We start from the raw sequence: 72,089 nt of genomic DNA, 5'->3' as shown, positions 1-72,089 counted from the left end.
ACGAGGGGTCGACAACGAGACTTACTAGTGGTCCAATAAAATAATATAATAGAGTATAAACAAGTATGAAACACAACAGTAACCATGAGATAAAAACTGTAACTCACATTTCCCCAACTTTTCTTTTGACAATATAAACCTCTCGAATGTCATATGCCATCTGAACAGATTGGAAATATCAAAATGTAATTTCAAATGGATAAGGAATGCCATACATATGCTAGGTCTCAATAAAAGGGGCATCTCACGAATACTCGGACTCCCAGCGGTATTATGCATGCTTATGCTGAGGTCGTACGACCCAATCTAGAGTGGTGTGTACACTGCCGAAGGTCGACCAGACCAAACCACATATACATCTCAATATACTGCTGAGGCGTTCGGCCCGATCCACAAGAAAGGAAGAAGCTTATCGAATTACGAGTCACGTGCTCACAACACAGGTATAGGAGCATAAGTTGAATATAACTTTTGCCGTTTATCAAATATCTTTCCAAATAACTTGAGGTGATACAGTTCGGCCTAATATATTCCTAAATCAATTTCAATTATAAATTCAATTAATTAAACTAGAAAATTGAGTTCAAATAATTCAAATATTACATGATATAATCCTAGGTCTAACGGACATAAACATGATTTAGCTACGTACGGACTCTTGTCACCTCGTGCGTACGTAGTACCCACAACTAGTAACACATAACAATGTTAATACCTACGAGTAATTTCCCCCTCACAAGGTTAGACAGGAGACTTACCTCACTCCGAAGTTCCAATGGCCAGCTCCAATGCCCATCAATCCGAAACTAGTCAAACAATGTGCAAATCAATCAAAATATACCACAATACTCATATTTAACTAATTTATAATAATTCTCAACTCTGTTCGAAAAGTCAACAAAGTCAACCTTCAGGCTCACATGCCCGGATTCCAAAAATTCTTGAAGATAATCATTACCCACAATACCATGAACTTAAATATATAATTTATTCCTAATTTCATGTCCAATTTCTTGGTCAAAATCCAAAAAATTCAAATTCTAGATTTTCTACCAAAATACCACAATTTCCATAACTTTTCATGTTTTAAACCCACATATAATCCACGTATTTCATTCAAAATACATAGAAATATCTTACCTCAAGATGAATGATGAAAATTGATCCTCTAAATCGCCCAAAAAAATCACCCAAGCAAGAGAGAAATGAGTTGAAAATGAGGAAATTCCGACCTTGCAAGAATCTGCCCAGACCCCTTCTTCGCGAGCGCGGCAAGACCCTCGCGTTTGTGAAGCACAACTAGCTTCAGCTCCTAAATCCTTCTTTGTGGCCGCGAAGGCAGGCTCGTAAATGCGATGCCCTACCAGGCCTAACCATCGCGAACGTGGCACCATCCTCGTGAATGCGTAGGCCAAGACTCCCATGCCTAATTTCTCTTATACGAACGCGACATGGCCATCGCGAACGTGGAGCACAACTGCCCAAACCTTCACGAACACGACTGCTTTATAGAAAATGCATTGAACAAAAGGCCCCAGTCCAAATCCTTCTTCCCGAATGTGTCTCTCCATCCGCGTTCGCGAAGCACAAAACCAGCAACATCAAATCATCGAAACTTGGTCTAAAACCATCCCGAAATACACTCGAGGCCCTCGAGACCCCATCCAATCATGCATACCAGTCCCTAAACATAACACGAACCTACTTGAGGCCTCATATCATACCATACACCATCCAAACTACGAATTGATCATCAAAATCCTTCTTTATACTTTAAAACTTCGCCGAACGCGTCCGAATTACACTTAAGCATTCTGGAATGATGCCAAATTTTACGTGCAAGTCACAAATCACGATGCAAAATTATTCCAAGGCTCGTAACCTCAAACAGACATCGATAATACCAAATTCCACTTCAAACCAAACTTAGGAAATTCTAAAACCTTTAAAATGCCAACTTTCCACAATAAGCGCCTAAATGCTCCCAGACCACCCGATACGCAACCTGAATATATGCCCAAGTTCGAAATTACCATACGAACCTATTGGAACCTTCAAATCTTGATTCTAAGGTCACTTACTTAAAAGTCAAATCATGTTCAACTCTTCCAATTTAAAACTTCTGAATTGAGAATTTTCCATCAGAATCAACTCCGGACTTTCCAAAATTCAATTTCGACCATGCGTAAAAGTCATAAAATATAAAGTAAAGCTAATCAAGGCCTTAAACCATCAAACGATATGCTAGAGCTCAAAACAACCGGTCGGATCGTTAAACTCACTCTCTAAAATAGAATTCATGTGCCACAGAAGACATTCTATAGGCTTTCCCGTAGTGTAGTACTCTACTAATCTGTACTCATTTAGTCAAAGATCAAGTAGGAATTTATGTGGTTGTAATGTAGACTATGGGACGGGTAGGATATATTTGAATATAGTGACTGCATATTCCTAAGCACTTTAATTCATGCAATTTTATAACTTTAACCCCACACTTATTTTGAACCAAACCCCAACTTGTACACATAATAGCATCAAACTCCCAATATCATTAAGCACAAAAAAGATGAGAACTACCACTAGCATGGAATCTATTTTTTTCTTTTCTAAGTTCTGATTATTGTTTTTCCAAGCAAACTCACTTTTTTTCCTTTCATTTCCCTACAAGTGTCTCTCACAATTTTTTTCAAACAATGCACATTTTTCCTTTTTAATAGTTTCACTCAAAATCCAGACCATACCTCACTTAACTTTTAAAAACTCATAACAAAATCAAGTACTCAAAAGAGATAGAAGGTTCAAATAGATAGTCAATTTAAACAAAGTGGATCAGGCCTACAGTGTGGTTGACAAAGAAGTAGGATTACAGGCTCAAGTGGGCTGACTAAGATACACAACAATCATGCAAGTCATAAATGTACAATTGACTCAACAAAGAAATGCCTATATCTCTTTCTAGACTAAACATGACTGTTATTTCGCTTTGCAAACACACGGGGAAAGTTCTAGACATCAACTGACATGCACATAATATCCACAAAAACCTCACTCATGCATTGGCACATAACTCACTTAGGATCGGATCTATCCCGACTCTCCAGTCAAAGTAGTAGCAAAGTTAAAATCAAATAATTTAAGGTACTACAATACATGAGTCAAGAACTGAGCCTAGGCGTTACAATTAAGACACTCATTATTTTCAAGACACAGCAAAGTTAAGAGCAGTTATCTCTATTTAACACCATAGAAAAGACTTCCCTATTCCTAATAAAGAAAAATAACTACTCTCAGTTCAAGCAAAACCCTTGAAAATGAACCACGACGCAAATAAAAATCATGGGGGAATTGTTACACTACCTAGGAAAAACAAAATATTTTTTCTTTGACTTTGATCCTTCAAGAAGACAGTCGAAGAAATCCATCGTCCGTAAAAGTCAAAAAATATTCAATCAAAAGAAACAAAAACAAACACATATTTACTTATTTACATCCCCCGCCCCCACACTTAAATTGTGGCATGTCCCCATGACACACAAATAAAAAAGCAAGAGGTAAAAAAAACTCCCCTGATTCTTTTAGTCGGGGTCTGAATCGAAGTCGTGATCTCCTTTGCACGCCCGACCTAATGCACACATCCATGCTGAGAGCTTCTTTTCAGCCTTTTTGTGTACACCCTACACTTATCAATTTTACTCTCTCCAAGTTTCTCTTAGGGCCCCCCTTGATCTTTCCATCTTGAAGATCACCCTTTCCTCCCCCACTTTGAGCATAAGTTGCCTTTTCCTGAATGTTTAAAATTGCTATGGCAGTAACCAAGAAGGGTTTTTCTAAAATCATAGGGACCTCCCTATTCTCCTCCATTTTCACCATAATGAAGTCTACAGGGAACATAAATTTATCAATCCGAACTAGCACATCTTCCACTGTTACTTCAGGTATGATTGTGGTATGATCCGCCAGCTGCAAGGACACGGGTATCAACCTGATTTCTCCAATCTCTCCCTCTAATCTCCTGAAAATAGAAAAAGACATAAGATTAATAGAAGCACATAAATCACACAAAGAATTTTCAAACTTAGTACTTCCTAAATAGCAAAGTATAGTAAAACTCCCTGGATCTCCATACTTTTGAGGGAGTTTATTTTGCATAATGGCACTATAATACTTTGTGAGCTTGACAAACGACGTCTCTTCCACTTTTCACTTTTTGGACAATATATCCTTCAAAAATTTAACATAAGCTGGCATCTGTGATAGCACCTCGGTGAAAGGTATATTCACATGCACCTGTTTGAGCACTTCTAGAAAGCGCCTGATTGTTTGTTCAGCTTATCTCTTGTTTGCTTCTGCTGGAAAGGTAGAGCCGGCATATATTTACTTTTTTCTGTCTCCTCATTTATTGTATTCTCATTTTTCTTCTTCTTCTGAGCTCTAGTCTCCCCTTCTTCCTCGGACCATCATCCAACATTTTTGCACCTTCTTGAATGTTATTATTTTTCTGCTCCTCCACAATCTCCACATGTCTTTCACTCAGCTCATCCTTTTATTTTGCCCTGGGATCCTCCAATGCGTGCCCACTCCTCAAAGACACGACATTTATTGTTTCTTTTGGATTTCTTTCAATATCAACAGGGAGAGTTTCTAAAACCCTCTCAGACAATAGATTATCTAGTTGCCCTACCTGTCTTTCCAAGTTTTTCAAGGCCATAACCAGTTCTTTGATAGTTGTACCATGGGTATCAAGCCTCTCATCTATCTTAATAATACAGGTCTTCATCAGATCTTTCATATTAGACTGATTAGATTGTGGAGGATTATATTGATGCCTCTGTTGATTTTGAAAACATGTAGCTCCCTACCCCTGGGGTATGGAGTTATTTTTCTTCCATGTGTTTGCGCTAACTACCTAATGAACTCCAAGAAAAACCTGGGTGCCTCTGCCCCATGAAGTTAAAATTGTTGTCAGTTGCCTCTGTCAAAGCTCCCCATAGCATTTACTACTTCAGCTGAAGCTTGACATTCGTGTGTAGGGTGTCCCATTCTACAAAAGTCACATGCTGCTTATAGCTTACTATGTACCTTGGCCAATGTTAACTTTCTTATCTCTCTAGCAATGGTGTCTAGCTAGGCTTGCATTGATGTGTTAAAGTCAACATGTTGCACCCCAGCTGATTTTCTTCTATGGTTATCATTTGTATGCCATTGATTTGCATCTTCTAATAATTCATTCAGAATTGCAACAATCTCCTCACGGGTTTTCTTCATAAAAGGACCTCCAACTGCGTTGTTTAGCGTCCTCCTGCCATAGGGTGTCAAACCATCCCAGAAATCTTGAAGTTGCATCCACGCGTCTACTCTATGATAATGACATATTCTCACAATACCCTTAGATCTTTCTCATGCTTCAAACACCATTTCTGTCTCTTTCTACTCGAAGTTATGGATCTCTCTTCAAATTTTCCCTATTTTTGCAACTGAAAAAATAATTTTCAAGGAACTTCTTTGTCATGACTTCCCAAGTTTGAATTGACCCAGTCGGGAAACTCCACAACCAGTGCTTAGCATCTTTCCTCAGTGAAAAAGTAAATGTTCTTAAGTAGATAGCATCTTTCGATACTCAGTTGTGCTGGAGGGTATTCATAATCTCATCAAATGAGTATTTGGATCTTCATTGGGTTTGCCACAGAAGACACAATTGTTCTGAATGGTCTAAAGTAGTCCTTACTTGATCTCAAAATTATTAGTTGCAATTGGAAGGGGTCGCACACTAGATACTCCTTGGTTGTAGACTGGCCTGGCGTAGTCTCCCAGTGATCATCCAGGCCTGGGCATATTATTTTCAAATTCGTCTTCAACCAGAGGTAGGTTCAGGTTGAATCTTCGTCCTCCATTCCTATCATCCATTTCATCAGCTCTAAGAGCTACTTCAGCAACTGCCCGTATGGCTGCTTCCTGTTGGGCTGCTTCCGCACAGCCAAATCAACTATCTTCTCACCATTATTAGCCATATTCTCTTGGGTTGAGGATTTCCCCAAGAATTTTCCCATGAGTTCTTTCTCTTTTGTCAGTTGTCGCAAGTGTTTTTCCAACTCCGGCTTGTAGGGTATTACTTTTTTTGAAGAAAATCGAGTCATACACCAACAAACTTAACATGTTGCCAGCACACCAAAGAGAAAACCGTGAAGAATAAAATTAAGTTGATTCCTAAATAGCACCAAAAACTACTTTGAACACTATTGATTGCCAATCCCCAACAACAGCGCCAAAATTTGATGAGCGCAAAACACAACACAAAATTAATGTTTGCTAGCCAAATATAGTATAGTTAAATTATCGCATCCACATGGATTGCATTTAAACAATGCTCTTGTAATTTCTTGGTTAACTGCTATTCAGGATGAGTAACACTTTGGTTGAGATGATTAATAACTAAAATTAACTACAAAAACTAAAGCAATTAACAATTGATCACAGAAAGACACGAGTTGAGCAACACCAAAATATCAATGGGAGAAATAAGGGTCGTGATATGATAGGTGTAAGTTAGCTAATTGGGATCTAACTCCAATTCAATTCACTCTAATCTTCTAATAATTCTCACGAATTCACTCGATGATTAGTTCAAATGTGTAGTCAAGACTGCTCTCTCGATTAAATCTTAACTCTATGAGGTGAACTAATATAAGCACTGTGAAAATATGCAAGCATGCATTAATGGATTAGTCTTCAGGAAAACTTCTCTTGAATGTTCTCCTAACTTAATTTAATCAATAATTCAACAAGGTCTTTTGATTACTTAAAAGAATCACTAAATTAAACCAAACAAAATAATGGAAAAATAATCACTAAAATATTCCTCTTTCGATTAAATAAACTGGTGAATAAAGTTGTAATCAATTCAAAGCTCCATAAACGAATTCAAGCAAGGAACTGGAGTTAAAATCCATAAATATCAATAAAAACACCATATCCACCAAGACCTAAGGAAAACTACTCTATATTCATGGAGATATTCATCACAAATAAAGTTGAATAATAAGAAAACATGAAGTCAATCCAAACTCGGGTGTTGAATTGAGGAAAGAATGATGAATCCTTATGATTTTAGTCTCCAATACTCTTTCAATCTTTCGTAGGTCAAAAGTCCTCTAAAAATTGTATTTTTGATGTATTTATAACATGTAAGAACGGGCCCAGGCGAAACTATCCTTTCCAAGCCGAAGTAGGAGAAATACTCTATAAAATCTGCACATATGCGGTGCATGGAGTGCCACCCGGTATGCCTATGGAGAGGTTCAGAGAGTTGATTTTTACACTATGCAGGAAATTTACACTAGCATCGCTCCCTGCGGCAGGATAGTAGATTTTTTTAGAGTACTCTTTTTTTCTCACTTTTTGAATTCAGACTTGGTCCTCAACCCCCAAATGTGATCTCAGCTTAATTTCTTGGGCTTCTACTCAAACATCAAAGCTCCAAATCAACCATTTTAGCTCCAAACTTGGTTCTCCACTCGAAATCACATCCTACACAGCATAACACATGTAATAAGCATAAAGTGCCAACAGTTAGGCTCAAATACAATCATGGTGTAGTAATTAGAGTATAACATATTGTAACGACCTGATCGATAATTTTGAGCTCTAGCATGGTGTTTGGGTTGAGGCCATGAATAACTTCACTTCAGGTATTATGACTTGTACGTGTCATCGGAATTGAATTTTGGGAAGTTCGGAGTTGACTGAAAAATAATTCTAATTCAGAAGCTTTAAGTTAGAGGAATTGATTAAAGTTTGACTATTGGATAAACGACTTCAGAATGGTAAGGTTCCAATAGGTTCATATGATGATTTTTGGACTTGGGTGTATGTCCGGATCGGGTTTTGGATGACCCGGGAGCGTGCCGGCGCCTATTGTGGAAAGTTGGCATTTTCGAAGCATTTTATAAATTTAGGGTTTAAGTGAATTTCAATATTATTGATGTCCTTTTGGGATTCCGAGTCTAGGAATAGATTCGTACGGTGATTCTGGTATTGGGGGCACGTCCGGATGTGGATTTGGGGGTCCGTAGGTCATTTCTGGTTCATTTGACAAAAGTTAGAAATTTTGAAGGTTTTTGAGAAGTTTGATCGGGAGTGGACTTTTTGATATCGGTGTTGGATTCCGATTCCAGAAGTTAGAGTAGGTCTGTAATGTCGAATGTGACTTTTTTGCAAAATTTGATGTCAATCGGATGTGATTTGATAGGTTTCGGCATCGAATGTAGAAGTTTGAAGTTCAAATGTTCATTAAGCTTTAATTGAGTTGTGATTCATGATTTTGATGTTGTTTGATGTGATTTAAGGCCTTGAGCAGGTTCGTGTTATGTTATGGACTTGTTTGTATGATTGGACGGGGTCCCGAGGGCCTTGGGTGTGTTTCGGGGTGGTTTTGGATCAATTTGAGCTGTTTTGCAATAGCTAATGCTGGTGTCTGGTGTTTTCCTTCGCGAACACGAAGGGTCTCACACGTTCACAAAAAAGAAATGCGGGCTGAGGATTTTTGTTCAATGCGAACGCGACATAGGGTTCGCGAACGCGGAAGGGGACTGGAGCTAGCTTACGCAAATGCGATGCAGTTGTCGCGAAAGCGAAGAAGGAAGGGGAGTTGGGGACCTGGAGCCATTTATCCTTAACGAACACGGAGCTCCAACCGCGAACGCGAAGCAGTAAAGTCTGAAGCCTTCGCAAACGCGAGGCTTTGATCATGAATGCAAAGAAAGAGGGCAGTGCTGGGCAGTTTCATTTTAAAGACGGGATTTTGCCCATTTTCCTTTATATTTCATTTTGGTTGGGCGATTTTTGGAGCTTTTGAAGAGACAATTTCATCATCTATTATGAGGTAAGTGATTTCTACTAGTTGTGAGTCAAATACAAGGTTTATATATGGATCTAGACATGAAAATTTGTAGAAATTTGGGATTTTGAAGAAAAACCTAAAAATTTGTATTTTTGAATTTTGACCACAAAATTGGACATGGAATTTGGAATAAATTATATATTTGAGTTCGTGGTATTATGGGTAGAGTGTATCTATGAAAATTTTTGGAATTCGAGTATGTGGGCCCGAGGGTAATTTTTATCGACTCTTCGAGCAGAGTTGGGAATTGTTGTGAATTGAATTATAATGAGTATTAGAGTATGTATTTATAGGTTTGCACATTTATTGACTAGTTTTGGAGCAATGGGTATCAGTTTGAGTTGTTGGAAAGGTGTTGAAGCCGGTTATGGAACTTCGGAGCGAGGTGAGTCTCTTTTCTAATCTCGTAAGAGGGAATTAACGCCATAGGTGAATTGATTTAATATGTGCTTCTTTTTGTGGGGGCTATATGCCCACGAGGTGACGAGAGTTCGTGCGTAGCTACTATTATGCTTATGTCCGGGTAGTTTAGGACCCAAATCATGTTATACTTGCGATGTTTGCAACCTACTTGTTAATTTAATTGCTTAAATCATATCAAAACTTGGTAAAGGAAATTTAAAAGTTTAAACTTCATTTTCTTGACCGTTAATGAGAATTCATATTTCCTTGAATAATTGCCCTTAATAAATCTTGTATTGGTTGTTTTACATGTATTTTCTATTTTGTGGAGCGGGCCGAATGCCTCGGTAGTAGATAGATGCATCTATGGTTCGTACCATTTGACCCTCGGCAGTGCACAGTTTAAATATTTATGTTGGATCAGGCTGTATAACCTCGACATGATTTCCGCATGATTGAATTGGTTGCTTTGAAATTTATAATAATTGATATTGCTTCGTTGGCCTGAGATACAAAATGGTAAATGATGAAAACTAAATTTGGAAATTTCTTATAAACAAAAGAATTGTTTACTTACCTCATGATATTGAGCTTATAGCCGTTCTATACAATCCATGCTTAATTATATCATCGTTATCTTATTTATTGCCCATAGTAAGTGGGAGTCGACCCCTCGTCACTACTTCTTCGAGGTTAGACTGGATACTTACTAGGTGTTGATACCCAAATTTTTCCTGTATATTTTCATATTCAAATACTTTCAAAATAGCATGAATATGCATATATAAGTATGTTCCAAGGTTTTAATATTTCTTTTCTTAATTTTAAAGATTTTTTAAATCAATTTATTGCCTTATTTTAGCAAGAAAAATCCAATAATTGTTCCCAAAACTATCATTTTGGTGATTCATCTATTGGATTCTCATATTTACATTAAATATAGCTAACATAATTTTTGCATATTTCTTATAAATTTATTTAGTATTTTAAAGCTAAATTGCACGTAATTGTGATATTAGCCTTTTTTAAGATTTAATGGTGTTTATATCATAAAATTAACTTCAGTATTTTTAATCGGATAATTATGTATTATTAATCATTTTAATACCTTTGATTTACTCCCAGAAATTATTTTACTATTTTTATAAATTAAACAAGGGAAAAAGTGGCTATTTAAATGTTAGCCTATTTCATTTCAATTTTGGCCAGATTTGAACCCCTAACTAAACCCAATCTCAAACCCAATTACCCAGCCCAAATCCTAAATCTACCCGATGCACAACCCGTTTGAATAACCTGCCCGGATCCCCATTTAATCCAGGCCGTTGATCAAAATGATCTACGGCCACCATTCACCCTTCCTAAATTAAACCAAACGACCCCCCCAAACCCCTCTCATTTCACTTACTCAACCAACTCTCTCTCTATCTCTCCATCTTTGGTTCTCTCTAGAACCTTCCCCTTCCCCCTCCTCTCCGATGAGTCTCATCCATCTTCTCCAGCCGTCTCTTGGCCTGAATCTATGGTGGTCTCACCACTTACCAACCTTCCATGGTGCATACACGCTCGTTTGCTAAGGTTTCATGGCCTGACCACAAAGAAGCTTAGTCCATGCCTCGTTGATTTGAGTTTTATGGCCATCTCCGGCCTTGCTCCGGCAAGCTATGTCTATTTTGAGCCTGGCTTCGATTCCTCCTTCTTTGATCCAGGCTTTTCTCACCGTTTGGGTTCCTCTGAAACCCTAGCTTTTGAGGTTTTTCTGATCTCTTTAGATCTGTTCCAGATCCATGTTTTCCCTAAGTTTTTAAACGATTTCTTGATATTTCCTTCAAAGCTATGTTTTCAAACCCCTTTATTTTTTCCGACCTAGGGTTTCTGAGTTATTTAGAGGTTTATCTGATTTTCTTTTTCTTTTGTATGTTTTTTTACTACGTTTCTTCTACTGTGTTCTTTGTGAGTTTCTTATTAAGTTTCTGCCACTGTGTTCTTAATTAGTTTCTTCTACCATGTTTCTTTATATGTTTCTCCTACTGTGTTCTGATTAGTCTTCTTCTACTATGTTTCTTATTAGCTTCTTCTACTATGTTTTTTTGAGCTCTTCTACTGTGATTCGCATGTTACTCTTTTACTATGTTTCTCATGAGTTTTTGTTACTGAAAAAGCATGTCGAACGCCCTAATTCCCTTCTGAGATCTTTGAACTTATTTTCGACTAGTATCATTTTCTTGATTACTTGTCTTATCATCTCGGCACTCGATCCACTAGAATTTGGGGTTCATCCGAGTTTGAGAACATTAGTTATGTGATATTTTTGTTCTTTATCTTTAAAACCGTCTGATTTCAGAAACCCTAACTATTTTGAGTTTCTGAATTTGTTTCTCAACTGAGTCTCGAAATCTTTGTTTCAACCTCTGTCTCTTTAAGCAATTCTGATTTTCCACTAAACTCTTCTAAGGTCTTTTACACTGGACCTTTTGTATGCCATTTGATGCTACTTCTCTTCTACATTACTAACCTATGTGACTACCATGCTTCTGTAGTCTACTATCTACTGATTTTGCAATGACACGTCATTTTCTTTCAGCTTAGCATGTTTGTATGCTCTTTATATGTGCTGAATTTTCCTCTAAAATGGCTTTCAAATTTGTGATTAGTTCAAACTTCCTTCTATATAGGTTTAATTGACTTCTTTCCTTGTTGGCTGATTTCCCTGTGACTCGACTTAAGTTAAAACTTTTCTCAGCTTTTCTGACTTGGTTCACTCATGGACCAGTGATTACAAAATCTCTGATCCATGATTTACTGGCTACTAATTAATTTTTCTTACCTTATTTATGTAACTGTGTATTTCAAAATTCTTCCCTTAAGTAACTTCTTGTGTATTTACCCCTAATTGCATGCTTTGCACAAGATGTTTATTGGATTTCTTCCCCTAAATAGTCTTCCCGCTTGAATCTGAGTTCCTTAATTGAGGGAAATCTTGTATTGATTGATTTTTAATTGATACCCCAGTCCCTTAATTGTTTTTTACCTTATTTCTGCCTATTTTTCACACTATAAATACACGACTCTTTCATTGATACAAGAAATCACTCATTCATAGTCCTTCTGAACTCATACTTATACGCAATAATATTCTCTCTTCTTATCTGCACTGTGGCATGTTTACAAGACCTATTGCTTTTCTCTATTTATTTCTTTGAAATTGGTATGTCCTGATTTAAGCTTTAGCACCACAACAATGTGTTTATTACGCTTTTGTATCCATGTCTGCTTACTGTTTCTGTATAGTTCAACACTTAAATTAGTATGCTGATTTCTTTTGGCCTGTTTCTATTATGAATCCCAAACCCCTACCCCTATGTGTTTGAGCTACGATTTAAGGCATGGCAATATGTAAATTATTGTCCATGAATTAAATTTGATCCCTTGGGATCCTAGCCCCTAAATAATGTGTTCTAATATGCTTATGGGTGTGCTAGCATTCTCCATTGTTGGGTATGCCCACAACCTGCCTTGCCTCTTTACACTCTCCCCATTCCCCTGAACCCCTATGTGTACTTATTTGTAACTGTTTCTCGTCCCCTTTCCCCCTCTCAGAATTCTGTTCCTGCACTTTCACTCTCTCTTAGTCTTTAAGTTCTGCCCCCTCTTATGAGCCTTGCTTTGGGACCTTGAGTTCCCTCTGAACTTGGACACTTGAGGGTTGGCCTTTCCACACTGCACTTGACTTAATCTGGTAATATTTTTGGGTGTGAGCACTGCCCGGAGTCATTTGAGACTCTTAAGGAACTCTGACATGCTCAAATGGGAGAAAGGCTTTGGATCATGAATCTCTTGGAGTTGGTTTACCTCATATTTCAGACATGAAATTTGAATCAGGCTCTCCTTGGTTGTACTTTTATTTTCTAATGTATTCTTTTACTTTATTCCAGGCTAAAATAATTTTGTAATAAACACTTGGGACTGATTAGTGAAAAAAGCGGGTAATTATATATGCCAAAAGGGTAGATACCATGTCTATAGGAATTCTGAATTATGCATTCTCACATAGATATCATGTCTATAGGAATTCTGAATTTTGCATATTCAAATGCATATAGAAGCATGTCTATAGGGAATTCCGAATGTCCATTTTCATATAGAAATCATAATCATAGGTCTGCTACTCTCATCTAGAAATTGTGCTTATAAGTCAATCTGAATTCTGCATATACATATAGAAAATATGCCTATAGGTCTTTCTGAATCCTGTATATCCATTTTTCTCATATAGAAATCGTGTTCATAGGTCTTAAACAAATTTATGCACCTAGATACCATGCTCATGGGACTTAAACATTCAATTGTACTTAGGTATCATGTCTTAAACAGAATTCAGCATCTAGATATCATGTTTATAGGTTTAAGACGAGTTTTCTGCATTTTTATACTACGTCTACAAGGTTTTAAAATCAGTAACGCCTAGAAAGCATGCCTATAGGAGTTTCTAATTGAATCTGATTCGCCTCATTTAATGTAAGATATAAAAATCAGTAGCAATAGATAATGTCAGTTGCAAAGCTTATAATCAATTTGTTTGAATTCTGCCTTTCTTTTAATAACCTGAGTCTCTCACTTAGCTAGTTTAACGAGTACGCATATAGGGTTTCAAATAATTCATTTCAAGTTTTACTGTCGTTTGAATCATGCCTATAGTACCTTTGTCCAAACACTTACGCAAGCCTTAGGGTGATAACTATAAACTGAATCTGTTCTATTAACTACAACCAGCAGGCAGGCCTGATTCGGGCTTCTTATCAGAAATATGTAATAAATCAGTCTGCCTCAACCTCTAAGTTCTTTCACATTCAGTATTTAATCAAACCCTAAACAGTACGTGCAAGGCATGCTAAATTACGTGCTTCTTTGACTAAAGGAGGTATATCTAAGGCTTTTTGCCTGTTATGTGCTTTCCCCCAATTTGTTATATATGTTCTTGCATGTCGCCTTAGAATTTTGCCTTTGAAACTACAAATAAGCTGATATCCCTCCCCTTTAGGATTAGTAGTCCTAAATGTCTCCGGGGCTGACAGGATTGGGGTGGGTAATAGCATGCAATGAGTAAACGAGATCATTCCGCGCTTTAATACCTTAATAGGGGTGGGAAGGGTAGATATGGATATGATGACCACGCGATAATGCCACGCGTAACCCCTCATTGAGGAGTGATTATCGGGCATTATGTGGGGTGATCCATATTAGTAATAAACCTAGGACCCTCTTTCCTTTATTTCTTATCTCTTTTAAAGAATTTCAAACTCTTTTTTTTTAGAAAAAATCAGCTTTCTTTTAGTTCTTTCCAACTTTATTTGTTTTTAAACCCTTATGTGAAAATCCCATCTTATTTGAAGCTTTGTTTGTTTACGTGTTATTTGCACCTAAGTTCACAACAATAGTCTGGCTGAGAACTACACTAGTGGATCCTGAGGGGTGCCTAACACCTTCCCCTTGGGATAATTCCAAGCTCTTACCCTATCTCTGGTTACTCAAATCAAACTCTCTTGGTGTCCTAATGCACCCCAATCATTAGGTGGCGACTCTTCAAATTCAAACCCAAATTCTCAAGAGGGAATGAGTTGTCCGCCCAGGACTCGCAGTATTATGTCTGTTTCGAGCCTGGCTTCGATTCCTCCTTCTTTGATCCAGGCCTTTCTCACCGTTTGGGTTCCTCTGAAACCCTAGCTTTGAGGTTTTTCTGATCTTTTTAGATCTGTTCCAGATCCATGTTTTCCCTAAGTTTTTAAACGATTTCTTGATATTTCTTTCAAAGCTATGTTTTCAAAACCTTTTATTTTTTCCGACCTAGGGTTTCTGAGTTATTTAGAGGCTTATCTAATTTTCTTTTTCTTTTGTATATTTTTTTTACTATGTTTCTTCTACTGTGTTCTCTGTGAGTTTCTTATTAAGTTTCTTCCACTGTGTTCGTAATTAGTTTCTTCTACCATGTTTCTTTATATGTTTCTCCTATTGTGTCCTGATTAGTCTTCTTCTACTATGTTTCTTATTAGCTTCTTCTACTATGTTTCTTTGAGCTCTTCTACTATGATTCGCATGTTACTCTTTTACTATGTTTCTCATGAGTTTATGTTACTGAAAAAGCATGTTGAAGTCCCCAGTTCCCTTCTGAGATCTTTGAACTTATTTTCGACTAGTATCTTCTTCTTGATTACTTGTCCTCTCATCTCGGCACTCGATCGATGGTAAAACCCTATAATTTGGGGTTCATCCGAGTTTGAGAACATTGGTTATGTGATATGTTTGTTATTCATCTTTAAAACTGTCTGATTTCAGAAACCCTAACTATTTCGAGTTTCTGAATTTGTTTCTCAACTGAGTCTCGAAATCTTTGTTTCAACCTCTGTCTCTTTAAGCAATCCTGATTTTCCACTAAACTCTTCTAAGGTCTTTTTAACTGGACCTTTTGTATGCTATTTTATGCTACTTCTCTTCTACATGCTAACCTATGTGACTACCATGCTCCTGTAGTCTACTATCTAGTGATTTTGCAATGACACATCATTTTCTTTCAGCTTAGCATGTTTGTATGCTCTTTATATGTGTTGAACTTCCCTCTAAAATGGCTTTCAAATTTGTGATTAGTTCAGACTTCCTTCTGTATAGGTTTGATTGACTTCTTTCCTTGTTGGCTGATTTCCCTGTGACTCGACTTAAGTTAAAACTTTTCTCAGCTTTTCTGACTTGGTTCACTCATAGACCAGTGATTATAAAATCTCTGATCCTTGATTTACTGGCTACTAATTGATTTTTCTTACCTTATTTATGTAATCGTGTATTTCAAAATTCCCCCCTTAAGTAACTTTTTATGTATTTACCCCTAATTGCATGCTTTGGATCATGAATCTCTTGGAGTTGGTTTACCTCATATTTCAGACATGAAGTCTGAATCATTATCTCTTTGGTTGTACTTTTATTTTCTAATGTATTCTTTTACTTTATTCCAGGCTGAAATAATTTTGTAATAAATATTTGGGACTGATTAGTGAAAAGGGAGGGTAATTATGTATGCAAAAGGGGTAGATACCATGTCTATAAGAATTTTGAATTCTGCATTCTCACATGGATATCATGTCTATAGGAATTCTGAATTCTGCATATTCAAATGCATATAGAAGCATGTCTATAGGGAATTCCGAATGTCCATTTTCATATAGAAATCATAATCATAGGTCTGCTACTCTCGTCTAGAAATCGTGCCTATAAGTCAATCTGAATTCTGCATATGCATATAGAAAATATGCCTATAGGTCTTTCTGAATCCAGTATATCCATTTTTCTCATATAGAAATCGTGTTCATAGGTCTTAAACAAATTTTTGCACCTAGATACCATGCTTAGAGGACTTAAACATTCAATTGTGCTTAGGTATCATGTCTTAAACAGAATTCAGCATCTAAATATCATGTTCATAGGTTTAAGACGAGTTTTCTGCATTTTTATACTACGTCTACAAGGTTTTAAAATCAGTAACACCTAGAAAGCATGCCTATATGAGTTTCTAATTGAATCTGATTCGCCTCATTTAATGTTAGATATAAAAATCAGTAACAATAGATATTGTCAGTTGCAAAGCTTATAATCAATTTGTTTAAATTCTACCTTTCTTTTAATAACCTGAGTCTCTCACTTAGCCAGTTTAACGAGTACGCATATAGGGTTTCAAATAATTCATTTCAAGTTTTACTGTCTTTTGAATCATGCCTATAGGACCTTTGTCCAAACACTTAGGCAGCCTTAGGGTGATAACTGTAAACTGAATCTGTTCTATTAACTACAACCAGCAGGCAGGCCTGATTCGGGCTTCTTATCTGAAATATGTAATAAATCAGTCTGTCTCAACCTCTAAGTTCTTTCATATTCAGTATTTAATCAGACCCTAAATAGTACGTGCAAGGCATGCTAAATTACGTGCTTCTTTGACTAAATGAGGTATATCTGAGCCCTTTTTCCTGTTATGTGCTTTCCCCCAATTTGTTATATATGTTCTTGCATGTCGCCTTATAATTTTGCCTTTGAAACTACAAATAAGCTGATATCCCTCCCCTTTAGGATTAGTAGTCCTAAATGTCTCCAGGACTGACAGGATTGGGGTGGGTAATAGCATGCAAAGAGTAAACAAGACCATTCCACGCTTTAATACCTTAACGGGGTGGGAAGGGTAGATATGGATATGATGACCACGCGATAATGCCACGCGTAACCCCTCATTGAGGAGTGATTACCGGACATTATATGTGGTGATCCATATTATTAATAAACCTAGGACCCCCTTTCCTTTATTTCTTATCTCTTTTAAATAATTCAAACTCTTTTTTTTTAGAAAAAATCAACTTTCTTTTAGTTCTTTCCAACTTTATTTGTTTGTAAACCCTTATGTGAAAATCCCCTCTTATTTGAAGCTTTGTTTGTTTACGTGTTATTTGAACCTAAGTTCGCAATAATAGTCTGGTCGGGAACCATACTAGTGGATCCTGAGGGGTGCCTAACACCTTCCCCTTGGGATAATTTCAAGCCCTTACCCTATCTCTGGTTACTCAAATCAAACTCTCTTGGTGTCCTAATGCACCCCAATCATTAGGTGACGGCTCTTCAAATTCAAACCCAAATTCCCAAGAGGGAATGAGTTGTCCTCCCAAATGTCACAAACCCGATTTCGCTTGAGAGAAAAAAGGGGCGCGACACTAGGTACGTGTTGATTTACGTACTCATACTACACTTGTTGCACATTTTTGTGCAGGTTCATATATGTCTAGTGGCCTTGTGGGCGCAGAGGCGTAGTTATTGTAGGGACTGTTATGAGTTTGCAACATGCAGAGTCTCCTTCAAAGTTAATTATATTTTTTCCTGTCTAATTTATATCCGGATAGATGATGTATTTTATTTTACTTCCTAGTTGATGCTCATGCACTTATGACACCGGGTATTAGGGGTACATATGAGTTGTTCAGTATTGTAGTTGGGAAAATATTATTAATTACTCCGTAAATTTTATTTCATATAATCTTATTGAGGGAAAAACATGATTTTACAATGCTAAAATAAGTAATCAAGTTAATTATTTATTGTTGGCTTGCCTGACAGTGGTGTTAGGCGTCATCACGATCATTAATAGATTTTAGGTCTTGACAACATGGTATTAGAGTTCTAGGTTCACTTAGGTCTCACGAGTCATGAGCAAGCCTAGTAAAGTCTTCCGGATTGGTATGGAGACGTCTGTACTTATCTTCGAGAGGTTACAGGGTTGTTAAGAGCACATCCCTTCTTGATTCCTCATCATGCGATTTGATTCCTTTAAGGCTTATGCCTTTATTTCTTTTCGATTCAATCTTATGCGACGTGAAACGTTTGTTATAGATTAGGAATCAAGGAATTTAATGGTACTATAGATGTGGTGCAAGATGTTTCTACCTGCGTATTTGGTTGGGCTATTGTCCTCGCCTTGCGGAAGGCCGTCCTATCATTTCAGCTCAATATCAGTATCACCTAAAGTTTTGATATTTGGCTTTGATTGTTATGATTATTCATATGTTGATATCGCACAGTGTTTGTGTAATGGTAGGATGATTATATATGCGTCGAGGCAGTTAATGACTTGGAAGGAGGTCTTACTCAGTGCATGATTCAGAGATCCAGTATTTTATTTCCGACGGAGGAAAGGCAATCGGACTAAGAACGTTCAGATTTGGGTTGATGGAGTAGTGAGACTTGGCATTTTTGAGCGTGGTGGAATTTTTACTTGTGATGTGGTGTCGTTGTCCTTGTTGACTGTGCTAAGTTCATCGGTGTTATGGTTTTCTTCAATTCGCCTTCGGGGCGAGTATTGTGAAATGGTGCCGGGAAAGCAGTTGTCAAAACTCACGGTGTGCAGAGGTTCAGAATTGAATCGGTGTTCCTAGTGTTGATGGCTCAAGAAAGATGATCTTTGGGAAGGTTTAAAGTTGGTAGCGATCAATTGATCCAGGCGCTACAGAAATGGATTTTTTATTTAAGGCAACAACTGGGAAGTGAAGGATGAGGATGGACATGTGGGAGGTTTCTTGCGGTAGTTGAATTTTTTGAAGGCCATGTGTACCAAGCAGGAGTCGGGTAGTTGCTTAAAGGAGAGGGTTTGACCAAAGTGAGAGAGTGGCAGAGTAGCATATGGGTTCTGTGGTAGGATACTTGCACACCTTGAGGAAAATTCAAAGTGATTTGGGATTCATGGTGGACAGTGACTAGGTCTACATGCTTAATTTGGAATATTGACTGTTATAGGGAGGAAGGTTGGATACGACAGAAAGGAGCTTGCTTGATATGAAGGGGAATGCAACATGACTTCGGGTTGGAATGAATTGTCGCACTTTTGGGATGTCAATGGGGAATGAACGAACTTGTACAGCTAGTGAATGAGCACGGGCTCAGGATGGGATACCGATTTTGTAGTAATTGTACACAGTGCAGCGCCATTGGGAGATGTCGGCATAGAATTTCCACATGTGAGTTATATCCAGTGAGCAAGTTAGCGGTTGCGTGCTATCGATGAAGCTTCTACGAAGAATCCAACTGGGTATCTGGTAAGAGGTCCAATATGTAAATGTGGCTAGTGATTCAGAGAGTTCATAAAATGTTTAATGGAAACATTTTGAGAAATTTGGCCGGTTGATTGTGCAATATCATGTCAATGAGGAAGAAGGAATCTTGATGGGTTCCAAGGTGAAGAAATAGTAGCTTCAAGCTAAGTGGGAGAGCCCCTCCATCTACGAATTGATTATGTGGTTGTCTACTTATGAGGTTCCTGGTTATCAGTGTATTAGTGGGTTATTGCGACTAAGGAAAGAAGACATCAGTGGTGATTTGGGCAAAGGATTTGAGGAATGTATGTTATAATTGGTCTTATCGATTCATATTCAAGCTTTGGGAAGATTTAGGATTTATGCTTCGTGTAGAGGTGATTTACGAGGAAAGTGATTCAGTTGGGTGCTTCTTTAAGAGGGTGTTCATATGCTAGTAGAGCCTTGGAGTTTGATTATATTTGGAAACAATGGTCCTAATGGATTCAATAGTTGAAGTATGATGCCTAAGGATTTCAAGTCCATAGTATGGTTAAGTATCAAGCTTTGCAGGGGATTACAAAAAGGGGCTTGGAGTGTTCTATGTTATCTTCGGTCTGCGGTGTGGCATTGGAGGAATAGCAGAAAATAAGTTCGGATTCATAGAGGAATTATCAGAATGTGTGTACAAGTTAAAGATGTGAGTATGTGCACAAGGAGGGTATGAGATGGTTCGTGGGTTTTGAGACAACGTGGTTTCATGAAATAAGGTCATTCAGAATAAGTACGAATTTGGGTTCGTTATGTTTTGAATGGACCTATTATTATTATTATTCCTTAGGCAAGTCCAGAGTAAATTAGAAGAAATTGGATCAGTTAGCAATGGTTGAACTGGAATGATGGTGGCAATGATCAGTTCCTTCAGCATGTTAAATTATGCATATGATTTGTGGTAGTACGTGTGAGGCTTGACGACCGTAGTAATTGATTTTATTCATAGGCATTCGAGTATTATGGCCTGTTATGTGTATATGGATCCTGGAAGAGTTATGGTGGTTTAGACCACTGCTAGAGAAGTGTATTTTCTATGGTTATGAGAATTCAGTCGTGTGTTGCTATGGTTCTCTGGAAAATGAGTTAAGTGAGAGGTTTCTAGATGATGAAGTGTTTATTCTATTAGTGGTTCAAGAGTTATAGTAAAATTCTTGTACTATCACGTTTAGGCATATTAGGTGCAGTGAGCGGCATAGGAATTGGAAGTTTAGGATCAAGGTTGTCATTTGGTGTTGGCAAGAATATCATGAGCTCGGATGAGCAAGAAAGGATTCATATGGTTAGAGTAAGCTGGTATTGTCTTTATTGTCACTTGAGATCGGTGTCCTATGTAAGAGGCTTTGCGTACTGATTGTGGATTCTTGATTTGCTTTACAGTATTAGTGTGACCGGTGGTATGGATGTGCAAACTTGTTACCTTGTGCGGAAGGTCGTGGGAGTGTGTCCCACAAGAAGATTGTATAAGTGTGACATATAGTCACTTGATTGATCGAAGATTGATACCAAGTACGGAGATTGTAGTACTATCGCTAATTTGAGAAATTATGCCTAAAGGGCACTCGGTTCATTTGGTTGAGGACTGTGGAAATTTGTTCCGGATTTGATGGTTGTTCTTGTGTGTCATGGGAAAAAGGGTTATTGTGGATCCCTGAAAGGTTATTAGCCCAATACAAAATGATCAGAATCGGCTTGAGGCCCGTGAATGGATATAAATGTAAGTGTGTGCCCTATATGGGCCAGATGTGTTCATTCAGCATAGCGCTCCTTATGGAGGAGTATTCGGACGTTGGATGTTATTTCGTTGTCGGCTATTTTATGTAATACTATATTGTGTCGTGTGGGTTATGAGGCGACTTGATTAATTGCACATGTGTTGAGGTTTCGCGTAGTGATGGTGTTATGTGAGCAGGATGGCTCTCGAGATGCAAATCATATATCGTACCTTAGTCATGCTTGAGTTTTGTAGCATAAGGTGCTATCCGTCTCCCAAGGATGGTATTATGCACTTCGCATGCTTGTGGCCGATATTCGGATATTTCGTAGTTATGAGCATTTTAGCTCGGTAAGTATTTCCTTATAGGTTATTATGTGTGGATCGGGTGGCACGCCACCACGGGTATGTTGTTTGGATCGGGTGGCACGCCGCCATGGGTATCATGGTTGGATCGGGTTACACGCCGCAACAGTATCATGTGTGGATTGGGTTGCACGCCGCAATAGTGTGATGTTGAGTATAGTTCCCTATATCTATCCTTGTGTGTTTTGTTTCTCATTTTCTGAGGAACGTTCGTAACATCCTTTCGATTGTTAATTAGTTACATGGGTAGAGTAGTTCTTTCCATAGTTCGTTTTCCTTATGTATCACATTCGAGTTTGTAGCTTGTTGGCACATCGTGGCATCATATGAGATTTTTGGTAGTGTTTGAGGTGGCTTATTGCATGAGCAGCTTATACAGGGTGAGATGAGATTATTGGATCTGGGATCAGTGCGATCATATTTATATGAAGCGTATTAAAGAGCAAATATCATTATTTGGTTCATAATGAGGTAATGGTCTTGTCTAGAGGAGAAACTCTATGATGTGTTGACTCGGTAGTTGGTATGAATTTTTACATATCTCTTTCATCGTGACAGCATTACAAGAGTTGGAATAGGACTTATATGTGTCATGAGGTGTGTTGTGAGCATCAAATTCGTGGGATTTCGGCTATTGTTATTAGAGGATGTTATTATGGTCATGTGAATTATGTAGTGCATGGTATGGATTCAGCAAAGGTATGTAATCTTGTATTGGTGCATCGTGTAGTGATTGATAGTGTTCGTATGATGGAAATAGGCATGGAAGAGAATTCTGGATGTTGAAATTAGGCTCTAAGGCTTATTGGACTAAGTAAAAGGGAGAATCTTTAGACTAGCTCGAGCTAATGTCCTTAACTGGGTTGTGGTAGCACGGGTAGGTGCACGAGGTGTTAAATAGTGATTTCGGACAACACCAGAGCAGTTCTTAGCACGTTCAAGGACGAATGTATGTTTAAGTGGGAGAGAATGTAATGACCCGACCGGTCACTTTGAGATCTAGAACGGCTTTTGGCAGTTTGAAGCCATGAATAGCTTCACTTCAAGTATTATGACTTATACGTATGGTCGGAATTGAATTTTGGGAAGTTCGGAGTTGATTGGAAAGAAAATTATAATTTCAGAAGCTTTAAGTTGGAGGAATTGACTAAGGTTTGACTTTTGAGTAAACGACCTCGAAATCGGGATTTGAAGGTTCGAACAGGTTCGTATGATGATTTTTGGACTTCAGCATATGTTCGGATCGGGGTTTGGATGATCCGGGAGTATTTCGGCACCTATTATGGAAAGTTGGCATTTTGGAAGAATTTCATAAATTTGGGGTTGAAGTGCATCTCAATGTTAGTAATGTCTGTTTGGGATTCCGAGTCTAGGAATAGATTAGTATGGTGATTTTGGTATTAGGGGCGCCTCCGGATGTAGATTTGGAGGTCAGTAGGTCATTTTGGGGTCATTTGGCAAAAGTTAGAAATTTGATGATTTTTTAGAAGTTTGATCGGGAGTGAACTTTTTGATATCGGGGTCGGATTCCGATTCTGGAGTTGAAGTAGGTCTGTAATGTTGATTGTGACTTGTATGCAAAATTTGAGATCAACCGGACGTGATTTGATAGGTTTCGGCATCGAATGTAGAAGTTTAAAGTTCTAAATACATTAAGCTTGAATTAGACTCATAGTTTTGATATTGTTTGATGTGATTTGAGGCCTCGAACAGGTCCGTGTTATGTCATGGGACTGTTTGTGTGATTGGACGGGGTCTCGGTGGCCTCGGGTGTGTTTCGGGATGGTTTCGGATCAATTTGAGCTATTTTGCAATAGTTGTTGTTGGTGTCTGGTGTTGTCCTTCGCGAACGCAAAGGGTCTCATGCATTCGCGAAGAAGAAATGCGGACTGAGGATTTTTGTTCTATGCGAAAGCAACACAGGGTTAACGAACGCGGAAGAGGACTGAAGCTAGCTTACGCGAACACGACGCAATTGTTGCGAACGCGGAGAAGAGAGGGGAGCTGGGGACCTGGAGCCATTTAGCCTTCGCGAACGCGGAGCTCCAACCGCGAAGGCGAAGTAGTAGATTCTGAAGCCTTCGCGAACGCGAAGAAGGAGGGCAATGTCATTTTAAAGACGGGATTTGGCCCATTTTCCTTCATATTTCATTTTGGTTGGGCGATTTTTGGAGCTTTTAAAGAAGAGATTTCATCATCTATTATGAGGTGAGTGATTTCTACTAGTTGTGAATCAATACAAGGTTTATATATGGATCTAGATATGAAAACTTGTAGAAATTTGGGATTTTGAAGAAAAACCTAGAAATTTGTATTTTTGAATTTTGACTACGAAATTGGACATGGAATTTAGAATAAATTATATATTTGAGTTCATGGTGTTATGGGTAAACTTTATCTTCAAATATTTTCGGAATTCGTGCACGTTGGCCTGAGGGTAATTTTTATCGACTTTTCGAGTGGAGTTGGGAATTGTTGTGAATTGATTATAATGAGTATTAGATTATGTATTTATGGATTTGCATATTTATTGACTAGTTTTGGAGCGATGGGCATCGGTTTGAGTTGTTGGAAAGGTGTTGGAGCTGGTTATGGAACTTCGGAGCGAAGTAAGCCTCTTTTCTAACCTTGTAAGAGGAAATTAGCTCCATAGGTGAATTGATTTAATATGTGCTTCTATTTGTGGGGACTACGTATGCACGAGGTAACGAGAGTATATGCGTAGCTACTATTATGCTTATGTCTGAGTAGTCTCGGACCCAAATCATGTTATACTTGCGATGTTTGCAACCTACTTATTAATTTAATTGCTTAAATCATATCAAAACTTGATAAAGGAACTTTAAAAGGTTAAACTTCATTTTCTTGACCATTAATGAGAATTGGTATTTTCTTGAATAATTGTCCTTAATAAATCTTGAATTGGTTGCTTTACATGTATTTTCTCTTTTGTGGAGCGGGCTGAATGCATCGGTAGCAGATAGATGCATCTATGGTTCGTGTTGTTCGACCCTCGATAGTGCACAGTTTAAATATTTATGTTAGATCGGGCCGTATGACTTCGGCATGATTTCCGCATGATTGAATTGGTTGTTTGGAATCTATAATAATTGATATTGCTTCGTTGGCCTGATATATAACATGGTAAATGATGAAAAATAAATTTGGAAAATTCTTATTAACAAAAGAATTTTTTATTTACCTCATGATATTGAGCTTACAGCCATTCTATTCAATCCATGCTTAATATATCATCAGTATCTTATTTATAGCCCATAGTAAGTGTCGGAGTCGACCCCTCGTCACTACTTCTTTGAGGTTAGACTAGATGCTTACTAGGTACGCATTTATTTACGTACTCATACTACACTTGCTGCATATTTTTGTGCAGGTTCATATATGTCTAGTGGCCTTGTGGGCGCAGAGGCATGGTTATTGCAGGGACTAAGGTGAGCTGCATCCTATGTTACGAGTCCGCAGCACGCAGAGTCTCATTCAGAGTTAATTATATTTTTTCTTGTCTAATTTATATCCGGACAGATGTTGTATTTTATTTTACTTCCTAGTTGATGCTCATGCACTTGTGACACCGGGTTTTGGGGGTACATATGAGTTGTTCAGTATTGTAGTTGGGAAAATATTATTAGTTACTCTGTAAATTATTTTCTTATTATTTAATTGAGGGGAAAACATGATTTCAAAATGCTAAAATGAGTAATCAAGTTAATTATTTATTATTGGCTTGGCTGACAACGGTGTTAGGCACCATCACGATCATTAGTGGATTTTGGGTCATGACACATATAGCTAAAATAGGAGTTCCTAGCCTACCATCAAGCATTAAATGAGGAAGAACTCCGTACAAATTTAAATTTGACAGAGGAGAGAAGGGAAGAAGCTTTGTACAAATAGCAGCACAAAAGCATAGGATTGAACGATATTACAACAAGAAGGCAAACCTATGATATTTCAAGATTGGGGGCTTTGTCTTTAAAAGGGTGTTTCAATCAATACAGGCGGAAAATACAGGAAAATATAGTCTAAATTGGAAAGGTCCACATCGAATTAAAGGCACTGCTGGAAAGGGAGCGCATGAATTAGAGACAATGGAAGGCAAAGTGTTACCATCCAATTGGAATGCAGTTCATTTGAAGAAATATTACTTTTGAGCTAGTACCCACACGGTCAGGTATCCTAAAAGTTTATTTTTTACTTTGTTCATTAAATTTTACTAACCTTTTTAGACTATAGGCAAAAAGCTGGCCCGTACTAGATGATCATATTAGATCCAAAAGACACGCGGAATACTTAATTATTCCCAGTCTAGATTATAATAATTCTGAAGGAAAAGGTTAACTAGTAATCATCTAAAAGTTACCTCTAAGTCCCGTGTGTATATCTTTTCAGAGAAAGGACAAAAGAAATAAATCGATCCGGTGTTTAAGTTTTCATACTTCAAAGCTTAAACACTAGAGGGGGCTATGCATATGGAGAAGCACACAAAGGAATAAAATGTACACCACAAAAGCATAACTTAGCCAAAGGAAAAACCTTGAAGAAAATTTTGAATTTGAAGAAAATTTTCAAGCTCGTAGAAGGAATGGGAAGTAAATAATTGAAGATTCAGAAGGAAACTCTCAAGAGCTAGTAGGTTAAGGCAACAAATATAGTCACGGGATAGTCAAACCCGTACTTGTAAACCTGCTATAAAGAAAGCAATTATGAAAATATTGTACATAAATATTTGTTTTAAAGTTCAAATAAAACTTCTTCAAATTACTTCATATTTCATATATTTACACCAATATGAACATTAGACGTCGTCTTCATCGGTATTGTTAATATAAAATGGCCCTCTTTTACTATAAAAAGAAAAAAACTGTGTGTATTTAGACGCGACATATTAAAGCATTTATTAATTTTAAATGCAAGAAAAGGCTGGAAAACTCAAGAGCAAAAAAAGCATACATAAAATATGCAACAAACTAATATTAGCATTAATGTTAATATTCAAAAAAATGGGAGGAAAAGTTTCAAAAAAAACAACTTCAAAAAATAAAATATTTCATAGACATCAATAAAAGAAAAATTCCAAAGTGAACATCACTAAAAGGAGAAAAGCTAAGGAGCATCATCAGTAGATGTGGAAGGATCAACTTAAGGAGAATACGAAGGCGGGGCATCAACTTGGTCAGCTTCGGGTCCGTCCTTATCGCCCTTGGAATATTCATCCTCGGGTGTTGAGAAACTCTAACGTTGTTGAGTGCTTTCAATTATTTCTTTACCATTGGCAATCGCAGCCTCGAGGTTAAAATCTTCCTGGTTAGCCTCGATCAAAGTTTTTATACGTGTGTTCAAGAAAGCCTAACCAACATCAAGAGTTAGTTTATCTTCAAGAGCTTCATAATCTTTTTCCAATTGCTCTATTTCAGCCTTTAAGTCTTGTTTTTCAGTTTCGGAAGCTTCATAAGATACCTTCAAAGGTTTAAGGGTAGCCTTGAGGAACCTAACTCTGTCAGAAGAAGCATGGAGATAGTTTTGAGCTTGTGTCAATGTCTGAACTAGATCGCCTATGTACACTTCCTTCTGATCTAGAAGCTCTTTCAAGCTCCTAATTTCCTCAGTGGCCCTTGAATATTGTTCAGCAAAAGAGGCTTCCATCTTGTCCTTCTCTTTTTCAACTGTGGTAATCTTTAGTTGCTGCTCCAAGGATCCTTTCTCCTCAACAAGTACTTCTTTTTCCAGCTGAAGGCTCTCAAATTGCTCCTTCCAATTGTCAGCTTTAGTACGAAAATCAGCAACTTGCTGCTCAATAAAGGCTATCCTCCTCAATAGCTCCGTGCCTGTTAAATTGATCTGCAAAAAAGGCAAGATGGAAGGATTACAAACTTAAAGAAAAGGGAAGGAAAAGAAATAAGAGAAGGGGAATATACCTTAAGGAAAGAATGAATATCATCCATTAAGGTGATGGACCTATGAGACTCAAGCTTTTCCCTCTCTATAGGGGCGATCAATTGTTTCTACCAAACTGCAGCTCGGATGGAGGTAAGGTTGCAGAAATAGAGGCAAGTGTGGTAGCAAAAGTGACGGAAGGAATGAAAGCGGGAGCAATAGGGGTCATTGGACTAATTAACGAACCTAGCATACCAGCCATGATCGCGATCATCCTAGGGATTAATGAAAACTCTCTTGCTTCTCGCCACCAGAGAAAAGATACCTCCGCAAAAAAGCTTTGAGGAATACAGATGGAGTAAGTACCGGAAAGTAAAAAGGGCTGAAATTAAGTTTGATAAGTAACAGAGGAAAGCTACTGCCCTCCTCACTATCGGCTCTATTTGACCAAGAAATATATTGAAGTAACGGAAAAATTTGATGATCACTGGGTTAATAGTTGGGTTGAATCCTAGAGTAAAAGAACATGTGTAAACAAATGAATAGCCTTCATGATAAGAGGTTATTCGATCATCGGCACTAGGAACTATAACAAGAAAATTAGATTTCTAATAGCATTCACGGCGAACTAAAGGAAAAAAGGCCATGTGTGATTAAAGAAGGGGAATGATCGGCATGATTAAGTGTTGCTATGGAAGAAACTTGTTTTCTCCATGACTCATAGTCCGATGTGAAAGAGATATCCTGAGTAACAATTTCAGAAACAACAAGCTCTTGCAATAGTTCATTTTGGTCTTTACCTTTGAAGGAAGATCCAGGGGTTGATGAAGTTTTGGCTTTAGAAGAAGAAATTTCGAAGTATTCTTCTGGGAAGGAGTAGTGCTACGAGTTGATATGGAACCTAAGATACGAAGTCTACCACCTCTTCTACTCTTAACTGAAGTAGAAGAAGGAGGAAGTTCATCAACGATAATTGTCTTACGGGGGTCTGATAATAAAGAAGGATTCGAAGAACGGGAAGCCATTTTTAATGGTAAAAGCAAGAAGGAAGAGGAGAAATCACAGAAGGAGTTTGGATGTGAATGCAGGAAAGTAGAAGAAATTTTTGGATGGTATGTGATGAGGTATTTATAAGAGTGAGCAGTCATTATGAACCATCATTATGGAACTGTCACTTCAACTGATGCAGCCATAAAAAATCCTAAAAATGCTATAAACTGTAGAACCAATCAAAGCAGTACACGTGTCTCGAGCATTAAATGGAAAAGATGTACGTCTCTTCGCTTTTGAAGAAAACATAATGATGTTGGGAAGAGGCAGCAAGACATTCTCGCTATAAATAAACTTACCACTTCCCGAATATTCAGTTGAGAATATACAGAAAGAGGAGGGACTATCTGTATTGGTGAAAAAAATAGATATGACAAATGGTTTAATGATATGTTGATAGGTGACATTTGAATGAGATCAATAAAGAAGAGTGATACGGTGCGGATAAAATCCCCACGCGATTTATTATAAAAAATACCGTATCTGACAATTGGGAAAGGAAAAATAGGCGCGGGATGCATGAAGACTACAAAAGAGGAAGATTCATGGACATGTACGAATATGGAAAGGGAATCAACAATATCCATGAATATGCGCGATTGTTTATTGTTACCATTACCGTTATGAATAATTTGAGTAACAGGCAATTACTACAGTTAATATTAGTAATGGGCAGGAATTAAGTGAGGGAAAACCGTTACATATTGTATCCGTATATAGGCGCCCCTTACCTTATTTTGGATAGTCATCACAAAACTTATGAATATATGCAATCAGTATTTTACTTGTACTTTGCTACTTGATTGAAAATTCTCGCTCGCGATTCTTGTGAGAAAACAACAATCATCAATAATATTCTGTCATTTGTTTATTGAATATTGAATTTCAATTACTTTTTACTTTTTTTATCTTTGGAAAAGTAAAGTAAAATTGGTTATTAGAAACTCAAACAACAACAACAACAACAACAACAACGGCCCAGTATAGTCCTACAAGTGGGGTCTGGGGAGGGTAGTGTGTACGCAGACCTTACCTCTACCCCGATGGGGTAGAGAGGCTGTTTCCGATAGACTCTTGACTCAAGAAGACAAAAGGATAAAAAGAGAAAATATATCAGTACCATCATGGAAATAATAACAACATAAGAACCGGTCAATAGATGAAAGGCAGAAATAATGACCAGTAAATAATGCCCGGCACTATGAAAATACAAGATTAGTGCAAACACAGCACTGACCACTAGCAGTCTAAGACTAAATCCTATCACCCTAGCCTCACATTAGAAGAGTAAATATTCTCAACTACCTACTAACCCACAACCTTAATGCTCGACCTCCACAGCTTCCTATCGAGTGTCATGTCCTCGGAGATCTGAAGTCTCGCCATATCCCACCTGATCACCTCTCCCCAATACTTCCTAGGTTTCCCTCTACCTCTCCTCGTACCCACCAATGCCAACTGCTCGCACCTCCTTATCGGGGCATCCAAGCTCCTCCTCTGAACATGCCCGAACCATCTGAGTCTCGTTTCCCGCATCTTGTCATCAATAGGAGCCACGCTGACCTTCTCCCGAATATCTTCATTCTTAATCTTATCCATCCTAGTGTTCCCGCACATCCACCTCAACATCCTCATTTATACTACTTTCATCTTCTGGGTATATGATCTTAACTGGCCAACACTCAGCTCCATACAACATGGCCGGCCTAACCACCGCTCTATAAAACTTAACTTTGAGTAGCAGGGGCACTTTCTTATTACACAGGACTCCAGATTCTAACCTCCATTTCATCCACCCCACCCCTATACGGTGTGTGACATCCTCTTCGATCTTCTCACCCCCATGGATAACTGATCCAAGGTACTTGAAATTTCCTCTCTTGGAAATGACCTATGATCCAAGCCTCACATCCATGCCTTCTTCCCTCGGCTCGGCACTAAACTTACACTCAAGATATTCCATCTTCGTCATGCTCAACTTGAAACCCCTTGACTCATGGGCCTGTCTCCAAACCTCCAGCCTCTCGTTAACGCCACTCCGCGTCTCGTCAATCAAAACAATGTCATCAGCGAATAACATACATCATGGAACCTCTCCTTGAACATGGTGTGTTAGTGCATCCTTGACTTTGATCACAAAACCTATTTTTTGGTTAAACAATGAGTGCAAGAAAAGTTCAGCTTTGTTATAAAACAATAAAAGAAGAAGAAGAGTATTGCAGAGAAAAGTAGGGAGCGAGAATTCTTATTGATTTGGGATGATTAACAATGGAATAGGACCCCTCTTTTTTATAGGGAAAGAGTAACTTAGCCACCAAGTAAAATCCCTAAAATCTCTCTAAAATATAGGCATTCACCTTAAATAAAACTCAATTTATAACACTCCCTCTTGAATGTCTATTCAGTAAATAATGTGCCTCGTTATCACTTGAACGAATTTGTTGCACATTGATATTACCATTATTTTGAAGATCATGAGTAAAAAATAACTTTGGAGAAATGTGCTTTGTCCTATCTCCTTTTTATGAATCCTCCCTTCAATTGGGTTATGCATGCTGCATTGTCTCCACACAAAATCGTGGGTAGTTTATCACACTTCAAACCACATTTTTCTTGAATAAGATGTATTATAAACCTCAACCACATACATTCTCGACTTGCTTCATGAATAACAATTATCTCGGCATGATTAGATGAAGTAGCCACGATTGATTTCTTAGTCGATCACCAAGATATGGTAGTGCCTCCACGGGTAAACACATAGCCTATTTGAGATAAGGCCTTGTGTGGATCGGATAAATACCCAGCATCGGCATAACCAACAAGATCGGGACTACAATTATTTCCATAAAATAAACCCATATCGGTAGTTCCTTTGAGATACCGCAATATGTGTTTGATTCCACTCCAATGTCTCTTTGTAGGAGCAGAGCTATATCTTGCTAAGATATTAACTGAAAAGGTTATATCAGGCCTTGTAGTATTTACAAGATACATTAGTGCACCAATTGCACTAAGATATGGTACTTCAGGACCAAGTAGCTCTTTAATTTTTTCTTGAGGTCGGAATGGATCCTTACTCACATCAAGTGATCGAACAACCATCGGAGTACTTAATGGATGTGCTCCATCCATGTAAAATCATTTCAATACCTTTTCTATATAGGTATATTGATGAACGAAAATTTTGTTTGTCAAATGTTCATTTTGCAAACCGAAACATAATTTTGTCTTTCCGAGATCTTTCATCTCTAATTCCTTCTTTAAATAATCAATTGCCTTTTAGAGTTATATAGGAGTTCTAATAAGGTTTATGTCATCGACATATACGGCAAGTACAACAAACTTTGATGTTGTTTTCTTTATAAAAACACATGGGCAAATGGAATCATTTATATAGCCTTAAAATACTCACTAAGACGATTATACCACATTTGTCCTGATTGCTTTAGGCCATACAAAGATCTTTGCAATTTGATTGAAAACATTTTCCGGGACTTTGAATTATATGTGTTAGGCATTTTAAATCCCTCAGGAATTTTCATGTATATCTCATTGTCAAGTGATCCATAAAGATAGGCGGTAACTACGTCCAGTAAATGCATGTCAGGCTTTTCATGGACAGCAAAACTAATGAGATAACGGAATGTTATAGCATCCATAATAGGTGAATATATCTCTTCATAATCGACACCAGACTTTTGTAAAAATCCTTGTTCAACAAGGCGTGTCTTATATCTTTGTACCTCATTTTTCTTATTCCTATTGCGTACAAAAACTCATTTATAGGCAACAGGATTAACACCATTAGGTGTTTGGACTACATGCCCAAAAACTTCATGTCTCGCAAGTGAATTTAACTCTGATTGGATTGCTTCTTGCTATTTTGGCCAATCACGTCTTTGTCGACATTCTCCAACAGATTGAGGTTTAAGATCCCCAATATCTTGCATAATGCTGATGCAACATCATATGCAAAGATATAATCCATCACTATATCCAATCGATTCAAATCTATCTCAATATTGATTAGATTTGTTGATAGTTCCTTATTTTCTTGAGTCTTAGGCTCAGTGATTTCCTCATGAATCTCAGGATTGGTTAAATCATGGATTTCTTCATGAGACTCTTTCATAGTATCATCTTGATCATTTATTTTCCTTTTTCTAGGATTTTGATCCTTAGAACCTAATGGTCTGCCACGTTTTAGGAATGCTTTTGACTCATTAGCTATGACATTAGAAGATTGTCCAACAGGGATATCAATACGGATTGGAACATTCTCTGCAGGGATATATGATTTTGTTATCCTTTTCAGATCCGTAAATGCATCTGGCATTTGATTTGCTATTCTCTGCAAATGAATAATTTTTTGCACCTCTTTTTCACAAAATAGAGGCATGTGGATCAAGATGAGACAATAATGGATTTTTTCACAAAATTTCCCGTTTAGTTTCACCATTTTCTCCCCCTAGTTTTGGAAAATTATCTCAGCGAATCGACAGTCTACAAATCGTGTAGTGAACAAATCCCCATTAATGTTTCGATGTAGCGAATAATGGAGGGCGATTCAAATCCAACATATATTCCTAACCTTATTTGGGGACCTAGGGCTGGGCATATATCGGTAAAACCGATACCCGAACCATTAATTGTTTATTGGGTTATCGGTATCGGGTTATTGGGTTAACGGTTCGGTAATGGTTTAGAATTTTTTCGCTATTGGGTTATCGGTTCGGGCCTCGGTCTGTCAATATTTTTAATGGGTTAACCGATAACCCAATAAGCATTAATGAAATTGCGACTTTACCCTTAAGTATATACATATGTTAGGGCTTTAGTTCATTCTTTCCTATTCTTTCTCAGCCGCACTCTTCAGTCTTCAGTTGCTTCATCTTCATTTTTCATAGACATTACTAGTTACTCCTAGTGTAAGTCTTTATTCTTATACATTAGGCTTTTAATTTCTATAACAAAATTCATCTTCATATAGGGATTTTTTATTGTTAAAAATTCTTTATTTTTTATTTTTGTTTCTTAATTTTGTGAGCTCACGTCGTGCCGCCTATACCTACTATCAATATTTTTTTTCAGGTTAGACATTTGGCAAACAACATCCAGTTTACTTTGGACTGTTTGAGCCTTTGAGGGCTTCAACACTTGTGGAAGTGCAGGTATTATGTGAGTACTATATGTTTGGACTTGTTAATTTTAAGGTGAAATTGCTACTACTTTGTATTATTATCAATGTATTTGGACAATTGTTGTTGAAGAATTAGTACTATTCTAGTTGTGGCCACCGAATAGAATTCAGAAATGGTAGAATACTATATGTAAATTCTTCTCTTTTTTGCTTAACTCCAGTGAATTGTCTTCTGTTTTCTGCTTAACTCAAGATTGAGTTATCTTATCGGGTAAACCGATAACCGAACCGATAACGATTGATACCCGATTAACCGATATCTTATCGGTTCGCTTATTGGTTTATCAAATCTATAAACCAATAACTAATATGCTAAACCGATTATATTCATAACCGAACCGACCGATTCCCACCCCTATGGGGACCCACTTTGGTGCGATATGGCGGTGCTACAGGCACATATATTGCGCATCCAAAAATTCTTAAATGGAATATATTAGATTCATGACCAAAAACTAATTGCAATGGGGAATATTTGTGATAATTTGTCGGTTTGAGACGAACTAGCATTGATGCATGCAAAATGGCATGACCTCAAACAGAAGTGGGTAACCTCATTTTCATGAGTAACGGTCGTGCTATCAATTGCAGATGTTTAATCAAAGATTCTGCAAGGCCATTTCTAGTGTGAACATGAGCTACAGGATATTCAACTTTTATCCCAATTGATAAGCAATAATCATAAATGCTTGGGATGAAAACTCAGCAACATTATCAAGTCTAATAGACTTAATTGGATTATCGAGGAATTGTGCCCGTAATCGGATTATTTGTGCCATTAATTTTGTAAACGCCAGGTTGCGAGATGACAATAGGCACACATGAGACCATCTAGACGATGCGTCTATTAAGACCATAAAATATCTAAACGGCCCACTAGGTGGGTGAATAGGTCCACAAATGTCCTCTTGTATGCGTTCCAAAAACACAGGGGACTCATCCCAATCTTTGTTGGTGATGGTCTAATAATTAACTTTCCTTGATAACAAGAAGCATAAGAAAATTCATTATTTAAAAGAATCTTTAAATTCTTCAATGGATACTTTGAGTTTTCTATAATTCGTCTCATCATAATTGATTCAGGATGTCCCAATCCATCATGCCAAAATACAAAAGTATTGGAATCAGTAACATTTTGGTTTACGATAGAATGTGCCTCAATTGCACTAATTCTTATCCAATACAAACTACAAGATAAAGATGGGAACTTCTCAATAAACCTCATTTGGCTAGAGACATTTTTGGTAACGATGAGATATTCAAGATTATTCTCATCTATTGTCTCAATGTGATATCCATTTTGGCAGATATCTTTAAAACTCAACAAGTTCATCTTGGATTTGGAGGAGAACATTGCATTCTCTATGATAAGTATTATTCCCTTAGGCAGAGTTATAGTAGCTCTTCCACAGCCTTCAATTAAATTACTACTACTAGAAATTATAGAATATCCGTCTTACACATACGTAAATGAGAAAAATATATCTTCTCTTTGAATATAGTATGTGTCATACATGAGTCAATTAAATAAATATTTTTACAATTGGACTTTGATCCAAGTTTGCTTTGTGTGATATCCATATTTGCTTAATCTTCCCAAAGAGCTTCTTAAGACTGTAGAGTCTTGTGCTGATAATGTGTAATGAAAAAATAAAAGAAGAAGAAGAGTATTGCTGAGAAAAGTAGGGAGCAAGAATTATTATTGATTTGGAATTTTTTATAATGGAATAAGACCCCTTTATTTATAGGAAAAGAGTAACTTAGCCACTAAATAAAATTCCTAAAATCTCTATAAAATATAGATATTCACTTCAAATAAAACTCTATTTATAACAACCTTCTTATTATTTGTTATTATTAGTGGTTTATCAGAAACACCCCTACCACTCAAAGTGAATTTGAAAAGAAATATACGTCGTGAAACACAATTATTTACTGGTGTTGTCAACATTTCATTTAAAGAAATTTGACATGGTCGTGAAATGTGTATCCAAAATTGTCCGAAAATAAGAGTTCTTTATAAGGAAATTGACTAAAATGGTGACATGAAAGTTGCCTAGCTATTCTAGAAGTACTTCGTGAGTATTGAAGGCCAATTTAGCCAAAAAGGGGGTTTTTTCCTCCTATTGTTTTCTTTTTCCTTTTTAAGTCCAGTCATTCCCAAAGAAAATGACAAGGTAGAGAATGATAGCCTAAGTTGAACACAATATAGTCAATAACTAACCTTTCGTCTCTAGCTTTCTACTACTAGTTAGTGTCACATTCCTACCAGCAAAATAAAGAAAACAAAGAAAAAAGAGTATAAATTCTTACATCGTTTTAAGAATCCACACCAAGAAAGACTTTCCAAATTCTCTGTGACCCACCGAATCAATTTTATGAAATTAAATAGTGATATACTCTTTTCGGTCTACTTAAATTAATTTTTTTATTTCTTTTTTACACATATTGAGGAATTCACCTTTTAATATTAATTAACAATAAAAATAACCATATTAACCTTAATTTGTTCATTAGAAATATAACAAATCCTCCTAAACTCTTTACTGCAGAGACGATTTTGAAAAAAAGAAGTTAATTCCTTCTTGATATCTGAAAAAATCAAATATTATGGACCACAAGAAAAAAATCAAAAAAATCAATTAAAGTGGACCCGAAAAAATATTATGTAGCACCTAAGTGTAGTGGTTTACCATTAATGAAGTGCGATAAATGTTACTATGAGAGAGATAGTAGAGTTCAAATTCTAGAAGAGGTAAAACGCTAGGTGATTTCTTCTTTTTCATCTGCATAAGTCTTTATGGGCAAAAAATAGTGATATGCTATATGGAAGTGGAAATTTTTGGGATTAAGCTTCAAGTAAGGGCAAAGAAATAGCAGACGTCAAATGGTTTGAAATAAAGCACCAAAGTATTTCTTTATCTCCTTAGTCTTTCTATAGTCTCTCCAAAGTGTTGGTATGCTAGTTGAGTTAGGTTCAAGCTTGACTAATAAACTACTTTAGCCACTCAAACTAACTTCTCTTAATTTCAATTTTTTATTTACAAGTCGCTTTTTTAGGTTAAAGAATCCAATTTTACCTTGTAGTACATATGATTATGGATTATGATAGTAATTAATAGTCGGAAGAGGAGCCTTGGCATAACTGGTAAAGTTGTTGACATGTGTCAGGAGGTCACGGGTTCAAGCCGTGGAAACAGCTTCTTGCATAAATACAGGGTAAGGCTGCGTACAATAGATCCTTGTGGTCTGGCCCTTCCCCGGATCAGGAGGTCACGGGGTCAAGTCGTGGAAACAGCCTCTTGCATAAATGCATAGACTCTTGTGATCAGGCCCTTCCCCGGATCCCGCGCATAGCGGGAGTGTAGTTCACCGGACTGCCCTTTTTTATAGTAATTAGTAGGGGTGTCAATGGATATTTAGAAACCTCCTAAACCCTTGTGGTCCGGCCTTTCCCCAGACCTCACGCATAGCAGGAGCTTGGTGCATCGGACTACCTTTTTATATTAATTACTATTAGTAGTTGCATTGTGGATTATGATATAATTAGTTAGTTACATACTAACGTGATTTAATTATGACTGTTTGGTACAGCTTATGATTATGAATTACACAATGATTTTCTAGAGTTGGTACACTTAAACCGTTTCTCATAGTGTACGTACTAGGTAAAAAAGCATGGCTTGAAAAAGGTAGAACAATAGAGCTTTGTTTCCGAGCTGCCACCTTCAAAGTAAGTCCTGTTTGATCATAGATTTTATCAAATATTTTCTAATTTTTTTTAGCAAATTTTTTTTGTTTATAAATTTTATTCATATTTTGATAAATTTCCAAATCCCAAAACCCAAATTCCAAAACCAGTTCAAGAGTTGTTTTTTGCCCAAAATGTTACTGTTTGGTTTTTTTAATTCAAAAATTGCCCCAAACTTTTGTATTTAATAAAAAAAATCACTTTCTGCTATTATGACCCAATTAATCCATATTTAACCACTTTTTTCTCGTTAAACTCATGTGGCTTTGCCCTTGTTTATAAACAAAAGAAAACTTTCACCAAAGTTGTTGTGCCAATCTGTGGGTATCCACCGCAGAGATAAAATTTGAAGGTAATTTGCTAAAATCTGCTAATGTTTGTATAAATTTTCTTCAGGTTTGTTTCGTCTATTTTGTATGAATTTTCTTTAGATTTGTTTCGCTTGTTTTGTATTAATTTTCTTGAGAGTTGTTGGGCATTTTTGATAGTTTTTAAAACTTATGAGTATAAGTCCCATTTTATGTTTTTTCAAAAAAAAAGTGAAGTATGTTTTGAAAAATTATGTCCCAACATATTTTCATCTTCAAATCAAACTTCACCCAAATCAATTTTTTTAAAACAAATGTGAGAATCTATGATCAAACGCTAGCTTAATAAAAAACAAGGAGCTCCTTTGTAAGTGAGGATTCTAGAAATACTCATTTCAATATGTTTTAATTCCAAATTAGTTAATTAGGTCAGCAATATGAAATTTTCGGACACATTTCCCTTTTATTCAGCTCTATTTACTTGGTATTCAGACGACGTTTCAAAAATAACACTATACATATAATATATATACTTTTTGACTAGCGAATGCAATTAAATTCGGCTAATCTACTCCCCTTTGTATCCATGTGCCTTAATCTCCTTCTTGCTTCAAATCCAAGCCCAAAGGCCATATTTAGATTTGCTTCATTATTCACAGCTAGCCCATCAACATTGGGCTTATTCACAACTTAATGCCTAAAATACAGGACGAAACAGTTTCATGGTAGAAATGACAACAGATAGCCACCGTAAATGGCTGATATTTAGAAATTAACTAGTACATCTTGAATTTCAGTTTTTCAATTTAATTTTTTCAGAATAAAAATATTCTGAATTGTTCTGAAACTGAGCTTTTAATTTAAAATTTTAGGACAAAATAAGTACTGCTAATCTCTAAATAGCATTCCCGAGAATGGCTATCTCTGCACTTGCCCACAACTAGCCCATCAGCATTGGGCTTGTGCTTACGCTAACTAAACATAAACATACAAGAGAACAAACCATGATTGAATTGACAAATATTGTAAAACAGGGAAAAATATCAGCTATGTACATTTATAATTAGCTTATTATAAAAATTGGTCAATTCATAAAATATTACTAATATTAGCCAAACAGCCATTTGTAGCAAAAAATGTAAATTTTTTGCTTTCTTTTGAGCAGGTGTTATTAGAATAGATTAGGTACATCTTAAGAAGCTTGAATCTCAATTTTGGTATGATTTGGTGGAGTTTAAGGTGGTTTGAATTGAAAATTCGAAGTAGAAGATGAATATAAAAAAATGATAGGTGTATCACACTCTGTATCACTTGTGTATCGCATTTGTATCATATTTGTATCAAATGTATATCATATGTATATCTATGTATACTTGTGTGTGAGATACATGCGTGATATATGTTTGATACATGTGTCGCAGAATAATTTTTTGAACTCGATTTTAACTACGAATTTTGATACCAAATTAATCCAAATCACCTCCAATCTTCATCATTTTGTATATTGACTCATCTATATGTTTTCAATGAATCTCAACCATACCCATTGAAAAAAATTCTTTTTTTGCTTAAATATTTGGAATCTTGTATATATATTTTTTTGTATTTCATCACCTTATTTGTAATCTCATCCATGAAATTTCTTTCCGTCCTGCATCTAATGTTGCTAATCATGCTTAACAATATGGAAGGAGACTTTTGTGTGATTCTTGGAGAGAAAGAACCTTATTAGTGACAAGAAATTGATAAATTAGAATTTTTTTGGGACATTTATGTAAGATTTCCTTTTATACAATCATAACCACATACTTCGTGATTAAGTATGCAAATAGAGAAAGTAATAGAAAAATAAGGAAGTGGTTAAGAGTAATAAAATAATCTCGTTATCCAATTCGTGAGGGATCCTTAACCGCACCAATGTTTATATTCCATTCGAAGGATTTGAATAGCCTGAAATGTCTACATCCAACTTCCAAGGTTCCCTCCATCAAATATATAAATTAAAAACAAAACAAAAGCTAGAAATAGCCGCAAGGATTATCTGAGTTGATTGGGTGAATGATTTTTATCTGGAAGATCTGAGATCGATTCCCCACACCGATAACACAACTGCTTATGTTTTTAAAATTATGAATTCATATTTATTATTTTTGTAATTTTAATAGATTTTTACACGTAAATTTTAGGTGAAATTCAAAAATAGTCAGACTTATACGTGGTAATTGAAAAATAGCCACAGTTTTAAAAGTAATCGAAATTTAGCCGTTTTTCAAGTAGAGATAAATCTGAACGAAAAAACTATTCAAAATATGGAAAATATTACAGCATAATATACTAGAGTTCGAATTTTTACATGTGAACTTCCAGCATAATATATTGGGTTCCAACATAATATACTGGAGTTCCAGCATAATATACTGGAAGTTCATACATACGTGCTCCAATCTCCAGTATATTATGCTAGAACTTTCTATGTGCTGATGTTTCAGTATAATGTGCTGGAGTTTCAGCATGATATGCTGGAAGTTCATACACATGTGCACCAATCTCTAGTATATTATACTGGAACTTTCCGTGTTACAGCAAAATAATAGTTATTTTTTAATGACTTTGCAAACACTATTTATTTTTCAATTATCAATCTAAAAATTGGCTAGCCAGTACTATTTGGACCGACGGATTCGCGCCGCGTAGGCCCCATTTGGGAGGTCTCGAACCTGGGACTTCTGGTGAAGCGGAAGAGCGGTCTCATCCACTGCACTAGTGGACCACGGGTGGTTAAAAAAAAAACTCCATTTCATTTTGATGTTTCCTTGACCAATGACTTATTTGTCATTTGATGCTTCTCTGAAGTCGAATTGTAATGCCTTTGTCACTTGAAGAGGTACGCAAATTCAACAACTTTTTGAGGATAATTTCAATATATGTTGTTTTAACTGTTTGATGGGCATCAATTTTTGTATTGGCATTGTAGTATGAAATAGCACAGATGTATGTGGTCATGAAAATGCAACAACAGAGCACCACTGGTAATGAGGGGGTAGAGGTTTTACAAAACAGACCATTCACTGATGTTGAATTCGGGGAGGGCCAATACACGTCCAAAATTTACCGTTTTCAGAGGTAACTTCAAATAGGCATAGAGTAAAACTTTGCTGATATCAATTCATTTCGCGAATAGCTCTATTTTGTTTGATTTGATTTAGTAAGTGGTACTGGCATTAAGTAACAAAACTAAAAGGTCTTTATTTGCTTGAGAAGTTAGGGATTTTTCTCTAACAGGGGTAGGTTGCCTTTTTGGCTTGATTTAACAATTTGAGCCATAGTTATACCAGAATTATTAACTGGATGTTCTGGTGATCTTAGAGCGCGTTTGTTTTTTATGGAGGCATTTTTTTTATTCCCCTTTGTTGAAGCTATTGCTCCTTTGGTGACTCGAACCCACGACCCTGGGGTTGTAGGTGGGGGTGCTAACTATCTGAGCAACCCCTCTTGTCTGTGGAGGCAATAGTTATTCAAAGTTCTTGTATTGGCATGTTTTGTCCGACTCAAGTCACCCTACATTTGCAGCAAAGCTCCAACTTGGTTGACTAAATTTGCATCTCCTAATGCCCTTGCTGTGAGAGAGGACACTTGGAATGCTTATCCAAAATGTAGATCAGGTTAGTGTTCATACTTGCAAATAGAATATTCTTTTTTAGTTAGCAATACAAGTCTTTGTTATAGTTTTATATTAACCGATTTACTGGTTTCTGTCTGGAATACGAAATCATCTGATGCAGTTATTAAGGTAATTAACATTTACGACCTTCCATCAATCCTGTGCTTTGTGGAAGTATCTTGTAGTAGTGTAGTATCAAAGATACTCAGTAGTTCTCTTTTTGCAGTGTCCGGGTTTTTCAAAGTTCTTAATGACCGTTGACACTGTCCATAAAGCTGATAATGGATACTCAGAAAATGTAAGTTTAATGTACTTGGCTATAGTGCTTAATGGAGTTGAGCTGTTGCAGTTCGTGCTTGGCTAGACTAGTGACATTAATTTCCATTTTTCTATGTACAGTTTCTATATAAGAATCTTTGTAATTGTTTTATGACATGGATTTAAGAAAAAATGCAACTATAGGTGCACGGTCTGAGCAAGCAACAACTAGCTGCCAGGCAGGTGGAAATTATCGATATTGCTTCAGCTGCAAGTGATTATTGGAATTACATTGTGGGAAGAAGCACCGTCGATTTGTCTAAGTTCAAATCTGCTAGGACTGGTCGTGGGCCGCTGCTGAAGGGCTGGAAGGTTTGTATCTCTTTCTTTCAACAGCATTTGAGAGCTAGTTTGCCCGATCCCCTTTCTTTGAAGGTATAGCTACTAGGACTTGGTTCTCTCTCTTGGGTAGGTTCTTGAGTTTGCAAAAATAGAAACTTACTATAAAGGGAGAAGAGGACTTGGCTACAATTGCAAATTGGATATCTTAGATTTTTATTGCCTACTTCTCCATTGCTATTTTCCGTTTTCTGTTTACACTTAAAACAGATAGACTGTACATTTCTGAAGCTATTATATCTAACATTATTCAGTTCTGAAAATATGACTGATTTATCCAGACACATGAGTGGTCTAGCCAGAAGAATAAAAAAAGTTTTGGTTTTGCTAAATAAAAAAAAAGAAGACTGAGCAATCCTTGTGGTATCAGAAACCTCAATCTTAGAAATTGAGGGGAAAAGAATTGAAGAATGACTACCAGAAGCTTCTCTAAAACCTAGTAAAAGATATTATTGATGAAATTAAATTTTCTTGAAACTCAAGTTTTATTTGCTTCCAAGTGGGATCATGCAGGGCTTTTTCCCTTGTACTGAAGTTTCAACTACTGTATAACTTTAACAAGCTTTTGTGCCTTTCATGTTTAAACTATGGACTACAGGAACTGAACGTTTGCTTCAGGGTTTGAAGATTTCAATAATATGCATTTCGACTCTACTCGCCGACCTATATTAAGAAGAGTTCTATTAACTTGAGACTCCCTTGGTATTTTCAGGACCAATGTAGTCCCGTTATGACAGCATACAAACTGGTCACAATAGATATTCCATACTGGGGCTTTGGGGGAAAATTGGAGCAAGCTTTGATGGCGGTATGCATCTTAAATTATCCTCTAAAGATTCAAACTTAGAAGTCTTATCTGGTGCATTTTCTGATTGAAACGAACCCAAGGCTTCAAAACTTGAGTCATAATTTGGACTGCATCATTTTCGTGGTTTTGGTGGAACCGATTACATCAATACTGACTGACTTTATGAGTTAGTGACCATTAAATTTGTGTTTTGTAGCATATTGATATGTATTCTGCATTATCTGTTGGATAGTGTTGACATACAAGTTGTCTAGCACATGTATACACATGTACTACATCATAGCTAGCACAAGCATATGAGTTGTATAGTAGATGTAATACAAGTTGTGTAGCACATGTATACTGTTACGCAACGCCTTCCTGATGATCTTTGGAAGGGCAACGTAAGGCTAAGCAACCGATGTCAGTGCGGTTGCTGTCCGCCAATGAGGTCCTCGCCGCACGCTAGACTAGATTGTCAGTGCCGTGCGGGAAAACCAATGTCGTAAGCAAATTGCGGAAGCTGAGAGAGAATTGGGTTTTGAATGATGATGATGATTTTATTGCTGAATGAAAATGCTGATTACAATGATGTGGTGTCGAGGGGGAGAGACACCAGAAAATGCTGATTGAAATATTTGATTGTTTGGTCCCCCTTAATAATGCTTAAAAAAAATAAACCAACATTACAAGACTAGTCCTAATAAAGCTGTAGAAGCACACTGAAATGAAAATGATGAAAACTAGTCTATGATTACAATGAAAAGGACTTAGATTATTACAAGGAAAAACTAAGTCCGATGGCAGCATCTTTGTCTTGCGGGTCTGCACGCGCGTTGCTGTGGGCGCGCGCGACACTTGATGTGCTGGCCTGAGGCTGGGCACTGGTGCTTGGCATCAGGGTCTGTGCGCGAGGCGCTGTTGGAATGGGCCTGCAGCTGGGCGCTGGCGAGGCATCAGGATCTGCGCGCGCGGCATTGTCAGGGCGCGCGGCGCTGTTGTCAATGACCAGCCCTTGGGCGCTGGCGAGAGGCATCGGTGGGGCGACAGAGGCACATGCGCGCTTGTCACTTGGCGCAGCCAAGACCACGGGGCCGACCATGGCGCTAGGCATTGTGAGGCTTGCTAGGCCGCCATGGGGCGCGGCCAAGGGGTCATGGGGCATGTCTGGAAAGCAGCCCATGACATTCTCCCCCACCTGAGTTGGCGCCGTCCTCGGAGCCTTATGATGATGATGATGATGATGATGATGTTTCTGATGGTTGTTGGATGGGAGGTCTGCGCCCCTCTGTTGTCTGAGCTTGCTGTTGTAGCGAAGCAATGATTTCATGCGGCTGACATGGAAGACTGGATGGATCTTCCACCAGGATGGAATTTTCACCTGGTATGTGGACTTCCCAATGCATTTTTCAACGGGCAGGGGCCCGATGTATTTTTGTTGCAGCCGAGGGTCATGGGTCCTTTCTGCAAACAAGTACCGCTTTGGGATGCATAGCATTACTTTGTCCCCTGGTTGATGTTGGGCAAAGCAAAGATTTTGTTCGGTGAACCTTATTGCCCGCTCTTGGGCCCTGATGAGATAGCTCCGCACTATCTCCATGTTGCGCTCCCATTCGCTCGAGAAGTTGGCAGCTCGAGGAGATTTCGGCATGGTTGATGCATTCACCGTTTGCGGGAGAAGTGGTTGCTGTCCAGTAACAATTTCAAAAGGGCTCTTGTTTGTATGATGGCTCTTTTGAGAATTGAAACACAGTTGAGCAGCATCCAGGAGCTTCACCCAATGCTTCTGTGATCCGGTTGCGAAGTTGCGGAGATATTCCTCCAGTATGTCATCGAACCGGTCTGTCTGGCCATCCGATGGTGGATGGATGTCTGAGTTGTGACTCAATGTTGACCCAAAGCACCTGAAGAGATGGGTCCAAAAGTTGCTAGTGAAGCGTGAGTCGCGCGCCTACTAACAATGTGTTTGGGCAGGCCCCAATGTTTGACAATGTGCGAGAAGAAGAGTCGAGTTGTATCTTCTGCTGAGATGTTTTGCGGGGCTGCTATGAAAGTTGCATAGTCTGAGAACTGATCTATGACAACCATGATGGATGCAAGATTGCCGACTTGGGGCAATCCCGTGATGAACCTGAGGGAAACACTTTCCCATGGTCTCTGAGGGACATGTAATGGCTGCGAGGGTCCCGGCTGTGATGAGTGATCCGACTTGTCCTTGTGGCATGGCTGACAAGTCTTCACACGATGATGAGCGTCACCAGTCTTTTGAGGCCGATGACATGATGGCTGATTGTTGCTGCGAAGGGTAGCCTGAACCTGGGGTTCATGTCTGTTGACTACCTTCTCCAACTGCATGGCCGAGATGTTTTCAGCGGCCATCTTTATGGGAAAGCATGGTATGGTGCAGGGCTTGGCCCCGTTTTCTCCCATCATCAGGAGCATGTTGGCAAATGGTACCGGAATGGTGTTGGTTTGCCTCATGAACTCTAAACCCACTATGATGTCGAAGTCATCTATGATTGCGATGCGCAGGTCGATGCTTCCTTTGTATGGGCCAAGTTTCACTGGGACATTTGTAGCTGTTCCACCCAATGTCTGAGGTGGTGAGTTGATAGCCTTGACGCGGCCTTTGCTCTTTTGTACCACAAGACCTAGGCGCGCTACTTGCGTTGATGACAAGTAGTTGTGGGTGGCACCCGTGTCTATCAATGCGTGAAGGGGCTTGCCGTTCACTTTCAATTCGACGAACATGAGGGTCCTCGCTTGTTTAGGAGGTCCTTCGTCCATCTTTTCTTTCCCTTTCCTGGTGATCGGGACTAATGTTTTCTTAGGAGGACATGCACTGGTCCCCGCTAAGGCATGAGGGATAGAGCCAACAATTGCATTGAAGGCGCCTACCTGGTTGTCTTCAGATGTGTCTGATGCATCTGTCTCATCCTCGACAGTCTGATGAGCATTGACCTTGATGTTTGGGCATTCATTGTTCCAATGTGCCCCGCCGCAATGACGGCATTCTGAGGGAGGCTTTCTCCCCTGATTGTTGTTGATGGATGCAGCACTGTTGCTGTTGGAGGGAGGAGTCTTAGTTTTGGATGCACTCCGATCTCCCCCACTTTTGCTTGGGCCACCATTGCTGGGATGGTGCCCGTTGGATCCCCCTCGGACAGACGGTTGGGGCCTGTCGTTCTGAGTTCCCAAATGATAGTCGCCAAGGCATTCTGCAGCTTGAATGGCCTTGGGCAGGGTGTCTACCCGTTGTCGCTGTAGTTCCATACGGGCATGAGGTTTCAAACCTTCTATGAATGCGAAGAGTTTGTCTTTGTCCCCCATGTCGCGTATGTTTAGCATGAGTGCGGAGAATTCGCGCACGTACTCCCTCACTGATCTGGTGTGGCGGAGGTCCCGTAGCTTTCTCCTTGCATTGTATTCCACATTTTCGGGAAAGAACTGCAGGCGTATGGCTACCTTCAATTCGTCCCATGTCTGAAGAGTATCTTCACCGGCCTTGATGGCTTCGTGTTTGACCCGCCACCAAAGTTTGGCATCGCCCTGAAGATACATGGCAGCAGTCGCTACCTTTTTGGATTCCTCCAAATGGCCCACGGCATCGAAGTATTGTTCGATGTCGAAGATGAAGTTTTCCACTTCTTTAGCATCCCGGGATCCGTCGTATGGCTTTGGCTCCGGTATCTTAAGCTTTTGTGGAATGGGGGTGAGGTTTGCTGCACCCCTGATGTGATGGTCGCCTTCTCGAAGTAGGCTCTGTAAGGCAGCATTGACAACGTTGAGCTTGTCTGTCAAGTCGTTTATGGTTTGCTGCATGGCAGTTAGTCTGTCTGCCTCATGTTGCTGATGGGCCAAATCGTCGGCACGCTCCTGTTGGAGGTCCTCAAATTTGCCATGAATATTGGCAGTTTCGATGGCTGCCGTTTGTCGGTCCTCGTCGGAGTCACGACTGATGTTTGCAATGTCATTTTCGGCCTGCCGCATTCGGCGGTCCAGGTCGTCCAACCTTTGCACTAGGTTGTTGTTTTGATCAGGCACCGTATCCACGATGGGTCTTAATCGGTCAACCGTCTCTTCTAGGGATGCTAGACGCTCCCCATGATTCACCATGGTCAGAAATGGTGATGATGGCAAATGTTTTCCCTCGTCCGATGTCGAGCCTAGGCTCTGATACCAACTGTTACGCAACGCCTTCCTGATGATCTTTGGAAGGGCAACGTAAGGCTAAGCAACCGATGTCAGTGCGGTTGTTGTCCGCCAATGAGGTCTTCGCCGCACGCTAGACTAGATTGTCAGTGCCGTGCGGGAAAACCAATGTCGTAAGCAAATTGCGGAAGCTGAGAGAGAATTGGGTTTTGAATGATGATGATGATTTTATTGCTGAATGAAAATGCTGATTACAATGATGTGGTGTCGAGGGGGAGAGACACCAGAAAATGCTGATTGAAATATTTGATTGTTTGGTCCCCCTTAATAATGCTTAAAAAAAATAAACCAACATTACAAGACTAGTCCTAATAAAGCTATAGAAGCACACTGAAATGAAAATGATGAAAACTAGTCTATGATTACAATGAAAAGGACTTAGATTATTACAAGGAAAAACTAAGTCTGATGGCAGCATCTTTGTTTTGCGGGTCTGCGCGCGCGTTGCTGTGGCCGCGCGCGACACTTGATGTGCTGGCCTGAGGCTGGGCACTGGTGCTTGGCATCAGGGTCTGTGCGCGAGGCGCTGTTGGAATGGGCCTGCAGCTGGGCGCTGGCGAGGCATCAGGATCTGCGCGCGCGGCATTGTCAGGGCGCGCGGCGCTGTTGTCAATGACCAGCCCTTGGGCGCTGGCGAGAGGCATCGGTGGGGCGACAGAGGCACATGCGCGCTTGTCACTTGGCGCAGCCAAGACCACGGGGCCGACCATGGCGCTAGGCATTGTGAGGCTTGCTAGGCCGCCATGGGGCGCGACCAAGGGGTCATGGGGCATGTCTGGAAAGCAGCCCATGACAATACATATGTACTACATCATAGCTAGCACATGTATATGAGTTGTATAGTAGGTGTAATTAGGTATATGGCAACTAATAGATTAGGTGAATTAGTATTACAAATAGGCCTTGTAATCTTCTCTTCTAGAAATGACATATAGAACTTCTTTGGTTTCTAACATGGTATCAGAACATTGAAGTTTTTTCATCAGTTTGTGGTTGGGAATTTTTTTTTCCCGTTCGAATTATTTTTGTTCAAAACAGTCTTTCGCTGCTTTGATTCTATTTCACTATTTCCGACCATTTTTTGCCCCGGACGCTTCTTTACAGATTTTTCTACTCACTATTCCGACCAAAGTGGTACTGTCAGAATTTTTTTTTCCTGACAACTTTCATTTTCCAAGATCACTGTTCCAGCACTGTTCACTGTACTGTTCACTATTTACTGCACTATTCACTGTTCAAATATTACTATTCATTGTTCACTGTACTGTTCAAATATCAATGTTCACTGTTCACTGCACTGTTTAAATTTCACTGCACTGTTCTTGACTATTTAATTCTGCTATTATTCGGGTGCAAGATGACTAAAACGAAACCTACCGTTGATGTCATTCCGGTTATGTCCAAAATTACGGAGAATAAGTTCATGGGTTACAATTACATGGATTGGAGTAAGACGATCTGTCTCTATTTGCGGAGCATCGACAAAGAGAACCACTTGATTGATGATCCACCCAAGGATGAGACTAAATCAGTCTGGTTAAAGGAGGATGCAAAATTGTTTCTCCAAATCAAGAATTTGATGCACAGTGAGGTAAATGATCTAGTTTCTCATTGTGATTATGTGAAGGATCTAATAGATTATTTAGAATTTTTGTACTCTGGCAAAGGAAACTTGTCTCGCATGTATGATGTGTGCCAGGCATTTTACCATCCATCCATGCAAGATCGCTCTCTCACCACTTACTTTTCAGAGTTTAAGAAGGTGTATGATGAGCTTAATGTTATATTGCCGTTTAGTCCAGATGTGAAGGTACAACAGGCTCAGCGTGAACAACTAGCGGTCATGAGTTTCCTTTCTGGTCTTTCTCCCGAATTTGAAGGGGCCAAATCGCAAATTTTATCTGGGACTGCTATCTCTTCCTTGAAAGAGGCCTTTACAAGAGTGTTGCGTACTGAAAAGTCTCATCCAGGTCCGATAGCCACGATCGATAGTGGTGCTCTGCTTAGCCGCGTCCAAAAGAATAGGAGTCATAGTAATCGCAATCGGAGTAGCGATAGTCGAGACCTAAAGCAAGGGGAAGTTGAATGTTTTTATTGTCATGAGCTCGGTCATACCATACGTTATTGTGTGAAGCTTCAGAATAAGAACAAAAGATCTCAGTATGCCAACATCGCCACTTCAGAGACTATTTCACCATCTCAGTCATCATCTCCTCCTATCAATACTATCCCCGAGTCAGGTAAAACCACTAAGTGTCTCCTCTCTTCGTCATCTAAATGAGTCATTGATTCTGGTGCCACAGATCATATACATACCCAATGTTCCACAGTTACTTTAGCCGATGGGTCTACCTCATATGTTTTAGGGTCTGGCACTGTTAACCCAACATCTTCTCTTTTCCTTAGTTTCGTCTTAAATTTGCCTGATTTTTCTTTCAATCTAATATCTGTCAGTGAACTTACTCGTACTCTAAGTTGTTGTGTCTCATTTTTTCCCAATTATTGTCTTTTTCTGGATCTTACGACGAAGCAGATTATTGGTAAAGGTTCTGAGTCTGGGGGTCTCTATGTTCTTGAATCACAGGTGCCGAAATCCATTTCTTGTTCAACTGTGTTGTCTCCCTTTGATGTACACTGTCGATTGGGTCATCCATCCTTGTCTAGTTTGAAGAAGTTATATCCTCAGTTTTAGAGTATTTCCTCTTTAGATTGTGAGTCATGTCAGTTTGCTAAACACCATCGCCTTCCTAAAGTTTCTAGAGTCAATAAACGGGCCGACTTACCTTTTGAGTTAGTTCACACCGATGTTTGGGGTCCATGTCCTATTATCTCTAAAACTGGTTTTAGATATTTTGTTGCCTTTGTGGATGATCATTCTCGTGTTACTTGGTTATATTTAATGAAAAATCGTTCGGAGTTGTTTTCAATTTTTTGTGCTTTTTGTGCTGAAATAAAAACTCATTTTAATGTTTCCGTTCGTAATTTAAGGAGTGACAATGCAAAAGAATATTTTTCGGATTTGTTTAAAGATTATATGGCTACAAATGGTATTCTACATCAATCTTCTTGTGTTGACACCCCTTCTCAAAATGGGGTTGCGGAACGAAAAAATAGACATCTTCTTGAAGTAGGCCGAGCACTCCTCTTTCAAATGAAAGTGCCAAAATGTTTTTGGGCTGATGCCGTCTCTACAGCTTGTTTTTTAATAAATCGTATGCCATCTTCTGTACTTCATGGTAATATTCCTTACAACATTCTTTTTTCCTCTAAGCCATTATTTCCTATTGAACCCAAAATATTTGGTTGTACTTGTTTTGTTCGTGATGTTCGTCCACATGTAACTAAATTAGATCCAAAGTCCCTTAAGTGTGTGTTCTAAGGGTACTCACATCTTCAGAAAGGTTATCGGTGTTATTCTCCAGATCTCAAAAGGTACTTAGTGTCTGCCGATGTCACATTCCATGAAAATTATCCGTTCTTTTCTTCATATGTTTATAACAGTCCTGAGGAAGAAGATGATACTTTGGTCTACACTGTCACACATCCAGTTAGTTCTCCAACACCTCTTCCTCAGTCACCCGTTTCCCTCGATCGACCATCCGAGCAGCCACCTGTTCTTCGTGTGTATACCAGGCGACAACAAACCTCAGAACCCGATCCTTTACCTACTTCTGCTTCGTCGGTAGATCCAACCTCCTGTGTTTCAGATCCTAGTTTGGATCTTCCTATTGCCATTCGTAAAGGTACACGACAATGTACTTATCCTATTTCTTCTTTTGTGTCTTATGACCATTTGTCTACTTCTTCTAGCTCGTTTATTGCATCATTAGATTCTGCTAGGATACCTAAAACTGTTCGTGAAGCATTGTCCCACCCAGGTTGGCATGATGCAATGATAGAAGAGATGATGGCTTTAGATGAGAATGGTACTTGGGAGTTGGCCGATCTGCCCACTAACAAAAAGGCTATTGGGTGCAAGTGGGTATTTGCCGTTAAGTTTAACTCCGATGGGACAGTAGCTCGCCTTAAGGCACGCCTTGTTGCAAAAAGGTATGCACAGACCTATGGAGTCGACTATTTGGATACTTTTTCCCCGGTCGCCAAGTTAGCTTCTGTTCGATTATTCATTTCCATGGCAGCTACTTATGATTGGCCTCTGCATCAGCTTGATATAAAGAATGCTTTTCTACATGGAGATCTTCAGGAAGAAGTATATATGGAGCAACCACCTGGGTTTGTTGCTCAGGAGGAGTATGGAAAGGTATGTCGTCTTCGAAAATCTCTTTATGGGCTTAAACAGAGTCCCCGTGCTTGGTTTGGCAGATTTAGTGAGGCTGTTCTAGAATATGGGATGAAGAAAAGCAATTGCGATCATACGGTGTTTTATAAAAAGTCTGATGATGGTATTCTTTTATTGGTAGTATATGTTGATGACATCGTTATTACCGGAAGTGATATTACAGGAATTTCAACTCTAAAGTCTTTCCTTCACACTCAATTTCAGATGAAAGATTTAGGGCAACTAAAGTATTTTTTGGGAGTTGAAGTTACACGGAGCAAGAAAGGCATCTTCCTGTCCCAAAGGAAATATACTCTTGACTTGTTAGCTGAAACTGGAAAGTTGGGATCTAAACCATGCAGCATGCCAATGGTTCCTAACACACAACTCGTGAAAGAAGACGGTGAGTTATTCGAAGATCTAGAGAAATATAGGAGATTGGTTGGGAAACTGAACTATCTTACAGTAACTCGTCCCGATATCGCATACTCTGTCAGCATTGTGAGTCAGTTTATGTCTTCCCCAACAGTCAGGCATTGGGCGGCTCTGGAGCAGATTCTTTGTTATCTAAAGGGATCTCCAGGACGGGGTCTAGTATATAAGAATAATGAACACACTAACATTGAGTGTTTCACAGATGCAGATTGGGCAGGGTCAAAAGCCGATAGGAGATCCACGACAGGATATTGCATTTTTGTTGGTGGAAACTTGATTTCGTGGAAGAGTAAGAAACAAAATGTCGTATCTCGATCTAGTGCGGAAGCAGAATACAGAGCTATGGCACAATCTGTGTGTGAGGTTGTATGAGTACATCAACTATTAAGTGAAGTTGGCTTCCAAACTACATTGCCAGCAAAGTTGTGGTGTGATAATCAAGCTGCTCTTCATATCTCCTCTAATCCTGTATTTCACGAAAGGACTAGGCACATTGAAATAGATTGTCACTTTGTTCGTGAAAAGATTCAACAAAAGCTCATCTCTACAGGTCATGTTAGAACTGGAGATCAATTGGGAGACATTTTCACAAAAGCTTTGAATGGAGCTCGAGTTGAATATATCTGTAACAAGTTGGGCATGATCAATATATATGCTCCAACTTGAGGGGGAGTATTGACATACAAGTTGTCTAGCACATGTATACACATGTACTACATCATAGCTAGCACATGTATATGAGTTGTATAGTAGGTGTAATACAAGTTGTGTAGCACATGTATACACATGTACTACATCATAGCTAGCACATGTATATGAGTTGTATAGTAGGTGTAATTAGGTGTATGACAACTAATAGATTAGGTGAATTAGTATTATAAATAGACCTTGTAATCTTCTCTTCTAGATATCAAATATAGAACTTCTTTGGTTTCTAACAGATAGCAATTACAATACCCTGTGTGCTCTGAACAGTATGAGTGCACTAGCAAGTAGTTAAGCTAGTCCGAGCTATATGGTAAAGTTGCTTTCTCTTAGAAACTGAAACATTCAGTGACTGTTGTAATACTGAGCTTCATATTACGGAGATAGACTGAAGGAGGTTAGAGAACATATTGAGATTAGAAGAAGTCATTTAGTTTCTTTTAAGGGACTTTCATCCTCAGAAAGAAACTCTTGAGCATGAGATCCTGGTGCATTCAGTCTTTGATTGTGGCAGATCACTAAAAATATTGGCCCAATTTTGAATGTTATGTACTAAATTTGACTGTTTAACTATCTGATAGTGTCATCAAGCAGATTGACGGAGTACCATTGCTGTAAGGGTTTAGCTGAATTTGCTTTCTAACTGCTCCTCTTGGTTTTACATTTAAAGTTTTCAATTTTGGGAGATTTTGAAGCTTCTTCGATTACGATCCCTGTCCTCTCAACCAACATGAGTATCAATATTATGTTGTGCTTCTCTTCTCTCTCTACCTAACCTTTATTTAACCGTTTTTCAGGGGGAAAGGGCTCTTTTCCTGGAAAGTTATCGCAATTGCTTTGCCTGGATTGATGAATGGTTCGGCTTGACGACAGAGATGATCCGTGAGTTAGAGCGAGAAAGTGATTATTCGTTGAATATGGTAAAAGTGGATTTTTTATATTTCTTGGGAATTTTTCGGTTTCTACTCCACATTGAGATAGCAAGTTATTATGTGTTTTTAAAGCCAGAAGCTTAATTTCTAGCTTTCCTAATGAGATATCCTTGAATGCCAGTTTCGCTTCTACATTTTATCAATCAAGCTATGCAAATGCACAGGGTATTAGTTTTAACAACATGCATTAGTTTAAAGCTCATAAATGTAAGTATAAACTGTGCAGTACTTGGTAATTGAACTACGGTTCAGAATCAAATAACTGTAAACTCTATACTCCAAATGAAATGTGGATTGCAAAGCCAAAAGATACTTGAGAATGTAAGCCATGTCTTTCTGTAACATGATAAAGGACATAGTCTATACAAGAATATATTCACCTCCTGAAAAGTATGCTTAGCATATTTTAAAGTACTGACATTACTCACAATTCTTTTTGTCATATTTGTTGTACAATATTTTTTTCTCTAATATTGAAAATGTACCATCGTGATTGCACAAGGCTTTTTGATCCATGATGTTTGGATGTTTGGGAGGGGAGCCTTGGCGTAACTGGTAAAGTTGTTGTTATGTGACCAGGAGGTCACGGGTTCAAGCCATGAAAATTGTCTCTTGCAGAAATGCAGGGTAAGGTTGCGTACAATAGACCCTTGTGGTCCGGCCCTTTCCCGGACCCGGCCTTTTTTGGACGTATCGATGTTTACAGTACTTTCAGATGAATGTGCATTGTCATTAATGATTTAATATACTTATGATTCTAACAACTAAAACCATCTTTTTGACAGAAACTTGGCCGGCCTTGTTCAGCTGAGAGGAATTGGATAACACCAGAAGAATCTTCAATTGGAGGCGAAAAGTCTATCGCATGAATTTTCCATCCTCATCCTGCGCAATTAGCGGTCTTTGGTACAGTTCGTCTCATAATTGGGCTTAAACATAAACAATTAGAAGATTACCAGCATACTTATTAAGGTTTTAGGATGAAGTTCCCGGTGATCGATATGCATAATGTCAGCTTGTTCTGGGCCTAAATGCAGGGACTCTGATTATATATTTTTTAACAACCAGCCAAGTCTTGTTTTCTAAATATTCATTCTTTAAGGGAGAAATTCAAAAATAGCCAGATTTACAACTGGTCGTTCAAAAATAGCCCAATTTCAAAAGTAATCGAAATTTAGCCACTTTTCATGTAAAGATAAATCTGAGTGAAAACACTGTTCAAAACCCGGAAAATACGTCAGTATATTATACTGGAGTTCCAGCATAAATATGCTTGAACTCCAGCATATTATACTGGAGTTCCAGGATAAGTATGTTGGAACTCCAGCATAATATAAGTATGCTGGAACTCCAGCATAATATGATGGAGTTCGAGCAAGTATAATTGTCCAGTATAATATACTAGAGTTTGGAGCACCGGTATTCCAGTCTCCAGTATATTATACTGGAGTCAGCAAAGTATACCAATCCAGCATAATATGCTGGAGTTCATACACAGGTGCACCGTACTCCGGTATATTATGCTGGACCGGTCTCTGTTGCAGCAAAATAGTGACTATTTTTCATTGACTTCGTAAATGCTGGCTTTTTTTGAATGACCAGTCCGAAAACTGGCTATACCGTGCTATTTTTACATTCTTTACGGGGGTGGATTATTGATGAAGCTGTGGTGGAAATTGGAAACTGTTGTAAATATAATAAGCCTCCTAGTGTAAACTGTATATTATGTATAATCTAGATGAATTTAGTTCGACATCTGGTTTATGTATATTTTGACATTCTGTAACCATGCTTCATTTTAGTATTTATAAGTATTTTTAGTTCCAATATACAAGATGCACCTTCGATTTAGAATGAGATTTACAGTAGCTTGTGATTGTTTGGTTCCAATACAAGATGTACCCCGGAGTCAAAATTTCAACCAAAACATAAGATAAAATAATTTTACATTTTATTTCGAGATTATTATCCTTATCTCTAATACCGAACAATCCCTAAAATAACAAAGAAGAGGATGACTAATACAAAGAGTGGTGTATAACTCAAGCGTGGCATTGGTAATGTGGTGTTATCTCCTGAGTCTTGCATAAGCAATAAAACCAGATAGGTATAACGAAAACCAAATGTTAGACTTTAATACGAATACTTGTGCAGTTTTGGAGTTATTTACTTAAATGATCATCTAAATTATTGAAATAACGTAGTCAAGTCACCAGATCTCACTTGTAGGATTACACCGGTGATGTTGGTGTTGAGTCAACAATTAAGGTTGTGGTTTGTTGGTGTTGTTGAGTCACCGATAAAAGTTATGGTGGAGTGGTAAGTACTCTTCATCATTAACCAGAAGTTTCGAATTTGAGCCTCGCTTTTGTAAGGAAGCAAATCTCCTAATGTGAAATTTCTCGGTGAGAATCTGAATTTAGTTGGGACCCAATATAAGTACCGGACATCTAGTAAAAAACTAAAAAAAAAAAAAATCACATAGTCAAGTTACTTCTGTACTGTAGGATTTTTTTTTCTGGAATTTGAATGGTGGCAGTTCAAACTCTAGTCGTAATTTCTTATTTCATGTTTTAGATAAAAAAAATTGTTTAAATTTTATTTCTATAGTAAAAAGCCAGTCAAGTTTGAAATGATGGCTAAATAGTAGGGCTGCTTATCGAGCGGATCAGGCGGTTATTTACGCTTAACGGTTTAGCTTATCAGTTATTAAATGTATTAATCTGCTAGCCACCCGATAAGATATCGGACGGATTGATATCGTTTAGCTATTATCGGGTAATTTATCGACTTATTTGAATCTATTTACAGAGGTCTATTTTGACAACATACCGATACAAACAATCTGAGGCATATTTAAAAGGTACCATCATTCTGCGTAAATTCTACTCGGTCTAACAGCTAGGTGCTGCTGATGTATACTAACTTCAATCAGTGGCGGAGGCAGGATCTCCACGAAGGGGGTTCAAAAAAAAAATTATATCTAGTGGGAATTGAACTCATGACCTTATGTAGATTTTGAACCCTTTTGATCACTAAACTACACTTTTGGATTGTGTTAAGGGGGTTCAAAACTTAATATATAGAGGTAAAAAACAGATTTTACCTTATATATACAGTGTATTTTTTCGGCGAAGGGGGTTCGGGTGAACCCCCTTGCGCCCTCCTAAATCCGCCCCTGACTTCAACTCATGTTCATATAGCTAACTAGTTTGTAAAAATACATATGCTTATACTAATTTCAAGAAAGATTTACGCCCAACTTCTAGAAATCTGAAGCATACTTAAGGTTATAGTGATACGGTGATACCACAGTTAGGGATGTTCAAAACTGAATCGAAATCGAAAACCGAACCGAAATCGAAGTTTAATGGCTTATTGGTATCGGGTTAACGATTTAACGGACGGGAAACGGATTGAAATTTTTTCATTAACGGCTTATCGGTTTGGGAGCGGATTATTTAATTTTCTTAACGAATAATCCGTTAACCCGTTAAGAATATATATATATAATCCAATCCAAATACCACCGGTGATATCATATCTCTATGTTTCGCATCCAATCTAAACGCCAACAATATCATAATCGGCCAAGCGTTACCATTGACCTTAAGTTTCGCTTAACTTACCATCATCAAACACGTGTCATCGCTTTTCCGGTGCCTTTTCATTCACAAGCAAATAATACATAATAGTAGCAGGAAGAAAAGGCAGCATCACCTCCAAACTAAAAGTGAAATCGGTTATTAACATGGTAACTTTACCTTCCGGTAGAAAATAAATGTTGCCGTTAAAGCGGACCATAAAACGATAGTAATAATCAATAACCTTAGTTCAAATTTCTCTACATGTAATGAGTTCAAATTCATCATGTGAAAGAGGAAAGAGACTCATTTAGTTGACCATCAGGCTAACTTGGAACTACTAGAAGAGAGCGTATGTATTCACACAATTCAACTGCTTGTGGAACGTGTAAACCTTGCCACTCAGTATTTTTGTTGCGATAGTACGCCCTCTGTAATGCATGCAATATAGATTGAATTAGGCCGATAACCGCCCGATAAGAGCTAAACCGATACCAATCTGCCTTATATCTTATCGGGTGGCTAGCGGATTAATACATTTAAAAGCCAATAACCGATAAGCCAAACCGTTAAGAGTAAATAACCGCCCAATCCGCCCGATAAGCAGCCCTAATCGAAGCTAAGGAAAATTAGATTAAACTTTTTCAACATACTAATAGTATCACAAGACACAACCAATAAAGTAAAGGAGAAAGAATGAAACTTACCGTCTGCTAGCAATGGCTGTGGCCGTAACTGACGTGTGCTTCTTACTTAGAGGTGACATATGGAGGAAACGAGGAAAAGATTAGAGAAGAGAATGAGAGGCGAAAGTAGCTGGGTTGTTATTGTTGTGGTGTTGTTTGTGTGTTGATTGTTGCATCAAACTTCAGAGAGTAGAGAGTAAGGGTGGCAAGTGGGCTGGTCCGGGACCGGAACCGGCTCGGGACCCCAGGCCAGGATCGGTATTCGTGGGCCTGGTCCAATCTCTTGGATCGGTTCAACAGTTTAAAAAACAATCATTGGGCTGTCAAAAATAGTTGTTGGCTATTTACAAAATAGCCATTTAACCCCTCCCACCCTCCCACCAAACTTTATTTTAACCTAAAACTTTTTATAATTATAATTTTTCCCTATTTTCAACTATAAATACCCCTCCTTCTTTCATTTTTCTTACAAAATCATCAATCTATCACAATCTCTCTCTAATTTTCTTTTATACTTGCTACTATTGCTTACTTTATTGTTACAATTTGTGAAAAAATTGTGAAGTTGATGAATTGAAGTCTTCAAGTCTTCAACGATAATCAATTTTCAACAAGTTGTTCGTCAATTTGGTAAGCTCGTTCCAACTCTTAAATTTTAATATTATAGTTTTGTTTGTTTTATTTATTTTTTATTACTTGATTAATTAAGATGGCTTCCTTAAAAAAAGAAATTGGTAAAAATAAGGGAAAATCCAAGAGTGACAAATCTAGTGGTCATGCTGTTCCTCCTCCACTGCCCCCGGCTCCCCGAACCAAACCTCATACACCTGCTATCCTTGAGAGAGAATAGTTTATTACAATTTACTGAGAGTCAATTTTGTCATAATATTGCAGCTGGTGAATAATTAAACCATGAATGAATGAATGCTCTTTATTCTAATCCAACTATTAATGACAATGATGATGAGGAAATTGATTTTGATGAAACTCAACCGGATGATGATACACCCACTAGTCCTGCTCCTCATGTTAACCCAACTAGTGATAACCCTGTTAATCCAAATGATGCCTCATCTGATACTCCCGTTACTGCCCCTACTTTTTCTAGACAAGCCTACCAAACGGACGGAAACATCTCTTGTTTGGCCTTTTTTACTCAACTAATTCCAGAAAATAAGGCTAAGTGTAAAACTTGTGTTATGGAGTTCGATTTTAAATATTTTGGATCGCGTGGGGAGGACGGGAACTTTGGCTAGACACATTAAAAAAACACCCTCAAGATAGAGTCAGATATCTTCATTTGAAAGTTTTTGCCGAAGGCAAAAGTGTGCCTACTCCTAGTCAGGCTGACCCTAGTACCGGTTCAAATCAATTTCAGTCGGAAATTAACACGGTTAAGGGTAGTATTTATATTATGATCCAAAAAAAGATCGGGAAGAATTGGCAAAAATGGTAACTTTTATGTGCTTACCTTATAGTTTTCCTTCTGACCCTAACTTTGTGCATTATATTAGAATTTTTTTTAATCCTACTTATAAAGGTTTTCCTCGCACAACCGTAAAAAGCGATATTTATTAATATAAACATGAATCTGAATAATATTTGCGTTATTTATTTACTCATATAAATTATTGTGTTGCTATTACAACTGATATTGGTAGAAGTGGCAACGACTATGATTACCTTACTGTTATCACTCATTGGATTTATGAGGATTAGATAATGCAAAAATTCATTATTGCTTATAGAATAATTAATTCATGTCACATGGGCAGTTTATTGCTAGCACAATTATAGATATTTGCATATATTTTTGCATTATTAATAAAATAATGTCAGTTTCAATGGATATTTTATGCTACTAGTAACACAAATACTATGCTAAATCCTGCATTTAGTAACATTTTTCATGTTAGATGTATTTGTCATATTTATCATTTAATTGTAGGTGATGGTATGAGAATTTTAAATATTAAAATTGAAAAGGCTATAATGGCTCTTAACTGGCTTTTTTATTCAAACCGTAGAAGTAGAATTAGAAAATATATTAAAGGATGTGATGAATGTGGTCTAAGAGAAAGAAAGGTTCCTAAACCTTGTCCAACTAGATGGAATTACATGTATGAACGTTTGGTTGTTGCATATGAATATAGAAACTCCATAAACTCAACGTTTAATGCACATGTAAGTGATGATGATGATGAGCACCTTATGAATGGGGATTGGGCTAATGTTAAAATGCTAGTTGATTTTTTAGAAAAAATTTATATTGGTACAAATGAAATTTCTGAGCAATATTATCCTACTATTTCTAACTTTTTAGTTTATATTGCAAAACTTGCTCATTTTTCAAAGGGCGGGGGATAAACTTGCTATTGATTCGATGAGAATAAAGTTTAAAAAATATTTTTTTCTCATTTCCCCTATTTATGGTGTTCCTGCTTTTTTAAATCCTTGTATGAAATTAGGAGGTCCTCAATTTTGGTATGAAACTGTTTATAATGGTTTAGCACCTGAAGCAAATGAGTTGTCTCAACTTCCGGAAGCAATAGTCTCAATTAGAATAAATGCTCAAACTATTTATAATGCTTATCAAGTTGCATTAAATCATGCTAGACCAAGTATTCCAATTCCTTCTTCTTCTGATTCTCAGTCATCTAAAAGAACTGTAGGAGTAAGAGCACTTAGTGCTTGGGCGGGGTTTAGGGGTTCTCAAGGTTCTAGTAGTAGTGATTTTTCACAACTAAATGAGCTTGAAATTTACTTGTCGTAGGGAATTAAGGAAATGAATCCCGACGACTCCTTTAATCTTTTGGAATGGTGGAAGGACAAAGAAAAACACTTACCGATTCTTTCGAAGATGGCCTAAGACATTTTAACTATTCAAGCTTCAACAATGGCATTAGAGAGCGCTTTCAGTCAAGCAAGACTTCAACTCGGTGATTATAGAGCGTCTATGAGGGAGAGCTTGGAAAAATCAGTACTTTTCAGAGATTGGATCTGTTCGGAAAGAAGAAATTTTGGACTTGCTGAATCACAACCAGAGGAAAACGAAGCTTACGAAGAAATGCTAGCTGAACTTGCGGAGGATGTTGCTTCGCCCGAAAGCGGTGATGACCAAGCTACTCTTCCATCACCGCCAACGGAAATTCTTCCGGACCTTGAAAGATTTATGAAGTTTGTAAGAGATACCATGTAACTTGTATGCACAAAAATTAGTATGTATTATGTAAGTTGTATTTTGGTACATGTTTATTAGTTTCTTTTTCTTCTCAATGCTGGTATTGACACCTTGTTGTGCTCATTCCAAAGTGTGGGATACACTATTAAATAATGGAATCCGAAACCTTTTTAATCATTTTTTGGACAAAAAACACTTTTGTACTACTTTAAAAAAAGTTACATAAATGAGTAAAACGCAGTATTATACTGTGAATTACGTTAACGGAAATTTTGCCATTAAAGTAATTCGCAGTATAGTACTGCGTTTTACTTAAAAATTTTTTTTTGTAAATCGCAGTACTATACTGCGTTTTACTAAGATGTTGGGCACAACTATATTTTATTAAAGCTGTTCGCAGTATTATACTGCGTTTTTACTTAAAACGCAGTATAATACTGCGAACAACTTCAATAAAATATAGCCTTTCTTCTTCCTTGGACCACTGAACCGAAGGACCTCAAAAACCTTCGATTCTGCTGGTCCCCCCCCTCGTGTCAAACTTCAAAAAAAAAAAAAAATTGGGCCCCACCCGTCACCTAAAGAGCAAGGAGTGTAGGTCCCACATACAAGACAAACTTTGGATTCCTTCTTTCGGGTGCAAAAATTCGATTTCAATCAAATTTAAAAAACTTAAATCGAGGTATTTCAATTTTGTTTATGTCGAAACTCGTATAGTACATGCATATTTGTATTGTTTAATGTGTTTCCATGTTAATTTGTGTTATGTTTGTGTTTAAATTTGTATCTTATTTATACCCGGATTGATTTATTAGCTTTGGTACAAAAAATTGTTAAAATTTGACAAATTATTTGTATTGTTAAAAAATTAATATTATTTATTTTGTTTGTTGTTCATATTTGTATTTTATGTTAGTTGTTTTTATATGTAATAGTGACCTTTTAGCGTAGTAAAATAAATAGCCTTTTAGCGTAGTAAAATATAGAGCCTTTTACTGTAGTAAAATATAGAGCCTGATAGTGTTGTAAAATATAGAGCCTTTTAGCGTAGAGTCTATGTAGTTTAAGTATGCAGTAACTGCAAACTCTATCCAATTACACTTTACCAAATTAATTATTTAATTATAACAATAAACTTACAAAAGTAACAAATTCCTATATGTTGTAAAATTAACTCAAACATCGAGCCTGGAACCCATACATAATTATTCTGTCCAATTTTAAATATAATTAATTATTTAATTTATTAAGCTAGCACACACAATTCTAAAAATGTTAAAATTGACACGCATAATAATTAAGGATAACTCGGTGCTACCGAGCCTCAAAAATCGAGCCTGGAACCCATACATAATTATTCAGTCCAATTGTAAACATAATTAATTATTTAATTTATTAAGCTAGCACACACAATTGTAAAAATATTAAAATTGACACGAATAATAATTAAGGATAACTCGGTGCTACCGGGCCTCAAAAAATGAGCCTGGAACCCATACATAATTATTCAGTCCAATTGTAAACATAATTAATTATTTAATTTATTAAGCTAACAGGCACAATTCTAAAAATGTTGAAATTAACACGCATAATAATTAAGGATAACTCGGTGCTACCGGGCCTCAAATATCGAGCCTGGAACCCGTACATAATTATTCAGTCCAATTTTAAATATAATTAATTATTTAATTTATTAAGCTAACACACACAATTAATTTTGTTTAAATTATAGTAGACGACATGGACTTTCCTCCGCCTGCGCATCCCGGACCTGCCGAGGATCAGCTACTAGTGTTGCAGGGCGACCATAGGTCCTCATTTGTATGGGAGGGACAACTATCGATGCAGCCTCTCCGCCCCAGGAGACCTGACGATTTATGGGAGTTCATCGGGGAGCATCCTTTCCATGCCCGCATAGTCGCGCGCCTACATGCTATGGGCTTCTATACGATTTTTGAGCTTGGACGGATGCAGCTTGATTGGTCTCTCATCACGGCCTTGGTAGAGCAGTGGCGACCGGAGACACACACTTTTCACTTGCCCACTGGAGAGGCCACCATCACGCTGGAGGATGTTCAGGTTTTGTCCGGGATGCGCGTAGATGGATGGGCCGTAGCACTGCCCCAGTACATTAGATCCATGACGCGTGCACAATTTTTGGATATGATGATGCATTTTACTGGTTATAGACCTCAAGGTGACGCTGGGGGCAGTCGCGTTGCTTTGTCAGCCATCAGAGATCATATGGCGTTTTTGCACCCAGACATTACCGGCGAGACGGAGGATCTCCATATTGAGAGGTACACGCGGTTGGCGCTGCTCCTGCTTTTTGGGTGTGTCTTGTTCCCGAACACTTCGGGGAGTAAAGTGAGTATGTGCTTTCTCCACCATCTTCAGGAGTTGGATGGTTTACCCCAGTACAGTTGGGGTGCTGCTGTTCTCACATACCTGTATAGGAGCATGTACCAGGCGAGCATGGGCCCAGCGGTGGACATATGTGGTTTTCTACCCTTCCTACAGGTGACAACATTTTCGAATACTCTGTTCATTTCTCCGAATTCTATATGGTCGAAATGACTCATAAATTTTACATCAACCTTTTATCTTAGGTTTGGGCCTGGCAGCGGATCATGCCGTTGCAGCCACCTCTACCAGCACTTGCGCCTGGTGAGGCTTATTCGTTTCTCCCTCTATCTTCTAGGTGGATTCTCAGGCGTGGGAACTACCGAGGGACCGATGCTCATCATAATCTCCCCCTTATCAGGGATGTGCTAGATATGCTGGTGGACGGACAGGTAGATATGTACCTACACTTACTTGTTTAAATTGAGTTGTGTTGCGCATACTCACTTTTATGTTATTATTTGGCAGTTCATCTGGACGCCATACAGCGACGAGTTGGTAGCTCAGCTGCCCTTTTATTGCTCAGTCGATCGAATGCTTTGGAGCACCTCTGTCCCGATAATCTTCTTTGATATGGTTGAGTATCATGCCACAGAGCGTGTGCTTCGCCAGTTTCACCGTCCCCAGCCTATACCGAGGGATCCTGGATGGGTGGCTATACACTATCAGCGGGATGACCGTTCCAGGCTGGACGATATATATATGGGATGGCTAGAGCAGCAGGTCCTTATTTGGGAGGAGCACCGAGCTGACCGTATTCTGCCAGCACCTACATTTACCCAGGAGGCCACTATTCATATGTATGCATCATGGTACCGCCGTCACACCCGACTGATTATCGGGAACCCCATTCATGTACTTGGCAAGCGCTACAGACCATACACCGGGAGACACGAGGCACTGGTATGTTTTTTGGCTTATTAATATCGTATAATTGTGATATTGCGTTATTTAATTAATATTTTAAATATTTCACAGGCTATTGGGCATCATCACCTCTACCAGTTGGGACAGGAGATGCAGCAGCATACTGACATCCCTGCAGTCGTTGACTATGGCCGGCGGGTGGCACAGTTGGCTCGTCGGACCCTGTTTCAGGCGAGAGATGCCGTGAGGTTGGACCACGAGGCTCAGTATGCGGCACTAGAGGACTACCATCGGGGTAAGGGTGTCCCACGAGGCAGGGGTAGGGCATGAGGGAGGGGTGCCCCACGAGGTAGGGGTGCTCCACGGGGTCGCGGGGGACGGCGAGAAGGTGGTCCCCAGCAAGGGGGCGTTGAGGCACCTGTCAACCCACCTGTTGAGGGACATGATGAGGACTTTGGAGTTGTGGCGCTTGGAGATCAGCCGGGTTATATACCTCGTCAAGATGAGCCTTCCAGCATCATGCCTTCGTACAACCTTCAGCTATATCTGCCAGCATCGCAGGTCACCCCGTCAGGAGCATTGTTGATCACGGGTACATTCGACGGGGATGTAGACCAGTACTTTGCATGCCCATCTACCACAGCTGAGGATCGGCCCACCCGGGACGTGGATGGCGGGCGCAGGTTGAGTTATGCGTCGTCCCCGGCGGTTGATGTGGATTTATTACAGGTGCAGGTATGTTTGTATTACTTTAAAATTTCAATTTATTTTTCCTTATTGAGTTGCCATTAATTAATTTTTAACTTTCTTATGAAGGCATCGTCCCAGCCCATCTTTGAGGCCACTACATGCTTTTATGAGGACATTGATGCGTATATTCAGGAGGCTGACGAGACCACGGTGGGAAAATATTTTTTGACTTAACACGTACAATACAAATAGACTTTGTCGCATGCTAAGTTTAGTACTTGTTTTGTAGGTTGATGACGGCCCGATGGCCTATTCTTCCAATCCTGCCAGTTGTGGTGTCGATGCTGCTGCACATCCTTACATAAAAGAGGCGGCTTGATGATGATGATCCAGATAGTGTACCCGGGTGACAGGGGATGTGACTTAGGCCAGCAGCAGCACTAAATCACACAGGCTGCGGGACTCACTGATTTACTTAGGTTTTTAGTTTGTGTAAATAGTGCATTATGTATATAATGATAACAATTATCGTTTAACAACATTTATATTTTAATTGCATTTGAACAGCAGTTTTACTTAAACAGTACACAAGAAACACAAACATTGCAAAACGTAGTACTATACTAGAACTAAAACCATCACTGCACAAAGGATAGTTGTACACAGAAAAACAAACAATAGAACTAAAACCATCACTGCACAAAGGATAAGTAAAACCAGCTTTTTCACATGGTTTTCGTCTTTTTCAGAACGACAAGACAACTCCATAAAACGTAGTACTATACTACGCTTTATGTGTTAAATTTTTCTGCAATAAACAAACTTTTTTCACATGGTTTTCATTTTTGCAGAACGACAAGACAATTCCATAAAACGTAGTACTATACTACGCTTTATGTGTTAAATTTTTCTGCGATAAACCAGCTTTTTCACATGGTTTTCATCTTTTTCAGAACGACAAGACAACTCCATAAAACGTAGTACTATACTACGCTTTATGTATTTTGTCTCGCCTATAAATAACGGCATCATTATAGTTATTTTGTGTGCTCAAAAATTAGTAAAAGCAAATATTTCATTAAAAGTAAGGTTTTTTTTACTAAAATCAAATATTTCATCAAATGGCTCAACCTCTTCGTGCACCAAAGTGCAACTGTGGAAAAGAATGCTCGATGCAAAATTGTTGGGACGATGGTGAAGTTGGACGCCGCTACTGGTGTTGTATGAACCAGTTATACAGGTTTCCGGCGAACCTATTTGTGATTTTCAGGAATGGGTTGATGAACCATGTTATCAGGAATGCTACAGAGAACAATTGTAGTTTCTTCATAATATGTGTTTATGCCAACGGGAAACACAAAGAGAAAGCGATAGAATTATTGTAGAAATGAGGGTGAAACTGAAGGAGGTGGGAGAAGAAAAATGGAAAGCACAATGGAATTGTGAATCACAAAAGGAACGAAAAGAAAAATATAAATGGGAACTTGCGGAGGTGAAGGCGAAACTGAAAGAGGTAGAAGAAGAAAAAGAACGAATGGAAGAACGATTTAAGTGGTTGGAACGGAGAATAAATGGCAACCGGGACTAAACATTTACTTGTATGTGTTTAGTGTATTTTTCATATTTCATGTATTTTTATTATGTTGGCCTGTTATGTTTGTGTTTGTGCTGTAGTAATGCTTTATTTTAATTGAAGTGCAAGTTAAGTTTAAGTGCTTGTGTTGTTATATGAAACTATCAAACCACGCTTTACATATTACATTTCCTACAATTAAACAGCTTTTTCTTCACTCATTTCAAATTGTGGAACATAATTTTATTTGATATATATTGCAACATACACAAGTAAAAACATGTATTACAAAAAACAATACCAAAATAAAAGACTAGGGGTATCCTTGATAGTTGGGTACATTCAACGAACTTGCACCAGGAGCCGGATTACCACCGCCACGCACACCACCTAAAGGACATTTAAGACGGTCGTGTCCTGTTTGCGAGCATATGCCACATTTACGCGAATAAATGGTGTCACCAACATCCATTTGGTTCCGTATACGCGTTCTCTTTTGCACTTGCAGCTTGCGCAAATAGTCCTTGTTACATACCATCTTAAAAGGTTCCGGCGGCCAATAATGCTCAGCACCTAATGGCTGCAACTTCCCACTATACGTGTCTATGTATGCAGCAACACTGTATTGCCTATCAATATAGTTTGTTGCCCCATATCCAACTTGTTGAAAGCACTTCAACGCATGTGCGCACGACATGTGGTAGATGGTCCATTTCCCACATGAACATAACCTTCTATTTTCATTCACCGTCTGTAGATTATTCCCACGGTGTCCGCGGATAGCGGTCTTAACTTCAAAAACACCCCGTTCATGATCGTACTGAAGAAATGAATGCCACTGTGCTCGCCTCCTGGACCTTTCAAATCTTCTCATGGGTATTGGCATAAATTGAACACCCCTGTCCATCAATGTTGATGCAGCTGCATGCCTTTCAACAAACCTCTCTGCACTCTGTTTGAATGTCATGCGGACCATGGCAGTGACAGGCAGTCCACGGGCAGACTTCAACAAGCCGTTGAATGACTCCGACACGTTTGTAATGAGGGCTCCCCATCATCTGCCGCCATCAGCATGCAATATCCACATGTAAAGCTCATGCCCCATCAACCAAGTATAGGCTCGTGGTTCTAACTGCCGGATCGCTTCCATGCGCCTCGTGAATTTGCACTGCTGGTGCTCAATTGCAGCCAGCCATATTAAGTCATGCAATTCCTTGTCAGGATATTTCTTCTGGAAATTGGCCTTCAGGTGACGCACACAGTAACGGTGGTATGCATATGGTTCCTGCCATTAAGGCAAGTGACGTACAAAACTTAAAATACCATCATGCCGATCAGATATTAGACAAATACCTGAACGCTATTTGACAACGTGCTGCTTCAAGTGGTTCAAAAAAAGCGTCCATGTCTCTTTACTTTCGTAGGCACATATGGCAAAAGCTAGTGGAAATATTTGCCCGTTGGCATCTACTGCAACTGCAATCAAAAGCTTAATATCATACTTTCCATTGCAACGTCGTGGAAATGCATCTCGAACCACGTCACAATCAATATACCCGTGATTAGAGACACATTTCGACTCCGCTGAGATTTGGATTTGGGTCACATAAATGTGCACCCGAATTTAAGAAAATAATTTAATTAAATCGCGTCTAAAGAGGCTTGTGAGCACGTGATTTTTGCCTCCCGAAAACAACTCCAAAATAAATCAAAAAATAAAAATAAAATTAATTTCTTTTAGTGTGCAATTTTAGAATTTGTGTGGTGTTTGTTAATTATTTGTGTTGTCCGTAAATGTTTGCTTTGTTATAATTAAACAAAATAAAAATAAAAATATATGTTTCATGCATATCTAGGATTTAATTATGCATTTAATAATTGATTCAAAAATAAAATCACAAAAATATGCATTAGTTCTATTTTAAATGTTTCACTGTGTGATTAATGTTTTGTCTATGTGTTAATAATTGTTAAAAGTAATCAGTATTTTTGTAATAATAATTTTTATTTTTATAATTTTAATTAGGATTTTAATAAATTGAAGAATTAAATTGGAAATTAAAAAAGAGTGGAAATTAAATGGGTAAAACGGATCTGGGCCAAAAATTCTAAACAAAATCAGGCCCAACAAAATTAATTCCCTCCACAGCCCAATCCCAACACTCCCATGTCCGGTCCAATTTAAACGAACCAAAACGACAGCGTTTGGTCGTATTTCATCAATGGCCGTTGGATCAAATCCATCCAACGGCTGAGATCTCATCACCCTAACCCGTGATCCTTACCCGACCCACTGCCCCGACTCAGCCCGACCCTGGCATTAAACCAAACGACATCGTTTGGTTTAATGAACGGATCCTGGCCATTCATTCTGCCTGATCTAACGGTCAGCATCAATCCACCCCGTCCCTATATAAGTCCAAATCCCTACCCCGGCCCCTAACTAAACACCCCCCTCTTCACTATTCATCATCTTCTCCGAAAGCACACCCCTAACCCTAGCCGCCCTGGCACCCCATCGCCTGAAACCCGGCGGCAACAACGCCGCCGGTCATCACCTTAACACCCCAGACTCTTCACAACCTCCTCTTCACGGATTTGGCCTTAGTTTCCTTCGAATCAGACCCCAACTCTTCGAATCTTAAATCGAAGGTTGGTCTGAAAACTGAACCCTCTCCGATGGTCTCCAAATTCACACCGTAGCCTCCCTTAACTACCCTAGCTATGGATCTAGTATTGGTTTGGTTCGAATCCCCTCAGAACTCTTCGAATCTTCTTTTGAAGGTTCGAATCAAATATGAACTCACTCAGATTCCTTCCAAATTAACACCAAATGACCCCTAGGCTTCCCTCACCCTTGTGTCATCTTTGGTTCCCTTCGAATCTGCCCAGAAGTGTTCAAATTTAAGATCCTCGAATCTGAAACCCTAAAAAATTTCCAATCTTGGAATTTTTTCAATTCAAGCGAGGGATTGAGGTTTAATCGACCTTAGTCGAAGTATTTTCAGTTGAAAATACTTCGACTAAGGTCTGTTCGATTTCAAAAGTCCGAATCCAAGTTGAGTTTGAGTCCGTATGAAATTGAAGATTCAGAGGTATTTTCCTATTTCTTTTGTTTCCTACGTATGTATAGTTGTTTGTTTTAATAACCTGTGTAATTTTCATATTTGTTTAGTTGATTCCATAATTTTGTCTCATACCCATCTATATGATCAGAATTATACTATTGTTTCTGTTGTTTATGATTGTTTATAATATGTGTAATCGACTCGATTAAGTTCGTCGATTAGTTGTTTTGTAAATTCTTATTGCCATTAATGCTGTTTGTAATACCCTGTTTATCTGTTTGGAATTGATTATTATCATTGAAATCAGTCAATTAGTTCTTCCCAATTAATTGATTCTCGTTTAATAAGTCAGAAAGTTTGTCAATGATGTGTGTATGTTGATTTCTGAACATTGAGTTTCAGGGCATTGTCAGTATATTGACAATGCTCCTGTGTTTGTTTGATTTTAGTTCAAAGTTGAAGTTCAGTTTGAATTATTGTACTGAATTCAGTGTAATGTTATTGTGATGTTAAGTTTGAATTCAAGTTTACAAGGGTTAGGTAGATACAACTGTGTTAGGAAGTTGATTAGGATTGGTTCTAGCTGTTTAAATCAGAAGGATAATTAAGCCTGGACAGATTTTAAAATCTATTTTGTAATAGATTCTGATTTTGTATTAATGGGCAGTAATAACAGTAGGATTTCAGGGCATTTCTGGGAATGAAACAGTAAAAAAACAGTGTTAGTGCTAGTGTGCTGGAAGTGGAATGTTAGTGGCTGTTAATCTAATAGGATAATAGGAAACCAAAGGAAGTGGAGGGGCTGAAAATAAAGTAAAGGTATCCTTAGTGCTGTTTGAATAAGAAAAAGCAGTTCAGTGGCAGATTTTAAGGGAAAATCTGCCTTAGATAACAAAAGGGGGGTCCAGGCAGCACTTAAGAGAGGGGGGCAGACCTGTATAAATACAGGGACAGACATTAGAGGAAGGGATCTGATTTTTAAGGCATTAGAGAATACACACAGAGATACATATACACAGAGAGATACACAGAGGAAAGGATAGAAATTAGGAAAAGAAACACATACTAATCAGAAACAACAATCTGAAAAGAAAGAAGAAAACAAAAAGAAACAGAAGAATGAGAACACACACACACACACACAATCTTAAACAGATATAGAAAAAGGAAAGAAAAACCCGAAACATATTTTTCCTGGAATCTGTCCGTGTTTGTTTATTGATACTGTGTGGTTTAAATCTGAAATGTTTTCTCAAATCTCTGTTACTATTGGTCTGGTTTCACGGGACTCGTTGATTGTGCTCAAAATCAGCTGCGTTATTTGGCATTTTCTGCCTATTTTGTTGCTGCCATTACTGCTGAAATTCACTTCTTCTTCCCTCGTTTCCAGGTACATATCTGTAAACTCCTGTCATGAAAGGCTTCAACGTGACAAATAAATGAAGCTCGAATTGTAATTCTGTTTTCTATTCATTTAAGTTTGTTAGTTTAAATTTCAGCTTTGTTTCATATTGATTAACTAGTAGTGAGTTCGACACGATGACTATAAGTTAATTGTCTTATTTTGAAATTCGTATAAAAGTTTTGTAATAAGTGTTATCCATTTTGAAATCTCATTAGTGTAGTTGAATTGTCAAAATAGGGAACATGGCAGAAAGATGGCCATTATTTAAACTTTATGGTATTATTAGTTAGGTACAATATAATATGGAAATATCAAGGAAAAAATACATTATTGGTTTATTTTGTTAGTTTTTTAGTTGTTGTTTAAAGCTAGGTGATGTTGGTTGCATTTTGTTATATTATGGCATAACAATGGTTATGTTTACAATCAATAGTTGAAAGTTGCATTAGTAAAATCCATTATGTTCACAAGGTCAAAATATGGCGAATAATGTTGTATGCAATATCATTTTATTAAGTCAACAGGTAGATTTGTTCTCTTTCTTAATAACAAAGGGCCTATGAATTTTACAATGCGAAAGTTAGCATTTTCCAATAGTTCGCATAGGTTGATAATAGAAATCGTTTCGATTATGTATATCCCAAACTCAATCATAAACAGAATTAATTAAAATAATCATGCATATCGGATTAAGAACAAGCGATATAGAAGTAGATTAGAGTTATAACGTGTAACAATTTTA

The 72,089-nt window shown here is 38.1% G+C and overlaps 1 protein-coding gene and 1 long non-coding RNA gene across 2 annotated transcripts; both read left to right on the top strand.

Annotated features, from left to right (window-relative positions):
• The first annotated feature begins 41,029 nt into the window (after positions 1-41,029).
• Positions 41,030-41,884, top strand: LOC142172980 (uncharacterized). Its single transcript, XR_012702313.1, has 3 exons — positions 41,030-41,106; positions 41,197-41,345; positions 41,793-41,884. It is a non-coding gene; the product is annotated as an uncharacterized LOC142172980 (long non-coding RNA).
• A 229-nt stretch (positions 41,885-42,113) lies between these two features.
• Positions 42,114-55,625, top strand: LOC107775608 (uncharacterized). Its single transcript, XM_075237299.1, has 5 exons — positions 42,114-42,181; positions 42,346-42,513; positions 43,253-43,348; positions 53,756-53,878; positions 54,676-55,625. The coding sequence occupies exons 1-5, from the start codon at positions 42,134-42,136 to the stop codon at positions 54,757-54,759; spliced, it is 519 nt and encodes a 172-aa protein (XP_075093400.1). The 5' UTR covers positions 42,114-42,133; the 3' UTR covers positions 54,760-55,625.
• Positions 55,626-72,089: the final 16,464 nt, after the last annotated feature.

This window comes from Nicotiana tabacum, chromosome 18 (assembly GCF_000715075.1).
Source record: "Nicotiana tabacum cultivar K326 chromosome 18, ASM71507v2, whole genome shotgun sequence".
Lineage (NCBI taxonomy): Eukaryota > Viridiplantae > Streptophyta > Magnoliopsida > Solanales > Solanaceae > Nicotiana > Nicotiana tabacum.
Note: the sequence above shows the minus strand (reverse complement) of the source record. Positions and strands in the feature narration are given on the sequence as shown.

Excerpts from the sequence above, each read along its gene's own strand:
- LOC107775608 (XM_075237299.1), top strand. The coding sequence starts at position 42,134 with ATGACCGTTGACACTGTCCATAAAGCTGATAATGGATACTCAGAAAAT. Across the intron at positions 42,182-42,345 it reads ATAATGGATACTCAGAAAAT|GTGCACGGTCTGAGCAAGCA; the intron begins GTAAGTTTAATG and ends ATGCAACTATAG. Across the intron at positions 42,514-43,252 it reads CGCTGCTGAAGGGCTGGAAG|GACCAATGTAGTCCCGTTAT; the intron begins GTTTGTATCTCT and ends TGGTATTTTCAG.